This window comes from Colossoma macropomum, unplaced genomic scaffold (assembly GCF_904425465.1).
Source record: "Colossoma macropomum unplaced genomic scaffold, Colossoma_macropomum, whole genome shotgun sequence".
Lineage (NCBI taxonomy): Eukaryota > Metazoa > Chordata > Actinopteri > Characiformes > Serrasalmidae > Colossoma > Colossoma macropomum.
In genome coordinates, this window is record NW_023494796.1 from 3,813,951 (window position 1) to 3,886,039 (window position 72,089).

General features: G+C 40.1%; 2 protein-coding genes across 3 annotated transcripts; one reads left to right on the forward strand and one right to left on the reverse strand.

Moving 5' to 3' along the window:
* Positions 1-21,697: 21,697 nt before the first annotated feature.
* LOC118817000 lies at positions 21,698-25,017 on the reverse strand. 2 transcript variants are annotated; one of them, XM_036583643.1, is made up of 2 exons: positions 24,918-25,017; positions 21,698-22,947 (listed from the first exon to the last, which is right to left on the reverse strand). In XM_036583643.1, the coding sequence occupies exon 2, from the start codon at positions 22,940-22,942 to the stop codon at positions 22,193-22,195; it is 750 nt and encodes a 249-aa protein (XP_036439536.1). In that variant the 5' UTR covers positions 22,943-22,947; positions 24,918-25,017; the 3' UTR covers positions 21,698-22,192. The 2 variants fall into 2 exon arrangements, with proteins under 2 accessions (XP_036439536.1, XP_036439535.1); XM_036583642.1 differs by having other exon boundaries at positions 24,632-24,983.
* Positions 25,018-34,034: 9,017 nt separating this feature from the next.
* LOC118817001 (caspase-3-like) lies at positions 34,035-45,593 on the forward strand. Its single transcript, XM_036583644.1, is given in 9 exon segments — positions 34,035-34,156; positions 34,631-34,843; positions 39,118-39,260; positions 40,202-40,330; positions 43,529-43,542; positions 43,544-43,681; positions 43,683-43,706; positions 44,452-44,566; positions 44,963-45,593. Coding segments are annotated over 8 exon segments (867 nt in total). The 5' UTR covers positions 34,035-34,156; positions 34,631-34,769; the 3' UTR covers positions 45,193-45,593.
* The last annotated feature ends 26,496 nt before the right edge of the window (positions 45,594-72,089 follow it).

Consider the following 72,089-nt stretch of genomic DNA (forward strand, 5'->3'; position numbering starts at 1 on the left):
CCAGGTCTACAGGTTAGAGTAAAATTAAATCTGGTAAGGACCAATGCCCACCTTACTTGACGTGGATTTAGTCGTTTGGCTGTTTTGATGTACTCCAGATTCCGATGATCAGTCAGGAAGGGGTGACAAGCGCCCTTCAACCAGTGTCTCCATTCCTCCAATGCAGCTTTGACTCGCAATAATTCACGACTTCCCACATCGTAGTTTTGATCTGCTGAGCTAAGCTTGCGTGAAAAGAAAGCACAGGGAGGCATTTTGGGAGATTCACAGTGACGCTGTGACAGAACATCTCCAATGCTGTTTCAGAAGCGTCTACTTCCAGTGCCGAAGGGAGAGAGCGATCTGGATGGCACAGAATGGGAGCAGAGGTGAAGCTTTGCTTCAGTGACTCAGTGCTGCAGTAGCTTCTGATGACCTCTTCAGAGTTTTGGGCTTTCCCTTGAGGAGAGAGAGGTAAGAGGAGCTGCCACCCTACCACACTGCGTATGAACCTCCTATAGAAGTTTGTAAAGCTGAGGAACCTCTGTAGATCTGATACCGATTTGGGCTGGGGCCACTGAGTAATCACGGTGACTTTTGACTCACCCTTCTGTACACCTGGTGCGCTGATTATGTAACCCAGAGAAGCCATATGGAATTTATGAAATTTCTCTAGCTTTACAAAAAGGTGGTTTTCCTGGAGGCATTTAAGCACTTGTCGAACATGTTGCACATGTTCAGTGAGGGAATTTGAGTACATGAGGATGTCATTGATGTAAACTATGACCCATTTGTTGAGCACATCTCTAATATTTCATTAACGAAGGCTTGGAAGACTGATGGAGCATTTACCAATCCGTACGGCATTACCGTATATTCATAGTGTCCAGAGGTAGTGATGAATGCCGTCTTCCATTCGTCCCCCTCTCTAATTCTGATCAGATAATATGCACTATGCAAGTCCAATTTCATGAATACTCTACCATTTCTCACTTGTTCTATGGCTGATGGCACAAGGGGCAGAGGGTAACGGTCTCAATAGTCTATACAGGGCCTCAAACCGCCGTCCTTCTTTTCTAAAAAAAAGAAACCCGCAGCTGCAGGTGATTTGTGTGTTACTCATGGTTGCTTTATGGGGCAGTCGTGGGCTGGAGGTTAGGGAACCAGCTCTGTCACCAGAAGGTCGCCTGTTCGATCCCCTTGGCCGACAGTACGTGACTGCAGTGCCCTTGAGCAAGGCACCTAACCCCCAACTGCTCCCTGGGCACCATGGATAGGGCTGCCCACCGCTCCGGGCAAGTGTTCTCACTGCCCCCTAGTGTGTTTGTGTTCACTAATTCCTCTGTGTGCAAACACAGTTGGCTGATGGTTCTGAATTCAGTTCAATGTGGATGGGGTGAATGTAACCTAGTGCTAGGGCCTCATTGATATATTCTTCCATAGCCTCTGTTTTGGGTGCAGAGAAAGGATAGACCCTGCCTTTGGGGTGAAGTGGTGCCTGGGAGGAGCTCATACTTTACTTTTACTGAAAACATCTGCCAAATCATGATATTCAGTAGGGAGAGTAACTTGGACTTGTGGCAGGGCTTTCAATAGTGGTTAGTGGTTAAACAAGGAAGAGTCAGACAATTCAAAAAACAGTGCTCACTCTATTGCTTAAGATCTCCTGTGGACCAGCAAAAGGTGGGGTTGTGTTGTGGTAGCCAGGAATACTCTAAAATGACAGGGTTATCAGGGAATTTAATGACATGTGAGGGCCAGTGGTTTCATTGATTTTTCACTTGACAATAGTTTGACCATCCAGACCCTTTACAGAGAGGGGCATGCCAAGAGTGGAATTTCTAGTCAGAGATCCAGTTCACACTAGGGCTGAAAGTGAGAAATGATGGGAATTCCATGTTAATTTGATCGGTACTGTGAGTTTTCTACTTTCAACAATTATTGGGTAGGGATAGACATGATGACTTGAAATGTCCAGGTTGACCGCAGTATAGTCACAGTCTTTCCCTCAGTCTATGTTGACACTCCTCTGTGGAAAGCTTGGCTCGGCCTATCTCCATAGGTTTTGTGCTTTACAAGGAGGGGGTGTGGCTAGTGGCTGGGAGGTAGGAGAGAGGCACATTTGTCATTGGGCCCGGATTAAGCTCTCAGGTTTTACTGACAGCTGAACATGTTGGTAAAAGTTGAGTTGGTCACCTTTACAAGCAAGCTCGGATTTCAGAGGGTCATTAAGGCTCTGATGATAGATATAGAGCTTCGTCATTCAATACCTGAAACGCAGTATCAAATTGAGAATATGTCTGTGCGTTCGGGTTTTGTGCAATCCACATAACACACAACAGAGCCAAGGCAGTAAATACAAAACAAAATCCAAAAATCCAAGTCAAAAAAGACCAGCCAAGATCAAAATCACAAAGTCCAGAAGTCAGAGAAAAAGGGCTCAGGATTGCAGAGGACACATTAACGATGCTTCATAAAGAGTGGCAAGAGAGTGTGAGAGTATTTATAGGGGAGTTGATGAATGGAGATTGAGAACAGGTGTGTGAGAGTGACTGTTAGAATTGAGGAGACAGTGACCTCTGGTGGGCAGTTTGGGAGTCGCACATGACAGCATTTCAGGGTGGCTGTGGTGTTTTCTGCTCTTCTTGGTTCCTGGTTTACATTAAAAATCAAATCTCTAGATGATTTTATCTTTCATCTCACTGTTTTATACAAAAAAAAAACAAAGAAAGAATTGAGAGAAAATGTATTGTTCCTTTTCCTACAATATCACAAGCATTTAAAATGTGCATTACAGTGAGGGAAAACAAATACTCAGACTTCTGTGTTTGATATTTAATGTGCTTAAAGTTCGCACACATTATGTTTTTTGACTTCGTACTTACAAATATGAACAAAAACGTGTGTATTCATGGACTGGCGACCTGCACAGTGTGCTTTACGGGTTGCTAAGAGGAATGGGCCAAAAATGATCCACAATACTGCAAAAGTGAATTACCTCTTAGTGTAGTCATCTCGAAGCTGTACTTACCAACAGCAGCTTTGCAGTGAAGTACCAATGTCAATAATTTGAGGAGTCTGAATATTTTTTCCCCATCAATTTAATTGAGTAAACATATGTTTATGCTTATGAATGCACACTTTTTCTTCATATTTCAAAGTACAAAATCAAAAGACATTACAACATCAATATACATATAATGTATGTAAATTTGAAGGGTATATGCAGTTGTGTGCAAAAATTTGAACAGCCCTGGATAAGTGAAAGTAAATTAACACATCCTCTACAGAGAACAAATCTTTGCACATTTTAATACAGTTACTGTTTATTCACTGAATTTAACACATGGGGGAAAAATAAAATATAAAATGTGCCTGTGCAAAAGTTATGGCACATTTTACATTGTATGTTTTATTTTTTCCAATATGTTAAACTCAGCACTATAATTTGCAGAAAAAATTATGTCCTCTGCAGGAGACATGTTAATTATTTAAGCTTAGAATATCAGCAAAACATCTACTTTGCATGTTCAAACATTTGCATGTGACTGTAGGCACTGAAGGGATATTAAACAAAAGAAAATAGTCTGAATACTTGTTTCCCCTCACTGTACTTATTCATTTATCTATAAGCCTATTCATGCAGAGTAAATAACATGTACTGTGTTAATGTAAGTTATTAGTGATTCTAATCTTTAACCTTTAATCTTTTTTACCCAGTCTGGAGTGATAGGAATTAATATCCACAATAACCCCCACAAGATAAGAAAAGCTCAACGAGAAGGCTCTACGGACGTATCTGTCTGGAATGGGAATTGGAGGGTTCCTAGGTATGAGGATCTGGGACACCGGGGTGCTATGCTTAGGCTGGCGGGGGACATAAAGCTGAATTTGTAGGTTATAGTATTGTTGACCTTCTATGTGCAGCAGCCCCTGCAGAGCAATGCGGAGACTGTTTGCGGTGATCAGCTGGGATCTGGTATGATTGCCCAAGTACCCATGCTTCCACTGTGCAATTAGGCTTGTTATATCGTTGCTCCAGGAACTTCCATCTGTTACTGTATCACAGCCCGGACATACTCTGAAAACAGTGGCAATACAATTTTTCTGATCAATCTTTAAGTCAACGATCTCTTCATCATCACCCAGCCTTTTGCAGTGCCGATTCTGCTTTATTTCCTTGTTGTCTTCGCAGAGGTCCAACTGGCTCCCACCATTCTTGAAGGCAAAATGAGGTAATTTGTTCCAGAAACTGGCATTGTAAGAACAAACAAATGGTTCTGAGTTATCAGGCAGAACATCATCCAGAAAAAAGTACTTATGCAGCCTATTGGGTTCTACTGGCCCACAATAACCCCAGCCACCTTCTGCCCTCTTGCACCAATGATACGCTTCACCGTGCTTCCCACAGGGATGGTCCTGGTGACAGGCATTGCCTTTATAATCTATGTTCTTTTTTATTGAGCAGTAATCCCAGCCTTGTTTGGTGTTGCACCAGTAGTAGCTCATTCCATGCATGCCACATATGTCAGAACACTTTTCTCCATATTTGGAGCTGTAATGGTTTTGGTCCTCCTTCACATGCCCACAGTATCCCCACGTCCAGCCAACTTTACACCAGTAGTAGTCTTTACTTTCCTTCCAGCACGGAGAGGTGCACTTATTTCCCTTGTGGTCTTGACTGTTTTCTGGAGAGCAGTACAGAGTGTCTATTACGCCCTCTTCTGTTACTGTGTTGCACCTGTACTCACTCCCATACAGCCTGCAGTCGTCTAAACACCTCGTCCCGAGATGGGTGTAAAAGATTCTTCCAGAGACGGAGCATGGTAAGAAGACGATGACAGACGTGAAGAAGACTGTGTAGATGGGGAGTGCTGGCTGATGATGCATCATTTCAGCTGTTTCAGACATAAACAGACAAAGGGGAATAAAAGGAGATATAAGATTAAACATAAACATAATATCAAATAAATGTTGTGAGCTTAAACAATGTAAATACTGTGTGACTAATACGTTGAAATTGTAAGCATTGTTAGCAAGACAAATTTAGATGAGATCTGTACGAAACTATACCAACACGATGAATCCAAGCCACTAAAATGGCCTAGCAACACCATAGCAACCACCTGGATTAATGATAGCAACAGCTTGGCAACATCATGGCAACCATCTGGAATTTCATAGCAAATTTGTCAATTTAAAGTTCATCCATCACTTTCAGTTGGTAATAGGATCTTTTGGCAGAAGAAGTATTTACTTTACTTAGCCCTGTTGACAGGATACTGACTTAAAGTTGAATTCCACTGCTTTTTTTCATTAAGATCACCTCCTTGTTTCTACACTCACTGTCCATTTTATCAGCTCCACTGACCATATAGTTTCACTTTGTAGTTCAACAGTTACAGACTGTAGTACATCTGTTTCTGTGCATACTATCTTTAATCGTTAGGACCCCCATGGACCCTCACAGAGCGGGTACTATTTGGGTGGTGGATCATTCTCAGCACTGCAGTAACACTGATGTGGTGGTGGTGTGTTAGTTTGTGTTGTGCTGGTCTGAGTGAATCAGACACAGCAGTGCTGCTGGAGTTTTTAAACACTGTGTCCACTCACTATCCACTCTATTAGACACTCCTACCTTGTTGGTCCACCATGTAGATGCAAAGTCAGAGATGATAGCTCATCTGTTGCTGCTATGCTTTTGACATACAATTGTATATATCAACCAAACCAGATGATACACTTCCACTTAATAAGATTGGGGAATGTATAAAAGACATAAAAGACTGGATGTTGAGTAACTTTCTCCTACTCAACTCAGACAAAACAGAGGTTCTTCTTCCAGATAGATCCAAAAGTTGCTAGAAACAAACTGTCTAATTCAACGCTTAATCTCAAAAAACCTTGGTGTCATGACTGATCCTGATCTCTACTTAGTTGCACATATAACTAATATTACTAGACTATCATTCCTCCGTCTCCGCAATATTGCTTAATTAAGAAATGCATTGTCTCTACAGGATGCAGAAAAGCTAGTTCATGCATGTGTCACCTGAAGGCTGGATTACTGCAATGCCCTGATGTCTGGATGTTCCAGCAAAAGCCTTAACAAGCTTCAGTTAGTCCAGAACACTGCAGCCAGAGTCCTTACTAGAACCAGTTTGACCATATTAGCCCAGTTTAATCAAACCTGCTCTGGCTGCCAGTTAAATTCCACACTGAGTATAAAATTCTTTTACTGACATATAAAACTTTAAACAGTACCCAAGTTAACTGATCTCTTATTATGAACCATCACGCCTACTTAAATCATGAGGTGCTGCCTTATTATTAGTACCTAGAATTATTAAGATTACATCGGGGGGGACAGCCTTCTCATACAAAGCCCCCCAGCTTTGGAATAACCTTCCAGTCAGTGTTCGGTACTCAGACACAGCCTCCGTCTTTAAGTCTAGGCTAAAAACTGACTTGTTTACTTAAGCCTTTGGTAATTAGTTTTCCTTTGTTAGATAAAAGGTGCAGATCTGGGGGTTCATGGTCATAGAGTATTGTGGTAAACTGGGAGTGTTGGTGCCGTCGTCCCGCCGCTCTAATGCACTCACTCAGGTTTGTTGACAGTGGAGCAGAGGGGTGCTGACATCTCAGGGAGCCTCATGTCTCTGTTACCTTCTGGTTCTCCCTTTTAGTGAGGCTGCAGTAGCTCGACCTGCCGGAGTCTGTGCTGCACACTATTAACACTGTATACTGTAATCAGTCTCTCTCAACAGAACCAACTCTCTGTGTGTTTTCTTGGCCAAGTTGAACAGCTGCCCATCCTGTGGGTCTGATGCTGTTGCTTTTTCAGTCTTGATCGGGTGCCCACTGCTCGCCAGCCTTCAATGACCTACAAAGACCAGTTTGACCACAATGGAGCTTCCTGCTGTACAACGCTCTGCAAACCCCACCTGCATGATCTGACCCTCCTGACGATACTGCTGCTGCACAGACTCAACTATTTAATCAGAGCCATTGCTTCACCTGATTTTCCCCTTTTCTGTATTTTAATATTTTATACTAATGTTAAAACCTTCTCTGCTTATCTGGCTCTTCTGTTATTGTTTGTTATTGGGGGTCGACCAGAGGAGGATGGGTTCCCCTTTTGAGTCTTGGTTCCTTTTAAGGTTTCTTCCTCTTGCTCTTAGGGAGTTTTACCATGCCACTGTCGCCATTAGCGATGGTCATGGGGGCTTGGACCCGGATTTTTCTGTAAAGCTGCTTTGTGACAACGCCTGTTTGACTTTATTTGACTTGACTTGTCTTGACTTGACTTGACACAGTTTGTGTTGGTCATCCTCTAGTCCTTCATCAGTGGACGCTGCCCACAGGATGCTGTTGACTGGATATTTTTGGTTCTCAATTCAGCAGCAACACTGGGGTGTTTAAAAACTCAAGCAGCACTGCTGTGTCTGATCCACTCGCACCAGCGCAACACACACTCTGTACAGTCTGTAACTATAGAAGTACCAAGCGCTCCTATATGGTCAGTGGAGCTGATAAAATTGACAGTGAGTGTAGGAACAAGGAGGCGGCTTTAGTGAAGTGGCTGATAGGTGTGTATCAGTATTAAACTCTTAAACTCTACGGGTCTATAAGTGTGTCCACACTTGTGTTCCTTACCCTCATAACTACAGAACTTACACATTAGCTTTACAGTATTTACTGAATCATTTATGGTAGTTATTGAAGAATTTATTGTGGTCAGTGAATAATTTGTATAATTTGACCTGGATTTAAACAAATATGTTCATTCTGAAGTTGATGCCTGCAACACATTCCCAAAAAGTTTGGAGATGGGCAATTTAAGACTACAAATGTTATAAAATGTTCAAAAACATCTTAAACAGGTGATGAAATCATGCTTGGGTATAAGAAGAGTTAGATTCTTAAAATAACTACTCATAAATTACCGATCAATTCAACATTATTTGTTCAATAGCTGAGTCTGACAAGGTTCCTGTTGAACTACTAACTGATGTAGTGTTTTCCAACACTTCTAACAGTAGTGACATGCACTACATAGTGTGCAGTCTCTACAATATAATGGATTATACCCTCCATTTCAAATCACAGAAAAAGGCATCCTCAAGAAGGCTGGGGGCATCACACCCCACTGTACTGACTGGTGTCCCTCATGTGTTTGTTTTGATCAGAAACCTTAAAAGGCTAATGCACATCTTCATATTTGGCCGTGTGAACCAATTTGCACATCAGCCTACAAATGGGACAACTGCTAAAATACTACAGTATTTAATAGACCGGCCTGCGTACCTCTCATCTTTAGAAAAGAAAACACAGTTCTTTTCTGCAGGAGCACATGTGCCAGTGTTTCTTCTGAACAGTAGCTCTCCTTTAAAGTCCTGTTGAGGGCAGGGTCAGTTGAAGAGAGGGCTCACAGAAATATCTGAATGTGTACATGTCCTGCCTTCAAATTCACTGGGTTCTACACATTAACAAGTGTTTATTTATTTACTGTCTGTTAGATAATGAATGAGGTGTTGCTGTTCTTCAGTAGGAGCTAATGGTGATCAGGAACAATATAAAATGAAACAATGGTAACTTATAACTATTGAACTAGGAGTTAATGGTGATCAGGAACAATATAAAATGAAACAATGGTAACTTATAACTATTGAACTAGGAGTTGATGATGATCAGGAACAGTATTATAAAGTGAAAACACATGGTGACTCACCATTAATGAACTAGGAGTTAATGATGATCAGGAACAGTATTATAAAGTGATATACATTAGGAATAAAAACCCCTAAAGAATGATGTACTGTAGAACAAAAAATATTAATAAAGAATTTCTGAAAAAAGTGAGAGTAAATAAGTTGCTTATTAAGCCCTTTTTCATCTGTTAACAGTCCAAATGTGAAAACATCCCTGAGTTAGCTAGCCATATAAATGAAAATAATACACCCAAACAAAATGAAATCAAAATCTCTACTGAATGAGAAAGTCTTAGAGCTGAGACTGATCACAGTATGTTGAGCTAGTACATTATTACACATCTTTCTGTTTCATATCTGAGGCACAAAGTTTTACTGGCTATTAGCTTTGCTCACGCTAGCTAAATTAACTAACTAGCTAGCATGCACTCATAACAGACCATCAGCAGCAGCTTTAGGTTTAATAAAGCACTAACATGTACTTATAATTCTGAAACAACACGGTAAAACAGACATCGTACGAGAAGACCGAAACTACTTAGCTCAGATTGGTCAGCAAGTCAGCTAACTGTGTCTCTACGTTAGTGCTGCAATCTTAATAAAATCTTGAATCTGAATCAAAAGTCTCACATTAGCAGCCCGGGGGTCTGCCATGAGTCTGATTCACTCATCATATATCAGGAAATACAGCAAGTCACAATTGAAATATGAACAGAATTATCAAACCAATCCACTGAGAACGTAGGATTAACTGCTCTCCCTTACCAGCACTCACAAAAACCTCATGGGCACTCAACAGAAACACCAAAGCTATCATAATAAGAGTCCTGTGCAAGTCTACTATTAAATGTGAGTTTATTTAATTCAATAAAACTCTAAAATGTTTAGTATTTTTAATTGTCAACATCACTATGTATTTAGAATACCACTATTATAATAATAATAATAATCATTAGTAGTAGTAGTAGTAGTAGTGGATTGTCGTGATGGAAGACAATAAGGAGGCCTACAGAGAGGAGCTCAGCTGATTTACCATTGTTTCATTTTATATTGTTTTATATTATTCCTGATCATCATTACCTCCTAATGGAGAACAGCAACACCTCGTTCAAGAGGACTTTAAAGGAGAGCTGCTGTTCAGAAGAAACACTGGCACACGTGCTCCTGCAGAAAAGAATTGTGTTTTCTTTTCTAAAGATGAGAGGTACGCAGGCCGGTCTATTGAATACTGTAGTATTTTAGCAGTTGTCCCATTTGTAGGCTGATGTGCAAATTGGTTCACCCTGCCAAATATGAAGATGTGCATTAGCCTTTTAAGGTTTCTGATCAAAACAAACACATGAGGGACACCAGTCAGTACAGTGGGGTGTGATGCCCCCAGCCTTCTTGAGGATGCCTGTTTCTGTGGAAACGGAGGATATAATCCATTATCTTGTAGAGACTGCACACTGTGTAGTGTATGTCACTACTTTTAGAAGTGTTGGAAAACACTACATCAGTTAGTAGTTCAGCAGGAACCTTGTCAGACTCCGCTATTGAGCAATTAACGTTGAATTGATCGGTAATTTATGAGTAGTTATTCTAAGAAACCATAGTTACAAAGTAATTCTTTATGAGACTCGGTAGGTATTGTTTAATTAATAGTGAACTACCCTAATCATTAGTTCACCATTACCTACTAAGTAGTTAACTAATAGTCCCTGGTAGTTAAGGGTAGTTACTTAAGTGTTAATGCAGAACTACTCATTTGTTCCTTGCTTAGTTCCTGATTAGTTACTTATTAACTATGAAACAGTATTGCGAAGTGATACTAGTATGTAGTTCAAAATCCAGCATCTGTCATAGTTTTGTGGTGGTGGGGGGGTCTGGTTAGTGGGTAACTTGTACATGTGTGAATGCACTATTAACGTCGAAAGATATATACACATTTTGGAGCAACATATTCTACGTTCTAGACAGCATCTTTTTCAGGGACATCCAAAATATCAACATTAAGAAACATTCTGCACGTGTTCCAAACATGTACAGCTGTGTAATCAAGAGCGTGTGTGTGCTAGACTGGCCTGCCTATCTCCTATTGGAAACATGTAGCACGTTATGAAATGCAAAATACAACAATGAAGGCGCTGTATGGTCGAACAACTGAACGGAGGTCAACTGTTCAGCTTGTTTGACATGAAAAGCCTGAGCCACACCGGCCCTTTCTGGATAAGATCGCACACCCTCTGCACCAGATAAAGCCGTTTCGCACTTTCAAAAATACTTTCAAAACGTTACTCACCATTCGCTGCCCACAAAATTGATTTGGAAAGCAGTAATAATCACATTAGAACCGCTCAGACTGTCACCAGATTCATTCTGCTGGTGACTCTTTACGTACAGTCCCTGCATAAAGGAAGATTTGAGTGTCATGAACCTGTTTGACGTGTTTGATCTCATTTCTGTTTCAGAATAACAGGTGTCACTGGTTTAACTGCACCTGCGTTTCCCCAGCGGATAAACCATTTTCTGTCGGCTGAAATCTGCCCTAAAGCTTTTCTTACACTCAGATGGTGTGAGAAAAGCTTTAGGGATGATTAGCAGCAGCAGTAATGCTGAAAAATTGGCACTGTGTGGCAGTAATGCTAACCAATCAGCACTCAGTAGCAGTAATGCCAACCAATCAGCACTCAGTAGCAGTAATGCTAACCAATCAGCACTCAGTAGCAGTAATGCTAACCAATCAGCACTGAGTAGCAGTAATGCTAGCCAATCAGCACTCAGTAGCAGTAATGCTAACCAATCAGCACTCAGTAGCAGTAATGCTAACCAATCAGCACTCAGTAGCAGTAATGCTAACCAATCAGCACTCAGTAGCAGTAATGCTAACCAATCAGCACTCAGTAGCAGTAATGCTAACCAATCAGCACTCAGTAGCAGTAATGCTAACCAATCAGCACTCAGTAGCAGTAATGCTAACCAATCAGCACTCAGTAGCTGTAATGCTAGCCAATCAGCACTCAGTAGCAGTAATGCTAACCAATCAGCACTCAGTAGCAGTAATGCTAACCAATCAGCACTCAGTAGCAGTAATGCTAACCAATCAGCACTCAGTAGCAGTAATGCTAACCAATCAGCACTGAGTAGCAGTAATGCTAACCAATCAGCACTCAGTAGCAGTAATGCTAACCAATCAGCACTCAGTAGCAGTAATGCTAACCAATCAGCACTCAGTAGCAGTAATGCTAACCAATCAGCACTCAGTAGCAGTAATGCTAACCAATCAGCACTCAGTAGCAGTAATGCTAACCAATCAGCACTCAGTAGCAGTAATGCTAACCAATCAGCACTCAGTAGCAGTAATGCTAACCAATCAGCACTCAGTAGCAGTAATGCTAACCAATCAGCACTCAGTAGCAGTAATGCTAACCAATCAGCACTCAGTAGCAGTAATGCTAACCAATCAGCACTCAGTAGCAGTAATGCTAACCAATCAGCACTCAGTAGCAGTAATGCTAACCAATCAGCACTCAGTAGCAGTAATGCTAACCAATCAGCACTCAGTAGCAGTAATGCTAACCAATCAGCACTCAGTAGCAGTAATGCTAACCAATCAGCACTCAGTAGCAGTAATGCTAACCAATCAGCACTCAGTAGCAGTAATGCTAACCAATCAGCACTCAGTAGCAGTAATGCTAACCAATCAGCACTCAGTAGCAGTAATGCTAACCAATCAGCACTGAGTAGCAGTAATGCTAACCAATCAGCACTCAGTAGCAGTAATGCTAGCCAATCAGCACTCAGTAGCAGTAATGCTAACCAATCAGCACTCAGTAGCAGTAATGCTAACCAATCAGCACTCAGTAGCAGTAATGCTAACCAATCAGCACTCAGTAGCAGTAATGCTAACCAATCAGCACTCAGTAGCAGTAATGCTAACCAATCAGCACTCAGTAGCAGTAATGCTAACCAATCAGCACTCAGTAGCAGTAATGCTAACCAATCAGCACTCAGTAGCAGTAATGCTAACCAATCAGCACTCAGTAGCAGTAATGCTAACCAATCAGCACTCAGTAGCAGTAATGCCAACCAATCAGCACTCAGTAGCAGTAATGCTAACCAATCAGCACTCAGTAGCAGTAATGCTAACCAATCAGCACTCAGTAGCAGTAATGCTAACCAATCAGCACTCAGTAGCAGTAATGCTAACCAATCAGCACTCAGTAGCAGTAATGCCAACCAATCAGCACTCAGTAGCAGTAATGCTAACCAATCAGCACTCAGTAGCAGTAATGCTAACCAATCAGCACTCAGTAGCAGTAATGCTAACCAATCAGCACTCAGTAGCAGTAATGCTAACCAATCAGCACTCAGTAGCAGTAATGCTAACCAATCAGCACTCAGTAGCAGTAATGCTAACCAATCAGCACTCAGTAGCAGTAATGCTAACCAATCAGCACTCAGTAGCAGTAATGCTAACCAATCAGCACTGAGTAGCAGTAATGCTAACCAATCAGCACTCAGTAGCAGTAATGCTAACCAATCAGCACTCAGTAGCAGTAATGCTAACCAATCAGCACTCAGTAGCAGTAATGCTAACCAATCAGCACTCAGTAGCAGTAATGCTAACCAATCAGCACTCAGTAGCAGTAATGCTAACCAATCAGCACTCAGTAGCAGTAATGCTAACCAATCAGCACTCAGTAGCAGTAATGCTAACCAATCAGCACTCAGTAGCAGTAATGCTAACCAATCAGCACTCAGTAGCAGTAATGCTAACCAATCAGCACTCAGTAGCAGTAATGCTAACCAATCAGCACTGAGTAGCAGTAATGCTAACCAATCAGCACTCAGTAGCAGTAATGCTAACCAATCAGCACTCAGTAGCAGTAATGCTAACCAATCAGCACTCAGTAGCAGTAATGCTAACCAATCAGCACTCAGTAGCAGTAATGCTAGCCAATCAGCACTCAGTAGCAGTAATGCTAACCAATCAGCACTCAGTAGCAGTAATGCTAACCAATCAGCACTGAGTAGCAGTAATGCTAACCAATCAGCACTGAGTAGCAGTAATGCTAACCAATCAGCACTCAGTAGCAGTAATGCTAACCAATCAGCACTCAGTAGCAGTAATGCTAACCAATCAGCACTCAGTAGCAGTAATGCTAACCAATCAGCACTCAGTAGCAGTAATGCTAACCAATCAGCACTCAGTAGCAGTAATGCTAACCAATCAGCACTCAGTAGCAGTAATGCTAACCAATCAGCACTCAGTAGCAGTAATGCTAACCAATCAGCACTCAGTAGCAGTAATGCTAACCAATCAGCACTCAGTAGCAGTAATGCTAACCAATCAGCACTCAGTAGCAGTAATGCTAACCAATCAGCACTCAGTAGCTGTAATGCTAGCCAATCAGCACTCAGTAGCAGTAATGCTAACCAATCAGCACTCAGTAGCAGTAATGCTAACCAATCAGCACTCAGTAGCAGTAATGCTAACCAATCAGCACTCAGTAGCAGTAATGCTAACCAATCAGCACTCAGTAGCAGTAATGCTAACCAATCAGCACTCAGTAGCAGTAATGCTAACCAATCAGCACTCAGTAGCAGTAATGCTAGCCAATCAGCACTCAGTAGCAGTAATGCTAACCAATCAGCACTGAGTAGCAGTAATGCTAACCAATCAGCACTCAGTAGCAGTAATGCTAACCAATCAGCACTCAGTAGCAGTAATGCTAACCAATCAGCACTCAGTAGCAGTAATGCTAACCAATCAGCACTCAGTAGCAGTAATGCTAACCAATCAGCACTCAGTAGCAGTAATGCTAACCAATCAGCACTCAGTAGCAGTAATGCTAACCAATCAGCACTCAGTAGCAGTAATGCTAACCAATCAGCACTCAGTAGCAGTAATGCTAACCAATCAGCACTCAGTAGCAGTAATGCTAACCAATCAGCACTCAGTAGCAGTAATGCTAACCAATCAGCACTCAGTAGCAGTAATGCTAACCAATCAGCACTCAGTAGCAGTAATGCTAACCAATCAGCACTCAGTAGCAGTAATGCTAACCAATCAGCACTCAGTAGCAGTAATGCTAACCAATCAGCACTCAGTAGCAGTAATGCTAACCAATCAGCACTCAGTAGCAGTAATGCTAACCAATCAGCACTCAGTAGCAGTAATGCTAACCAATCAGCACTCAGTAGCAGTAATGCTAACCAATCAGCACTCAGTAGCAGTAATGCTAACCAATCAGCACTCAGTAGCAGTAATGCTAGCCAATCAGCACTCAGTAGCAGTAATGCTAACCAATCAGCACTGAGTAGCAGTAATGCTAACCAATCAGCACTGAGTAGCAGTAATGCTAACCAATCAGCACTCAGTAGCAGTAATGCTAACCAATCAGCACTCAGTAGCAGTAATGCTAACCAATCAGCACTCAGTAGCAGTAATGCTAACCAATCAGCACTCAGTAGCAGTAATGCTAACCAATCAGCACTCAGTAGCAGTAATGCTAACCAATCAGCACTCAGTAGCAGTAATGCTAACCAATCAGCACTCAGTAGCAGTAATGCTAACCAATCAGCACTCAGTAGCAGTAATGCTAACCAATCAGCACTCAGTAGCAGTAATGCTAACCAATCAGCACTCAGTAGCAGTAATGCTAACCAATCAGCACTCAGTAGCAGTAATGCTAACCAATCAGCACTGAGTAGCAGTAATGCTAACCAATCAGCACTCAGTAGCAGTAATGCTAACCAATCAGCACTCAGTAGCAGTAATGCTAACCAATCAGCACTCAGTAGCAGTAATGCTAACCAATCAGCACTCAGTAGCAGTAATGCTAACCAATCAGCACTCAGTAGCAGTAATGCTAACCAATCAGCACTCAGTAGCAGTAATGCTAACCAATCAGCACTCAGTAGCAGTAATGCTAACCAATCAGCACTCAGTAGCAGTAATGCTAACCAATCAGCACTCAGTAGCAGTAATGCTAACCAATCAGCACTCAGTAGCAGTAATGCTAACCAATCAGCACTCAGTAGCAGTAATGCTAACCAATCAGCACTCAGTAGCAGTAATGCTAACCAATCAGCACTCAGTAGCAGTAATGCTAACCAATCAGCACTCAGTAGCAGTAATGCTAACCAATCAGCACTCAGTAGCAGTAATGCTAACCAATCAGCACTCAGTAGCAGTAATGCTAACCAATCAGCACTCAGTAGCAGTAATGCTAACCAATCAGCACTCAGTAGCAGTAATGCTAACCAATCAGCACTCAGTAGCAGTAATGCTAACCAATCAGCACTCAGTAGCAGTAATGCTAACCAATCAGCACTCAGTAGCAGTAATGCTAACCAATCAGCACTCAGTAGCAGTAATGCTAACCAATCAGCACTCAGTAGCAGTAATGCTAACCAATCAGCTCTCAGTAGCAGTAATGCTAACCAATCAGCACTCAGTAGCAGTAATGCTAACCAATCAGCACTGAGTAGCAGTAATGCTAACCAATCAGCACTCAGTAGCAGTAATGCTAACCAATCAGCACTCAGTAGCAGTAATGCTAACCAATCAGCACTCAGTAGCAGTAATGCTAACCAATCAGCACTCAGTAGCAGTAATGCTAACCAATCAGCACTCAGTAGCAGTAATGCTAACCAATCAGCACTCAGTAGCAGTAATGCTAACCAATCAGCACTCAGTAGCAGTAATGCTAACCAATCAGCACTCAGTAGCAGTAATGCTAACCAATCAGCACTCAGTAGCAGTAATGCTAACCAATCAGCACTCAGTAGCAGTAATGCTAACCAATCAGCACTCAGTAGCAGTAATGCTAACCAATCAGCACTCAGTAGCAGTAATGCTAACCAATCAGCACTCAGTAGCAGTAATGCTAACCAATCAGCACTCAGTAGCAGTAATGCTAACCAATCAGCACTCAGTAGCAGTAATGCTAACCAATCAGCACTCAGTAGCAGTAATGCTAACCAATCAGCACTCAGTAGCAGTAATGCTAACCAATCAGCACTCAGTAGCAGTAATGCTAACCAATCAGCACTCAGTAGCAGTAATGCTAACCAATCAGCACTCAGTAGCAGTAATGCTAACCAATCAGCACTCAGTAGCAGTAATGCTAACCAATCAGCACTCAGTAGCAGTAATGCTAACCAATCAGCACTCAGTAGCAGTAATGCTAACCAATCAGCACTCAGTAGCAGTAATGCTAACCAATCAGCACTCAGTAGCAGTAATGCTAACCAATCAGCACTCAGTAGCAGTAATGCTAACCAATCAGCACTCAGTAGCAGTAATGCTAACCAATCAGCACTCAGTAGCAGTAATGCTAACCAATCAGCACTCAGTAGCAGTAATGCTAACCAATCAGCACTCAGTAGCAGTAATGCTAACCAATCAGCACTCAGTAGCAGTAATGCTAACCAATCAGCACTCAGTAGCAGTAATGCTAACCAATCAGCACTCAGTAGCTGTAATGCTAGCCAATCAGCACTCAGTAGCAGTAATGCTAACCAATCAGCACTCAGTAGCAGTAATGCTAACCAATCAGCACTCAGTAGATGTAATGCTAACCAATCAGCACTCAGTAGCAGTAATGCTAACCAATCAGCACTCAGTAGCAGTAATGCTAACCAATCAGCACTCAGTAGCAGTAATGCTAACCAATCAGCACTCAGTAGCAGTAATGCTAACCAATCAGCACTCAGTAGCAGTAATGCTAACCAATCAGCACTCAGTAGCTGTAATGCTAGCCAATCAGCACTCAGTAGCAGTAATGCTAACCAATCAGCACTCAGTAGCAGTAATGCCAACCAATCAGCCCTCAGTAGATGTAATGCTAGCCAATCAGCCCTCAGTAGCAGTAATGCTAACCAATCAGCACTGAGTAGCAGTAATGCTAACCAATCAGCACTCAGTAGCAGTAATGCTAACCAATCAGCACTCAGTAGCAGTAATGCTAACCAATCAGCACTCAGTAGCAGTAATGCTAACCAATCAGCACTCAGTAGCAGTAATGCTAACCAATCAGCACTCAGTAGCAGTAATGCTAACCAATCAGCACTCAGTAGCAGTAATGCTAACCAATCAGCACTCAGTAGCAGTAATGCTAACCAATCAGCACTCAGTAGCAGTAATGCTAACCAATCAGCACTCAGTAGCAGTAATGCTAACCAATCAGCACTCAGTAGCAGTAATGCTAACCAATCAGCACTCAGTAGCAGTAATGCTAACCAATCAGCACTCAGTAGCAGTAATGCTAACCAATCAGCACTCAGTAGCATTAATGCTAACCAATCAGCAGTCAGTCGTAATAGTAATGCTATGCGTCACCCCAGGGCTTTGAAGAGTGTCTGAAATACCATCTCACCCTCATGGTTCTGTAAAATTTACATGTTCAGGCAACTGCAATTACTGAAACTTGACTATTTGTTAGGCTCATTATTCTTATTCTTCTTCTTATTATTATTATTAATTAGGATGAATTATTTTATGTTTATATTCCTTCATTAACATCTCACAAAGTCATTTCAAGCCCACCTATAACTAAAATTAAAAGCAGGTCACAGAGAAACTAACTACACATCAAATAAACACATTTCCATTTTTTTCAGCTTGCTTACACATGACATGTTTCTATTTATTAAGGCATTATTAATCATTTACTACCAGTTCATTAATTGTTAAGAAGGAGAACTTAATATATAGTCTATATATAGAGTCTCAGAATCCAGTGAATGAAAAGAAAATTGGCATTTTAACAGGATTTTGTAACAAGTGATCTAAATAAAGTAATTCTTTCTTGAATCATTACAAAGTGTGACACAAATAAACAAGCGTTTTCTTTTGTTGTTTATTGTTTTCTGAGAAAGCAATGAATTTGTCATTTAAAGAAGTTACACCAAAATAAACCAACAATTACATACCGACTGACTACAACCTGTCATTTCCAATAACAGTTATCATATTTCATGATCAGCTTAAATAAAACAATGCATTGATCAGAATGAAAATGGTCAATAAATGAACTAAATTATGTTTCATTAACCCCTTAAAATCTCAGGCTTATTACATAGTAAGACTTATTATTCAGTAAATACATCAATTTCAATGAGTTATTCTGAGGTGATTGAAGTGTGTAGTAAAACTTTGGCCCTGGCCTTTTAAACGCTTTTAACCTGAGAAACGTTTTAATATTGCTGGATGGAGAATTAAAGATAGTGGTAAACTGGATTAAAGCCAATCAACCTATACTGAATGTACAGAAAACAAAAAGTATAAAAATTGGGTCCAAAATCAGCAATGAAAGGAGAACCAAAGTTAACATTAAATATAGGCAAAAAAATAGTACAAGTTCAGGAGGTACAACTCTTAGGTGTTACAATCAACAGATTATCATGGTCAAAACAAATTGAGAACAATATTTAAAAAATGGGAAAATTCTTATCAGTAATAAGGAGATGTGCAGCATTTTTAACACTGAGGTCACTAAAACTAGTGTCAGAATCACTGGCACTATGTAATCTAGATTATTGTGCTGCAATCTGGTCAAACGCAGCAAAGAAACATCTGACAAAACTGCAAATAATGCAGCAAGAATTACATTACAATGTCCATATAGAACCAACATAAATAGAACGCATCATAAACTTGCATCAACGACTTATTAAAAATACTTATGAACAAAAATATCCAGCAGATCTCTTTGATCAAGATTGAGATTAAGATTAAGTGACCCTTATTAGTCCCACAATAGGGAAATTTCACCTCTGCAATCTAACTCTAGTTAGTTTAATTAATCTAACTCTAGACTTAGTTTAATTTAGTCTTTCGTAAGCCTCCATATGCATGTTTTAGTTGAAGGGCGGGGATTAGTGTTCTTATGGGGGGTTGTTGACAGGAATTTTACTGAGCCTGGCGGCTCAAAAGGGTTTTAAGGCTAGGCTCATCCTGAACAGCAGCTAACAGGGTTCCTCTGTTTTCCATTATAAACTGTTCTTTGGAGAAAAAGCTGCATTGTGGACAAAGACCCTGACTCTCGTGTTTCTTGGAGACACTGCCCATGCTATTTGTACTAACTGCTATGGGATCGTGCCCTTAGATTAAGATTAAGTTAGATTGAGTGACCCTTATTAGTCCCACAACAGGGAAATTTCACCTCCGCATTTTGACCCATCCGTGCAGTGAAACACCACATACACACTAGTGAACACACACACTAGGGGGCAGTGAGCACGCTTGCCCAGAGCGGTGGGCAGCCCTATCCGCAACGCCCGGGGAGCAGTTGGGGGTTAGGTGTCTTGCTCAAGGGCACTTCAGTCACGTACTGTCGGCTCAGGGGATCAAACCGGCGACCTTCCATCAACTTCCATCAACTAACCATCAACTGGAGCAAGTAAAAGGTAGAGACAATAATATAACAAGATATACAACAAAAACATATTTCAAATTTACCAGAGCAAAAACTAACTACATGTGTGGAACAGTGATTTATAGCAACGCTATGGCAGGAATGTAGATATTTACCAGAATATAGCCAGCTAAACTTTTTGTAAATATACACATGATCTTTTCTTTCAGTGGGATTTTTCAGTTTTCAGTCATCTTTCTTATGTTATGTTATGGTTACATTGTCTACGTTTTATTTTCACTCTTGTGTTCTGTGTGATTTTTTTTGTTAATTGTTACCGCACTATTTTTGTTATGTATCATATGTTATACAAGAATAGCAGCTATCACAATAGCAGCTAATGGGGATCCTAAAAAAAACAAATATTCTCATTGAAGTAAAGGGCAAAAGTAGGATTGTCATTTCATATGTTGTAAGAAAACTTTATTTTTACGAAAATGCAGGAATAAAATCACAAAAGGTGCTGAATTCTTACATTGATTTTCCATTTTCATTTGACACGGGCATTTCAGGGTGGTTGTAACGTTTTCTGCTCTTCTTCTTCCATTTCATATGAAATATGATAGATAACCATTTTCCTTGTTTACATAAAATCACACATTTAGTGTCACAGGCCTGATTTTTGAAAAACCCAAAGAAAGCATTGAGAGAAATTATATTCTTTCTTTCTATAATATCATGATTTAACAATGTACATCACAGTGAGAGGAAACAAAAACTCTGACTGCTGTGTTTGATATTTAATATGCTGAAAAATCACACACATTGTTCTGACTTTGTACTTATAAATATGAACAAAAAGTGTGTATTCATGAATGAAAGTGTATATTCATAAGCATAAAAAATACATCTACCAAACCCAGCCTGATTACCCAACTTTCAGCTTTATTATTATTTAGCACAAATTAAACATGACATTAGATATGATGCCAAATGGGTTGACATTGAGTCCTCTTTTTGAAGCATGGTGGTGGGAGTATCATTATATTAACTTTCTCATTGGCCAACAAACTGAACATTTCAACCAGATAACAATCTCAAAATTACAGCCACAGTAACTCAAGACTGGTTTCTAAAGAAGGTAAAGGTGCCCTAACCGGTCCCTGACTTAAATCTCCATCAATGGGCCCTTCAGTCTTGAGGAATTGAAGACGGGTAAGAGGAACCTCTTGCCGTAGTCGTCTCTAAGCTGTAATTACCAACAGCAGCTTTGCAGTGAAGTACCGATGTTAATAATTTGTGGAGTCTGAATAATTTTTTCTCCATCAATCTATTTGAGTAAACATCTGTTTATGCTTATAAATACACACTTTTTCCTCGTATTTCTAAGTACAAAATCAAACGACATTACAATGTTAATAGAATTATGATGTATGTAAATTTGAAGGGGATACAGAGCCGTGTGCAAAACTTTGAACACCCCTGGTCAAATGACACATTGTGTTGATTTTCTGAGTGAAAGTAAGTTAAAACACAATTACTGATGTAATGTTTTATTTTTTCCAATATGTTAAACTCAGCATTAAAATTTCAGAAAAAAATGATATTTAAGGGGGTTCTCTGTGGAAGATGTTACTTATTTTAACATAGAATATCAGCAAAACACTGTACTTAATATCTATAAGCCTAAACTTGCAGAATAAATAATGTGTACTATGTTAATGTAAATTATATGTGACTCTTTTCTACCCCAGCCTGGGTTGATAGGGTTTAGTTTCCACAATAACCCCCTCAAGATAATAGAAGCTCAACGAGAAGGCTCTACGGATGTATCTGTCTGGAATGGGAATTGGAGGGTCCCTAGGTATGAGGATCTGGGACACCGTGGAGTTCTGCCGGCGATGGATTTCTAGGTTATAGTATTGTTGACCTTCTATGTACGGCAGCCCCTGTAGATCAATACGGAGACTGTTTGAAGATATCAGCTGGAATCTAGTATGATTGCCCAAGTACCCATGCTTCCACTGTGCAATTAAGTTTCTTATTTCATTGCTCCAAGTCCTGCCATCTGTTAGTGCATTTTGGCCTGGACATACTATGAAAAGAGTGGCAATATGTTTTCCCTGATCAATCTCAAAGTCAATGACCTCTCCACCATCAATTAGCCTTTTCGCTGCGCCGTCTGTGCTTTATTTTCCTGTAGTCGATGCAGAGGTCCAACCGCCCGGGCACTTGCTCATAGATATCAGTTAAGACATCCCAGACACTGTTGTTGTAAGACTGAACAAATGCTTCTGATCTATTGAGCAGTAAATCATCCTGAAAAATGTCCAGGTACTTTTGTTGCAGTGTCTTAGGTTCTACTGGCCCACAGTAACCCCAGCCACCTTCTGCCCTCTTGCACCAGTAGTAGGGTTCACCGTGCTTCCCACAGGGATGGTCCTGGTGACAGGCATTGCCTTTATAATCTATGTTCTTTTCTACTGAGCAGTAATCCCAGCCTTGTTTGGTGTTGCACCAGTAGTAGCTTGTTCTATGCATGCCACAGGCGTCCGTACACTTTTCTCCATATTTGGAGCTGTAATGGTTTCGGTCCTCCTTCACATGCCCACAGTATCCCCACGTCCATCCAACTGTGCACCAGTAATAGTCTTTACTTTCCTTCCAGCACGGAGAGGTGCACTCATTTCCTTTGTGGTCTTGACTGTTTTCTGGAGAGCAGTACAGAGTGTCTATTACGCCCTCTTCTGTTACTGTGTTGCACCTGTACTCGCTCCCATTCAGCCTGCAGTCGTCTAAACACCTCGTCCCGAGATGGGTGTAAAAGATTCTCCCAGAGACGGAGCATGGTAAGACGATGATGACAGACATGAAGAAGACGAGAAGTGCTGGCTGATGAAGCATCATTTCAGCTGTTTCAGACATAAACAGACAAAGGGGAATAAAAGGAGATACAGGATTAAACATAAACATGATTTAAATAAGAATAGTGCACGTAAATAATCTAAATACTGTGTGATGTACTAATGAGTTGGAGTTTTAAGTATTCTTAGCAAAATAAAACTGGCTGAATTTTGTACCACATTATATCAGCATTATATATGAATCCAGTCAGTCAAACAAATATTTGTTTGTTTGTAAAATTATTACATTGATTTAGCAGCAGCCTTAGCAACAACCATAGCAACAACCTTGCAACTGGGATTCCATAGCAATGGCCTAGCAACATCTTAGGAACCACCTGGGTTACCACAGCAACAGCCTAGCAACACCTTAGTAACTAACTGGGATTCCATAGCAACAGCCTAGCAACATCTTAGGAACCACCTGGGTTACCATAGCAACAGCCAAGCAGCAACTTAGTAACTAACTGGGATTCCATAGCAATGGCATAGTAACACCTTAGGAACCACCTGGGATTCCATAGCAATGGCCTAGCAACACCTGAGCAACGAACTGGAACTCCATTGCATTGGCCTACAAACACATTAGCAGCCACGTGGGTTACCATAGCAACAGCCTAGCAACACCTTGGCAACCAACTGGGGTTCAACAGCAACAGCCTAGCAACACCTTAGCAGCCAACTGGGGTTTAACAGCAATGGCCTAGCAACATCTTAGCAACCACACGGGTTACCATAGCAACCGCCTAGCAACACCTTAGTAACCAACTGGGATTCCATAGCAACAGCCTAGCAACACCTTAGCAACCAAAAAGGATTCCATAGCAACAGCTTAGCAACACCTTGGCAACCAAATGGGATTCCACAGCAACAGCCTAGCAACACCTTAGCAACCAAAAGGGATTCCATAGCAACAGCTTAGCAACACCTTGGCAACCAAATGGGATTCCACAGCAATGGCCTAGCAACACCTTAGCAACCAACTGGGATTTCATAGCAATGGCCTTGAAGCACTTTAGCAAACACCTGGATTACCATAGCAACAGCCTAGCAACACTATAGCAACCATCTGATCTTAGTTGAACTTCATTCACAAACTTTCCTCTTCCAGTTGTTAATACGATCTTCTGCTGGAAGAAGCTTTTATATTATTTAGCCCTTTCAACAGGACAGTGACTTAAAGAGGAATCTCACTGATTTAAATCTGCATAATTCAGAGACTGAAAATATACAAAGTGACTCAGAGTGGTTCGATGTGAAATGGTTCATTGTAGAGGAATTTACTGACTCAGATCTCATACAGTGGTGGTGATAGGAACCAGGGGTCACCATGACTACAACACAAATACAGACATTTATTTACTATCAGAAGCCACCAGTGAACCTACACGAGTCTTCTGAGTTTATATGGAATGTTGATGATGAAATAATGATAAATCTGAAATAATACTTTGCCTCACAATGCCCTCCATGTATCACTCCACCATGAATTTGTTACATTTTAGATCCTCAATTTATCACAAAACCATCATAAATCAATGTTTCATAATGTCTCAGTTACCATTTCATGTAATAACTTTATGTGAAATAGTTCACTGAGGTATTAAACTCTTCAGACGTCTGGTTCCTATGGGTTTCAATGGGCTACTGCTTGTGATGATGGATACCTGTCCGTTTACAAAAAGTTACTCACCATTCGCTGCCCACAAAGTTGATTTGGAAAGCAGTAATAATCAAATAAGAAATACTAGGACTTCCACCGGATTCAGTCCGCTGGTGTCTCTTTCTTTACAGTCCTGTATAAAGAAAGCCTTGAGTGTCAAATCAACCTGTTTTTACTCTCAGTTTCATTTCAAAATAAGAGGCGTGACCGGTTCAATAGCTTCTGCATTTTTCCCAGCAGAAAAGCCATTGTGTGTCAGTTCAAATCAGTCCCAAAGCTTTTCTTACACACCTAATTCAAAGTATTAAACACCAACCTCTGTGTCTCCTGTGTTGACTGGGGTCTCTGCCTTTTTACTCTCAGTTCATTCTTTACATGAATATTTTCCAGCCTCTCTTTATCTCTCAGAATTAAACAGGCGGTTCTTGTTACTGTGCCTTTAAGGCTGATGAATGTAAATGTTTACTGAAAACATCTGCCAAATCATGGTATTCAGTAGGGAGAGTAACTAGGACTTTAGTGGCAGGGCTTTCTATATTAGAGGTTAAACAAGGAAGAGTCAGACAATTAAAAAAACAGTGCTCACTCTATTGCTTAAGTTATCCTGTGGACCAGCAAAAGGTGGGATTGTGTTGTTGTAGCCAGGGATACTCTAAAATGACAGGGTTATCAGGGAAATAGTCTCTGAATGGAGCAAGCCTGTGAGTAACATGAGAGGGGCAGTGGTTTCATAGATTTTTCTCGTGCCGTTAGGTTGACCATCCAGACCCTTTACAGAGAGGGGCTGAAAGTGAGAAATGATGGGAATCCCATGTTTATTTGATTGGCATTGTGAGTTTTCTACTTTCAACAATGGGAAAAACTGCCTTATGGAGTTATTGGGTAGGGATGGACATGATGACTTGAAATGTCCAATATTGACTGCAGTATAGTCACAGTCTTTCCCTCAGTCTACGTTGACGCTCCTCTGTGGAAAGCTCTCCATAGGTTTTGTGCTTTACAAGGAGGGGGTGTGGCTAGTGGCTGGGAGGTAGGAGAGAGGCACATTTGTCATTGGGCCCGGATTAAGCTCTCAGGTTTTACTGACAGCTGAACATGTTGGTAAAAGTTGAGTTGGTCACCTTTACAAGCAAGCTCGGATTTCAGAGGGTCATTAAGGCTCTGATGATATATTATTCGTAGAGCTTCGTCATTCCAGCTGCATTCGGCTGCGAGAGTGCGGAAGACCACAGCATGTTCATCAGCTGATTTTTTTCCCTTGTCTCAGCTGTAATAATTGCTCCCATGAATCTTTTCCAGAGACTGGATGATCAAACACTACCTGAAACGCAGTATCAAATTGAGAATATGTCTGTGCGTTCGGGTTTTGTACAATCCACATAACCGTGGCCCACGTGAGGGCTCTGCTTGTCAACAGAGGAAGAACAAAAGCAATTTTCCAATCATCCGTGGGAAAGGCGGAGGGGATGCGTCCAGGGGAACCATTGTATGTTTCGAGTTGTTCAAAGGAGTCGGAGGAGGATTAGGTGTTGCTGCAGGTGCAAGATTAAGATTGTGTAGGGCCTGGGTTAGTTCCACCGTGGAATCGTTCAGGTGCCTTAGTTGTTGTTCATGTGATCCAAGGAGTTGTCCTTGTGCAGCCACTGCTGACTGTAGTTCCTGCAGGCCCACTGGATCCATGGGAGGCGAATGCAGGGGTAGTTTGGTTGGTGGGATCCACCAACAGGCTTTTTTTGACAGGAACAACAGAACAAAACACAGTCCAAAAGCAAAGTCAGGGCAGAGTAGAGTGTCAGTGGCCAAAACACAAGGCAGTAAATACAAAACAAAATCCAAAAATCCAAGTCAAAAAAGACTAGCCAAGATCAAAATCACAAAGTCCAGAAGTCAAAGAAAAAGGGCTCAGGATTGCAGAGGATACATTAACAATGCTTCGCAAAGAGTGGCAAGAGAGTGTGAGAGTATTTATAGGGGAGTTGATGAATGGACCCAAAGAGAGCATTGAGAGAAAATGTATTAGTTCTTTTCCTACAATATCACAAGCATGATTTAAAAATGTACATTACAGTGAGGGGAAACAAATACTCAGACTTGTGTGTTTGATATTTAATATGCTTGAAATTCACACACACTCCTTAGCTAACTTTCAGCTTTATTATTATTTAGCACAAATTAAACATGACATTAGTCTTCATTCCAGATGGGTTGATATTGAGTCCTCATTTTGAAGCATGGTGGTGGGAGCATCATGATATGGAGCTTTCTCATCGGCCAACAAACTGAACATTTCAACCAGACAACAACCTCAAAAATACAGCCAGAATAACTCAGGACTGGTTTCTAAAGAAGGTAAAGGTGCTGGCATGGCCTAACCAGTTTCCTGAGTTAAATCTCATTGAAACTGTGTCTAGAATATTGAAATTGTGAGTCCATCAGTGGGCCCTTCAGTCTTGAGGAATTGAAGACGGGTTGCTAAGAGGAACGGGCCAAAAATGATCCACATTACTGCAAAAGTGAATTACCTCTTACCGTGAATTCATTGCCATGGCCTAGCAACTCCTTAGCAACCACCTGGGTTACCATAGCATTGGCCTAGCAACACTTTATCAACCAGCTGGGTTATCAAAGTAACAGCCAAGCAACAATTTAGCAACCACCTGGGTTACCATAGCAATGGCCTAGCAACACCTCATCAGCCACCTGGGTTACCATAGCGACAGCCTAGCAACACCTTAGCCACCAACTTGGATTTCATGGCAACAACTTTGATGACTTAAATTTCATTTACAAACTTTCTTCTTCTAGTTGTTAATAAGCAGCACTGCTGTCTGATCCACTCGCACCAGCACAACACACGCTAACACATCACCACCACATCAGTGTTACTGCAGCGCTGAAAACGACCCACCACCCAAAAAGTATCTGCTCTGTGGGGGTTCTGTGGGGCTCCTGACCACTGAAGAACAAGGTAACAAAGTACGCAGTGAAACAGATGGACTACAGTCTGTAACTGTAGAACTACAAAGTGCTCTTATATAGTAAGCGGAGCTGATTAAATGAACAACGAGTCCTAGATACAAGGAGGTTGTTTTATTGAGGTGGTCTGTTGGTGTATATATACCTTTAAATCCCTTAAACTTTAAGGGTCCTAATGTGTGTCCACACTTAAGTTCCTTATCCTCATAACTACAGCACTTATATATAAGCTTCATACTAAATAATTTAGCATTGTTACTGAACAATTTATAGTATTATTTTAATAATTTATAGTAGTTACTGAATAATTCATAGTGGCTGGTAAATAATTCAGCTGAATTGGAAATGTGTTAAATGGTTCAGGTTTAATTACAAACAATTCCAAAAATGTGGGGCAGTGTGTGAGGTGCAAATAAAGACTATTTAGAAATCTACTTTGACCCATATTTATATTTAAATATGGACAGTATAAAGAACAATATTATTAATGTCATTGTAATTTGTAAATACACATTCATTCTGAAATTGATGCCTGCAACATGTTTCCAAACAGACAGGAGCAATTTAAGACTAGAAATGCTGTGAAATGTTCAGAAAACCTCAATCATGCAATCATTCTTAGGTATAAAAGGAGCATCCAGGAAAGGCTGGGTCCTTTATGAATGAGGATGGTCGAGGTTCACCACTCTGCCAAAAATGCATCATCGTACCTTCAACCCTTCAGACGGCACTGCATTAAAAACCAACATGCTTCAGTGATTGCAACCACCAAAAGGGCTCATGAATACTTTGACGAACCATTGTTCGTCGCTGCAAGTTAAGGCTGTACTACGCACAGTGGAGGTCATGTCAATAATGTCCAGAAATGCAAAGAAAAGTATATTGTGGCCTGACGAGTCAACCTTTCGGACTGTTTATGGAAATAATGGACGCTGAGTTCTCCTGACAAGGAAAAAGACCATCCAGATTGTTACCAGTGTAAAGTTCAAAATCCAGCGTCTGTCATAGTATTGGGGGGTCTTAGTGAGTAAGCTGTACATCTTTGAATGCTGATTTTAATTTTAATTTTAGCTTTCAATGCTGAAAGATACAACCCCAAATCCAAAAAAGTTAGGACACTGTGTAAAATGTAAATAAAGGTAAATAAAAACAGAATGCAATGATTTTCAAATACCATAGACCCATATTTTATTCACAATAGAACATAGAACACATATCAGATGTTGAAAGTGAGACATTTTACCGTTTCATGAGAAACATTAACTCATTTAGAACTTGATGGCAGCAACACATCTCAAAAAAGATGGGCCAGGGCCTTGTTTACCGTTGTGTAGCAACCCCTCTTCTTTTAACAACAGCCTGTAAATGTCTAGGAAGTGAGGAGACCAGTTGCTGGAGTTTTGGGAGAGGAATGTTGTCCTTGTCTGATGTAGGATTCTAGCTGCTCAACAGTTCTGGGTCTTCTTTGCTTGATTTTTCGTTTCATTTATGTGCCAAATGTTTTCTATTGTTGAAAGTCTGGACTGCAGACAGGCCAGTTCAGCACCCAGACTCTTCTTCTGTGAAGTCATGCTGTTGTGATGGATGCAGTATGTGGTTTAGCATCGTCTTGCTGAAATATGCAAGGCCTTCCCTGAAAGAGACGCTGTCTGGATGGCAGCATATGTTGTTCTAAAACCTCTATATACTGTTCAGCATTAATAGAGCCTTTCCAGATGTCTAAGCTGCCCACGCCATAGGCACTAATGCAACCCCAGACCATCAGAGATGCAGGCTTTTGAACTGTGTGCTGATAACAAGCTGGATGGTCCCTCTCCTCTTGAGTCCACAGGACATTTTGATTCATCTGACCACAGAACAGTTTTCTATTTTGCCATTTTAAATGAGCTTTGGCCCAGAGAAGACAGCGGTGTTTCTGGATCATGTTCACATATGGCTTCTTCTTTGCATGATACAACTTTAACTTGCATTTGTGGATTGCACGGTGAACTGTGTTCACAGACAGTGATTTCTGGAAGTGTTTCTGAGCCCACGCAGTGATTTCCAGTATAGAATCATGGCTGTTTTCAATGCAGTGCCACCTGAGGGCATCCAATATTGACCATCGGCCTTGCGTACAGGGATTTCTCCAGATTCTCTGAATCTTTTGATGATATTATGTACTGGAGATGGTGGGATATCCAAAGTCTTTTTTTATGTGGAGGAACATTTTTTTTGAAATTGTTAGTGTGAGTTAGTTGCAAACTGCTCCTCCAGCTGTTTTTTATTAGTACCACTTACTTTCCCAGCCTTTTGTTTTTTTTCCTGTCTCAACTTTTTTGAGATGCGTTGCTGCCGTCAAGTTCTAAACGAGTTAATATTTTTCATGAAGTGGTAAAATGTCAACATCTGATCTGTGTTCTATGATCTAATCTGAATAAAATATGGGTCTATGAGATTTGCAAATCATTGCATTCTGTTTTTATTTACATTTACTTACATTTTACACAGCGTCCCAACTTTTTTGGAACTGGCATTGGAAATACACATTTTGGAGCAACATATTCCGCCTTCATAGACAGCGTCTTTTTCAGGGACATCCGACACGTCAACACCAAGAAACATTCTGCAAGTGTTAGAGCAGCATGGCTGTGTAATCAGAGAGTGCGGGTGCTAGACTGGCCTGCCTGCCTCCTCCTGAAAACGTGTAGCACAATATGAAGTGCAGAATACAACAATGAAGGCCACGTATGGTCGAACAGCTGAAGACCTGTATAAGTGAAGAATGGCAATAAAGTGTCTTCAGGCCCCAAATGACTATGAAGTGCTGTTAAATGGAAAGATGATGTAACACGGTTAGTAAACATGCTCCTAACTTTTTTAAAAGGTGTTGCTGGCATATACTTACAAAAAAACAGTAAAGTTTATAAGATTAAACATCAAATACCCCGTTTTTGTACAATTTTCAATGTACCTCGGGTTTTACTCAGACTGCTTTATTAGCATTTCATGTACTGGAACTCTTTTGGAATTAAGGTCTGTTTGTAGGCCCAAGATAAATACATTTGCATTTTCTGAAATACTTCTATACACAATGGGCTAAAAACCGCTTGCCTGACTAACAATCCCATGGACATGGCTGTGTGATGATGGATACCCATCAGTTTACCTAAATTTATTCACCATTCACTGCCCACAAAGTTAGATATCCACAGAGTTGATCTGGACAGCAGTAACAATCACAAAAGAAACACTAAGACTTTCACCAGATTTAATCAGTGTTACCTTCTTGATAGCACTCTATAAAGAAAGACCTGAGTGTGAAAAACTTGTTTTGAAGTCTGGCATTTCAGTTTCATCTCAAGATATGAAGTGTAACAGGTTTAATAACATGCCTGCATTTGTCCTGAACAGAAAAGTCATCATGTGTCAGATGGAATCAGCCCCAAAGCGTTTCTTACACCCTTAATTCAAAACATTGGTGGCAAAGATGAGTCACGCCAGCAGGGTTAGAGCATGAAAAGCGCTAAACTATGCACTACAGGAGAACCAGTGCTTGAGTTGATTAGTTTAGTTAAAAGGCCCATGTGGTACATTTTTCTTTTTCTCCACATATGAGGTTAAACAGGCTGTTCTTATCACTGTGCCTTTGAGACCGAGCTCTGTTCTGATTGGCTGCTTGATATTGGGTCTCATTTCAGGCTGAAACACTCCTTTAGGTGTTTGTGTGAAGGTGTTGACTGATTTAAATCATTTACTTCCTACTCTCTCAGATTTCTTTAATAGCAGCCCTGCTTTGTATTTGATCCCAGGACACATATCAGTTACATTCTGCTTTAACGCACCAGAACACCGTCATTAAAATTGTTGTGCTGTTCGTATAATTGTTGTTATGCTGCTTGAAAACCGAGGCCTACTGTTTACAGACTGCACTGTTTGGTGGGAGAATTGTTTATTGTGAATCTTCTGATGTGTTGGTCCCATTCAGCAACATCAAGCTACACATTACAGTGAAGGAAGGCGAGTATTCAGACACTGCTGTTTTAGTCGTTTATTATACTTCCAGTGCAAATATCCACGTCAGATTTACAAACGTAATGTTTTTCGATTTATAAATACACATATATTCATAATCGTGAACATTTTTAGTCTTATGTCTAAAGCAGGGGTGTCAAACTCAACCAGTAAAAGGGCCATATAAAAAAAGTTTTTATTTCATTTTTAATTAATGTTGTGCTGTAACCTGAACTGGCTATTGTTTATTCAAAATACACAAAAACTTCAGCAATAAAATACAGACACTTGTAGTAGACCTTGAAATATTACATGGACACTTGAAATATTTAAAATGTAAACGTCCCTAGGCACTCAGTCTTTTAAACCTACTTATTTGCTTAGGGCTGGACACCTGGCATCCTTTCTTAGCTGAACGTCTATTAAGACTTAGGCTCAGTTTCTGAGCTGTTGAGCTGATGTGAAGTGTGTATGTTGGTTAAACTGCAGCTGAAATGCATTTGGGTGATATGACAGAATGGGTAGAGAGGAAAACACTAGAGGCCAAAAAACCCAAAGTGAATGGATTCTTATTCAGCATTTGTGCAAAATTATAGTTTGTAGATGTTCAAGCATTTTTTATGTAGAAGAATGTCGTGATTTACCTGAACACAGAGCAGCACAAAACATTTTAACACTGCTGTTATATTTCTGAGAGCTTTTAAACTCCAGTTAGAGGAGTTTGTATTGGTGCCTGGTGTTCATTTATGACTTCAGTGAGCGGGAACTGCTTCACTCAGCCAATGGGCTGCTCCGCTTGCCAACCAATCAGTACTCAGTGTTAATAAGGCTAACCAATCAGTACTCAGTGTTAGTAATGCTAACCATTCAGCACTCAGTAGCAGTAATGCTAACCAATCAGTACTCAGTAGCAGTAATGCTAACCAATCAGTACTCAGTGTTAATAAGGCTAACCAATCAGTACTCAGTGTTAGTAATGCTAACCATTCAGCACTCAGTAGCAGTAATGCTAACCAATCAGTACTCAGTGTTAGTAATGCTAACCATTCAGCACTCAGTGTTAGTAATGCTAACCATTCAGCACTCAGTAGCAGTAATGCTAACCAATCAGCACTCAGTAGCAGTAATGCTAACTATTCAGCACTCAGTAGCAGTAATGCTAACCAATCAGTACTCAGTGTTAATAAGGCTAACCAATCAGTACTCAGTGTTAGTAAGGCTAACCAATCAGTACTCAGTGTTAGTAAGGCTAACCAAACAGCACTCAGTAGCAGTAATGCTAACCAATCAGCACTCAGTAGCTGTAATGCTAATCATTCAGCACTCAGTAGCAGTAATGCTAACCAATCAGTACTCAGTAGCAGTAATGCTAACCAATCAGTACTCAGTGTTAATAAGGCTAACCAATCAGTACTCAGTGTTAGTAATGCTAACCATTCAGCACTCAGTAGCAGTAATGCTAACCAATCAGTACTCAGTAGCAGTAATGCTAACCAATCAGTACTCAGTGTTAGTAAGGCTAACCAATCAGTACTCAGTGTTAGTAAGGCTAACCAATCAGTACTCAGTAGCAGTAATGTTAACCATTCAGCACTCAGTAGCAGTAATGCCAACCAATCAGTACTCAGTGTTAGTAATGCTAACCATTCAGCACTCAGTGTTAGTAATGCTAACCATTCAGCACTCAGTAGCAGTAATGCTAACCAATCAGCACTCAGTAGCAGTAATGCTAACTATTCAGCACTCAGTAGCAGTAATGCTAACCAATCAGTACTCAGTGTTAATAAGGCTAACCAATCAGTACTCAGTGTTAGTAAGGCTAACCAATCAGTACTCAGTGTTAGTAAGGCTAACCAATCAGTACTCAGTAGCAGTAATGCTAACCAATCAGCACTCAGTAGCTGTAATGCTAATCATTCAGCACTCAGTAGCAGTAATGCTAACCAATCAGTACTCAGTAGCAGTAATGCTAAGCAATCAGGACTCAGTAGCAGTAATGCTAACCAATCAGCACTCAGCAGCAGTAATGCTAACCAATCAGCACTCAGTAGCAGTAATGTTAACCAATCAGTACTCAGTAGCAGTAATGCTAGTATCCTGCTGCCCCAAACCTGTTTGCTGTAGAAAGAAGGAAACACACAGGTAAGTTGTCTTAGCTTCTTTACTAAAATACATCCTTTTCCTTTTCAAAATTGAAGTAAAGTCAGAGAGAAACTGTTATTAACTAGTCTAACGTTTCGTTTTTAGCCGTTTAGCCCCGTTCACCCCCATTCACCGGGGACTCGCCGGCGGGCGCCCCCTGGCGTTTCGCGGTCATATCTCTGATGTAACGGGAGAAATATGAAGTGGCCAGGCTCCCCTTACACTCGCTCTGGTGTAATACCTTCTTTCGGCCGCGTGAGGGTGCAACGGTGACACGAATGTCCCGAAGTGGCACGCGCAAAGGTTTCTGGGTAATGTAGTTTTGTGGCGTGGTGTCACGATTTAAAGTTCCTGGATACCGGAGCTCGTGTTTACCGCTAGATTTCCGCAGCAACTGGACGGTTCCGCCGGTTTCCTCCACCGAAAGAGGTTCGGCAGTAAATGGTGAGACGACCGTTACTCGCCTTAGAGGCGTTTCAGCCGCTTTAAGCCCAGCTTTGTTACCCGGACTGAGCTCAAAGAAACAAAGAGCTGCGCTCATCACTTCGCCGACGGGCGATGCTGCTGCTTCCTTCCTGACGCGCACACGTTTTCTATATATATATATATATAATATAAAACGACTAAATGACTAAGAACTATTAACGTTCATATACAGGAGCCGAGTAAAGTCCTGCTTTAGGGCGGTTTAAGTAACGCTGTTAAACTAGTCTTCATTCTTTCCGCCCCACTGCTGAGTTTGGCTTTTCACTCTCGTTAGAACTTTTCCGTTCCACCTTAAATGGAGCGACAGTTACTGTGACCGCTGCGCCGTTTAAGGTGGAACGGAAACGGTTCGAATCCTCGGCTTCACGGCTGTTGTTTGTTGTGCTGCTTGTGATTGGCTGACGTCACCCGTGTTGTCCTCCTCTCCCTCAGCTCAGTGGCGGGTCGCGCAGACAAAGGAAGAGCCGCGGGCCGTGTGTGGGCTGTGGAGAGCTCGAGCATCGAGGCGTAAACACGGCACGGAGCCTCACTGTTAAACGTCTGATCTGGGAATAAAACGCTTTTATAAGCCATGTCTGACCAAAAGGACGGGAAGGGGGCAGCGAACGGGGACGCCGTGGACGCCAGACAGGCAGACGCACCAGAGTAAGACGAGCTTAACTACTGTTGCTATGGATACAAAGGAATAAGACTGTATTAACTACTGTTGCTGTGGACACGAGAGAGTTAGACTGAATTAACTACTGTTGCTGTGGATACGACAGATTTAGGCTGTATTAACTACTGTTGCTTTGGATACGACAGAGTTAGGTTGTATTAACTTCTGTTGCTGTGGACACGACAGAGTTAGGTTGTATTAACTACTGTTGCTGTGGACACGAGAGATTTAGGCTGTATTAACTACTGTTGCTGTGGATACGACAGAGTTAGGTTGTATTAACTACTGTTGCTGTGGACACGAGAGATTTAGGCTGTATTAACTACTGTTGCTGTGGATACGACAGAGTTAGGTTGTATTAACTACTGTTGCTGTGGATACGACAGAGTTAGACTGTATTAACTACTGTTGCTGTGGATACGACAGAGTCAGATTGTTTTAACTACTGTTGCTTTGGATACGACAGAGTTAGATTGTATTAACTACTGTTGCTGTGGATACGACAGAGTTAGACTGTATTAACTACTGTTGCTGTGGATACGACAGATTTAGACTGTATTAACTACTGTTGCTGTGGACACGACAGATTTAGACTGTATTAACTACTGTTGCTGTGGAAATAACTGAGTTAGATTGTATTAGCTACGGTTGCTGTGGCAACGACAGAGTTAGACTGTATTAACTACTGTTGCTGTGGCAACGACAGAGTTAGACTGTATTAACTACTGTTGCTGTGGATTCGACAGAGTTAGACTGTATTAACTACTGTTGCTGTGGATACGACAGATTTAGACTGTATTAACTACTGTTGCTGTGGATACGACAGATTTAGACTGTATTAACTACTGTTGCTGTGGACACGACAGAGTTAGACTGTATTAACTACTGTTGCTGTGGCAACGACAGAGTTAGACTGTATTAACTACTGTTGCTGTGGCAACGACAGAGTTAGACTGTATTAACTACTGTTGCTGTGGATTCGACAGAGTTAGACTGTATTAACTACTGTTGCTGTGGACACGACAGAGTTAGACTGTATTAACTACTGTTGCTGTGGATACGACAGATTTAGACTGTATTAACTACTGTTGCTGTGGACACGACAGAGTTAGACTGTATTAACTACTGTTGCTGTGGACACGACAGATTTAGACTGTATTAACTACTGTTGCTGTGGACACGACAGAGTTAGACTGTATTAACTACTGTTGCTGTGGATACGACAGATTTAGACTGTATTAACTACTGTTGCTGTGGATACGACAGAGTTAGACTGTATTAACTACTGTTGCTGTGGACACGACAGAGTTAGACTGTATTAACTACTGTTGCTGTGGACACGACAGAGTTAGACTGTATTAACTACTGTTGCTGTGGACACGACAGATTTAGACTGTATTAACTACTGTTGCTGTGGATACGACAGATTTAGACCGTATTAACTACTGTTGCTGTGGATACGACAGAGTTAGATTGTCTTAACTACGGTTGCTGTGGCAACGACAGAGTTAGACTGTATTAACTACTGTTGCTGTGGATTCGACAGAGTTAGATTGTATTAAATTCTGTTGCTGTGGATACGACAGATTTAGACTATTAACTACTGTTGCTGTGGACACAACAGATTTAGACTATTAACTACTGTTGCTGTGGACACGACAGATTTAGACTGTATTAACTTCTGTTGCTGTGGATACGACAGAGTTAGACTGTATTAACTGCTGTTGCTGTGGATTCAACAGAGTTAGACTGTATTAACTACTGTTGCTGTGGATACGACAGATTTAGACTGTATTAACTACTGTTGCTGTGGACACGACAGAGTTAGACTGTATTAACTACTGTTGCTGTGGACACGACAGAGTTAGACTGTATTAACTACTGTTGCTGTGGACACGACAGAGTTAGACTGTATTAACTACTGTTGCTGTGGACACGACAGAGTTAGACTGAATTAACTACTGTTGCTGTGGATACGACAGATTTAGACTGAATTAACTACTGTTGCTGTGGATACGACAGAGTTAGATTGTCTTAACTACGGTTGCTGTGGCAACGACAGAGTTAGACTGTATTAACTACTGTTGCTGTGGATTCGACAGAGTTAGATTGTATTAAATTCTGTTGCTGTGGATACGACAGATTTAGACTATTAACTACTGTTGCTGTGGACACAACAGATTTAGACTATTAACTACTGTTGCTGTGGACACGACAGATTTAGACTGTATTAACTACTGTTGCTGTGGACACGACAGAGTTAGACTGTATTAACTTCTGTTGCTGTGGATACGACAGAGTTAGACTGTATTAACTGCTGTTGCTGTGGATTCAACAGAGTTAGACTGTATTAACTACTGTTGCTGTGGATACGACAGATTTAGACTGTATTAACTACTGTTGCTGTGGACACGACAGAGTTAGACTGTATTAACTACTGTTGCTGTGGACACGACAGAGTTAGACTGTATTAACTACTGTTGCTGTGGACACGACAGAGTTAAGACTGTATTAACTACTGTTGCTGTGGACACGACAGAGTTAGACTGAATTAACTACTGTTGCTGTGGACACGACAGATTTAGACTGAATTAACTACTGTTGCTGTAGATACAACAGAGTTAGGTTGTATTAACTACTGTTGCTGTGGACACGACAGAGTTAGGTTGTATTAACTACTGTTGCTGTGGACACGACAGAGTTAGACTGTATTAACTACTGTTGCTGTGGATACAACAGAGTTAGGTTGTATTAACTACTGTTGCTGTAGATACAACAGAGTTAGGTTGTATTAACTACTGTTGCTGTGGACACGACAGAGTTAGGTTGTATTAACTACTGTTGCTGTAGACACGACAGAGTTAGACTGTATTAACTACTGTTGCTGTGGACACGACAGAGTTAGGTTGTATTAACTACTGTTGCTGTGGACATGACAGATTTAGACTGTATTAACTACTGTTGCTGTGGATACGACAGAGTTAGACTGTATTAACTACTGTTGCTGTGGATACACCAGAGTTAGGTGGATTAACTACGGTTGCTGTGGCAATGACAGAGTTAGACTGTATAAACTACTGTTGCTGTGGATACGACAGATTTAGACTATTAACTACTGTTGCTGTGGATACGACAGAGTTAGACTGTATTAACTACTGTTGCTGTGGAAACGACAGAGTTAGACTGTATTAACTACTGTTGCTGTGGACACGACAGAGTTAGACTGTATTAACTACTGTTGCTGTGGATACGACAGAGTTAGATTGCCTTATCCATTGTTGCTGTAGATACTCTACACTAAATACTCTTAACCGTGGTTGTTTAAAGACACAGACTAATCATGACTTGTGTTGTTATGACTGTGCCACACTAAATGGTCATGTTGTTGTAGATTCACCCGACTAAATGGACTTGACTGCTGTCGCTGTGGACACAGTAGAGTAAGCTGATCTAGACTACTGTTGCCAAGATGATCTGTTCCTGTTGCCATGCATGTTCCATTCATTCCATGCAGGTGCTACTGATGTCATGTCAGGTTTTTGTTTACAGTGTATTCGGGCGGGGTATTGTGTAGTGTATTCAGTGTTGTTGACCCTGAAATGGTCAACAACACCGGTTTTCTGTCTAGATAGAGGTACAGAAGCAACCAATCAAAGTGTATTTGTTTGAGAACATAGCTTGTCTAAAATCAGTCTGTTTCCAAACCCTGTTCGGTGTAAAAGCATTTTATATGCTGTTTAATGGACGTATGCAATGATAACTGCTTTTAGGGAGCTGTTGAACATTTGCAGTCTCCGGGTCGGGTGGTGTTTATTGGACTTTTTTTTTTGTTTGCCTGAGGTTGGGTGTGTAGTGACCACATTAGTTTGGACTAGGCCTGTGCCCGTTGACAGTTACTACAGTAACATCCCCCAGTGACAGTACAACTCCTTTCCTGGTGGCTTAAAATGTGTTGTTTATTTATTGATTAATTTTATGCAAACCATAACAAGACATTAGTATTCCCATGAGTGAACGTTTAAACATGTTGGGTGATGGGATATTCTACATTAATATTAGGGATGTGTATAGGTACTCGTTTAACCCATATTTGAGTACTTCAGTATTAGAGCCCGTCACAAACATGCCGGAAGAAAGGCCGTGTTAACTGCTTTATGGAAATACAAAAAGTCTGGGAATAGTGTCTTTAAAGTAGCAAGAGTTGCTGAATTATAGTATTTCAGTAAATCTAACACTGTGTGCGTATGATTTGATTGTGCAGTGCTGGTAAGGCCGAGGCTGGAGCAGGGGAGCCCATGCAGGTGGATGCCAAAGGTCACTCATATAGCTTCAGATACAGCCTGAACTACCCCTGCATCGGCCACTGCATCATCATCAACAACAAGAACTTCCACGGGAGTACTGGTAACACTGCTGACCACACAACCCACACATACTGATGTCGTTAAGGCCATTATTTCTAGCAAAGCCTTGAACAGAGTTGTGAATGATCCTCTAGATATTTTCATGAATTTGGTTTCTGTAACTGTTACTATCCGTTATTTTTGCCTTAAATTATTGCCTATAAATGTAAACGTTGTGGTCATGCATGCCTCAAAAGAAAACATTGTGATGGATACATCAGACTAAAGTATATTATTCATTGTTATTGTTTAGACTGTTGCTATAGTTACTAAACAATTTTAATTTCTTGACTTGAAATTTTTAACTTGTTGCTATAGTTACGCCTGACTAAACAGTCTCAACATCTGTTGCTATAGTCATGCCGGACTAAACAGTCTCAACATCTGTCGCTACAGTTGCGCCTTAACTTCTGTTGCCATAGTTACGCCTGACTAAACAGTCTCAACATCTGTTGCTATAGTTACGTCTGACTTAACAATCTTAACTGCTGTTGCTAAAGTTACGCCTAACTAAACAACCTTAACTGCTGTTGCTATAGTTACACCTGAGTAAACAGTCTTAACCTAGTTATGCCTGACTAAGCATTCTTAAGTATAGTCAGTATGGCTGCACCAGACTAAATCATCTTAACATCAGTTGCTATGGTTACGGAAGACTACACATTCTTAAACGGAGTTGCACCTGACAAACTGAGACAAAGACCAGACTTAACAAGTCTTAACTAATTTTGCTAAGGTTACACCGGATGAAATGCTTTTAACTAGATCTGCTACGGCTACACCAGACTAAACAATCTTAACTAGAGTTGCTAAGGTTACACAAGACTAAGTGATCTGAACTAAAATTGATCTTAATCTCTGGTCTTAACTGTGCTGTACTTTTGCCTGTGCAATATATCTGTCTTTCTGAATGAGATACGCATTCTGGTTTTTATCCTGAAGGCATGAACCAGCGCAACGGTACGGATGTCGATGCAGGAAACGCCATGAAAACGTTTGGAAAGCTGGGATACAAAGTGAAGGTGTTCAACGATCAGACAGTGGCGCAGATCACGCAAGTTTTAAGTGCAGGTAAGATTAACCCCACTCTATTTAACAAACATTAACCGACAGTTTCATACTGAAAGAGTATCTTTATGGGGGGCAAAGTCTGCTACTTGGCCTTGTTTCATGAGCGACAAGATGCTTATGTCAGCATTGCAGTGTCTGTTGTATGCAGGTATATTTAGGCTAAAATGTTCGTCTTCAACTTCAGCTACAAAGGCTGATCGTTAACATTCTTCCAGTAGGGCGAAGGCAGGTTAGACGTCTGTCACTGAGGAGTATCATCATGTCTCCTCGCGTCGTTGCTCATGTATGTTTTAGTCAGAGCTTGTCACATGGCTAATCATGAGACAATAACAGGATGCAGCCTGCACATACCTGCACACTGTTTACTGTAGGCTCAGGGACACTTCCCAGCCAAACCAGTCCTGCAGTCACCCTGTGATGCAGTTGCATATCACACATGGTTCCTGCCAGACAGTTAGCTTTTTAAAAGATGCTTAATATCAAATTAGTACAGTGCCTTTGGTTTGCAGTAGGGCTGCAATGATTAGTGAACAAATTCAGCTACACTGATTATAAAAAATATTTTATTATTGTTTTATTGTCACCGTGTGACAACGATGCACAAGCAAAGCGATAAGATGTTTTCTGCTCCCACTGATTTTGGGCAAAGGTGCTTTTAACTAGCCAGAGTTGGTAATGAGTAAATATTACATCAAGCTATATTTTACTGTCAACAGAATGTCTCATGGAAGGCGAACATTTCAGTGATGTTAAGTATGGACGTGCACGAGTACTCAAGTACTCGGTTAACTGTTCAAAATGTCCATATTCAAGCCTTCAGGTCACTATTCAGGCATTTACTGTGTTTCATCATTGTTTTAACAGAACAGTAAAACGTGAAAGTTTTGAGAAAAAGTCTTGAAAACTTGAAAAACTTCTTTTTTTCCATAGGGAAGGTTGTTTTACTCTGTTCTAAAGTGTATGCATGACGCAGGGTGTTTGGTTAACGCACCTCAAGTTGAGCCAAGAGTCCATTTAGCCAATGGAAAGTCACTGTTGTGTAATAACAGTCTCCATGGTAATGATTGTCAGTACATGTTTAGAATGTAAAGGCAGCCAAGAAACTCCACAGTCAGTGATAAAAGTGGCGTTTCACTTTCTAATTTCCTCAGACCTTGGTGGCATTTGTTTGGATATGTAGTATCATGTAAATAATATTGTTTGACACTTTGTTTGTTTATTGCTGAGAATTTCAGTCAATAATGGCTGATACCCAGCTAGCTGGCCTGCTAATGTTAGCCATTCATTTTGAGCTATGCAACTAAATATAAACATATCTAATGTAAATGAACAGTGAATTTTGACAGCCTAGATCACACAATGAAAAAGGTAGTGTGGTATTTTTGATGTAATAGTGGTTGTTTTGACTGTTTTTAAGTGTTCAAAACACAATCAATTTAATATTAAGGTTGATGATTTTTTATCTCCCATTATTTAAAATGATTTCTGACTGAAACAGGAACATACCTACTGTGTAGCTGATCGAAAAAATAGTCAATTATAGAAGTAATCATTGGTTGCAGATCTAGTTTGCAATGACTTAACATGTTGGAGCCTAAGCAGGTTTTATTTAGAGTAAAATAATAGTAAACATGTAAATGTTAGTGACGGTATTTCTGAAAGTCACACATTGGAAATGATGCCAAAGCTCATGCGTTTTAGCCCCTCGTGGTGATTTTAGCACTATTTTAGACACTTAAGAAAACCTATTTTTGATTCTATTATATAAAATTTGTATTTATTACCAAATAACAAGTAAAAAAAAAAACTATATTTAACAATTGAAGTGAATGTTAAAAAATTCTGCTGTGCAAAATAGTTAAAAACACACCTGGTGCATGGTGCTTACATTTGGCATTCATCAGCTTCTCTGCCTCAGCAAAACAGAGCTGAATTTTATTTGATACCTGAATTCATTTGTCTCATTTGTCTCAAGTGAAAAGTTAACTTTTTTTTGTTTTGATTTCATTCCTTTTAGCGTTTTAAATTCTTAAAATTGTTTGTCAGTAGCTGGTCTGCAGCACTGGTACGTCATAAAGCTGGTTAACAGACTCTCACCACTCAAACTTAAAGTCGACAGAGTCGATTGCGAGCATTTCAACTCTGAGTCTTCGCCAAAAGTCGACCTCGACTCCCAGATGTGCTGGAGTCGCAGAATCGCCTCATTTGGAGTTCACTCCCCATCACTAATGTTAACCAGACCGAGCGTTCTAGCACAGTGTGAGCATATATATCGCAGGCTTTGTCTGCACACGATGGATGGTTCAGACGTAAAGTGTGAGTCGCCAAAGAGCAAGATTTCTTAAATCACAGTGTATGTCTGGTTTAATGTTCACTCCCTTTGGATTCACATTAACTATAACTGAATACACAGCGATATGTGTTGAGTGTCCGTGAAAGATCTTCGGAGGAACTTGAAGCTGGAGACGCGCTCTACCTCAGAACCGTTGATTCGGGGACAGTGTGTGCAGCTTTTGTTTTTCCGGTAGTCCACAATGAGCTCCTTGGTCTCGTCTGTGTTGAGGGAGAGGTTGTTGGCGGTACACTAGGCAGCCGGGTGCTGGATCTCCTCCCTGTAGTCCGATTCAGCATTGTCGCTGACGTGGCCAACCACTGTGGCATCGTCTGCAAATTTAATAATGGTGTTTGATGTGCGCACACAGTCATGGGTAAACAGGGAGAAAAGCAGAGGACTTAGTACACAGCCTTGTGGAACACCGGTGTTCAGAGGCAGACGTTCCATACAGATCATGTTTGTACAAGCAATGCCACCACCCCTGTGTAGCTGAACCATCCTGCAGGTTCTTCCACAGAAGTCCACAGTTCCCCTGAACTGCTAGTTCGTACAGTTCAGGGTGAGGGTGGAGGACATATGACTGCCCAATCTCACAGACTGGAAGTCCAAGACCCAGTTACACAGGGGGATGCCATGACCATTTTTACTGCCGCTGTTCAACCCACACTGCTACTGGCTCAGTAGCGCAAAAGTGCTTCAGAAATGTGTTTTTTTTTCCACTTTGCCATGTATTTATCATTCATCCTGAGTGACTGTGAAAACAAGTGCTTTTAGAATTCATATATTAGGATATACGCATATAGTATAAGTGATACTATATTGAAAAATGAGTGCTTCTGTAACTTTATTGCCGTTTTTCTCAGTTGCCCGGGGAGAATCACAGCCGCTGTGCCTCGTTTGTGTGCGTGTTGCTGAGTCATGGAGATGAGGGAGTGTTGTTCGGGACAGATAAAGCGGTGCAGCTGAAAGCCCTAACCAGCCTGTTCAGAGGAGACCGCTGCCCCTCACTAGCGGGCAAAACCCAAACTCTTCTTCATACAGGTGTGTGTGTGTGTGTATAATCACAGGTATGGATTCCTTCTGATGACTCTTCCATACAGATCATGTTTGTACAAGCAATACCACCACTCCTGTGTAGCTGAACCATCCTGCAGGTTCTTCCCCAGAATTCCACAGTTCCCCATAACTGCTTAGTTCGTAAGAGATAGCAGTTAAGGTGGAAATTGTGAGATGGAAAAGGTTTGATATCTTTTTATAGCCTTCCTTTGCTTTATAGGCATCAGTTAGTTTCATGTTCAGATACTCAGCCAGCTACTTAGAGGAGCCCATAGTTTTTAGCACAAGGATCAAGAATCAGGAGGCTGAGAATTTACTGTGCTGTGGATTGGTCATCAGTTGACCATTCATAATGACAGTTCTTGATGTGCCCAACCAGTCAGTTAATGCCTAATGACTCAGTTAAGTTCTGGGACTTTACAACTAGAAGGGAACTGTCAGAACTTGTGCACATGCTGCAATAATGTATATTTTTAGAAGGGATTTGAACATGAAATAACTGCATTAACATTGGCAGTGCACTGACTTTGCTGCAGAAGTTGTGTTTTTACTTGTTTTGCTAAAATATGTAATGTGGCCAAGGGTGCCCAAACATTTGCATATGGTTATTTTCTCTCTTATGTGTTGATTTACAGTTTGTGTGTTTCGCTCATAAGAATGACAAGACATAAGAAATGGTATAACTTGCATTTTAGCACTGCTTAATATTTGAACTTTTCTGTTTTGATAGGCCTGCAGGGGCACTGACCTGGACGCGGGTATTGAAATGGACAGTAACTCGGATGGTTCACCTGTGAAAATCCCAGTGGAGGCTGATTTCCTCTATGCCTACTCTACAGCGCCAGGTATATCCACATACAAACAATCGAACCTCTAATGGCAAATCATGTCCTTTGTTTATCCGTAAATATCAGGGACGTGCTGTACCGCCCCCTGCTGTTAGCATAGTTTTTTTCTGCAACTGGTAAGTCCTAAAATACAGTGTTTTGTTTTAGGACGAGGCTGTAATGCCTTCTCTCTCTGCCTGTCTGCATATAGCAATTATCAATGTCAGCCACCTGCAAGTCACCAAGACAAGTCCTGTTTGATGTAAACTAGCCAGTTTGATTATCAATTTATTAATGGTATTGATCTCATTATGTTCATCACATATTGATACTGTTTTCCAAAATGGTAGCGTTAATGTAACGAGGGTAATTTTGGACCAAGTCTATCAAATCTCATATTTCTCTATGATGTAGGTTATTATTCTTGGAGGAACACCATGACCGGCTCTTGGTTCATCCAGTCTCTCTGTGAGATGATCAACAGGTACGGCAGAGAGCTGGAGATCCTGCACATCATGACCAGGGTCAACCACAAGGTGGCGCTAGACTTCGAGTCCACCTCCAACTCGCCGGGCTTCGACGCCAAGAAACAGATTCCCTGCATTGTGTCCATGCTGACCAAAGAGATGTACTTCACTTCTTGAGGGGATGCAAGCCAGACCTACTTTTCTAGAAATGTGTCGTTGCGGATAAAGCCACAGTCAGGGAATTCAGGTCAACAAACAGGCAGCCACATTAGCCACTGGATGAAGGGAAAGGGAATACGTTCATGACAATTAAAACACAAGAGCCAGTAGCCAACACCGTCACATAAAACACCATTTAAAGGCTCCTAGTAGGTGCTCATTATTTTTGAAAACCAAAAACATTAGGAAAGCCCTTGTATTTAGCCTTGCAGTGTAGCGATGAGCATTTCGGTCTAATTTGATACTTGAATTCGTAAGGCATTTTTAAAAAGTATCAAAATACACCCCCATCGGCAATAAAAGGAAATAGTTCCAGATGTTACAGGCCGGATGTGTCGTTAACAGAATCGCAGCGTCCACTCAGCATCTTAATAATCATAATAATAGATAATACTCTTACTATACTATATATTTTAAAAAGATGTTCCTTCAAGGGTTCTTTAGTACAGAAAATGGTTCTGTATAGTACCATGAACACTCAGAGAACCCTTTGTATGTTGAAACTGTTCTTCAGATTGATGGAGAGTGTGGTTTTGATATCGTACCAAAAAGGGCTGTTCTGTTGTTGCAGGCTTGACATCGTAACAATAGGAGAACCCCTTTTGGTGTTCCATAGAACCCTTTTTAAAAAAGTGCACGTTCTGAAGAGTTTGTAAGGAGTTGGTCAGACACCAAACGTGATAAATTCGCTAATTGATGTTGAAAATTTTATTCCATTAAACCTATAAGAGTGAGATGTGTAATAAGTTTAAGATAGATGCTTATCAGCTCTTTACTGCTACACTTCCTATGTGCTATAGCTGTGCTTTGTACCATCTACTGCGCAGCGTTTCATGCCCATTGTGCGGTCGCCTTTAGACGGCTGCAGTAGTCTTTCTGTACTTCTTTCTTTAGACTCAACAGATAAGGAATCGGCTCAAAATGTGGAGTACAGGTTTTAGACATCTCTCGATAACATATTGCTGTTCAAAGAAAAGTATGCATCTCCATTTTTTTGGTGATTTGTACTTTTCTGCATTGTTTGGATGCAGCAGCTGGGCATTTCAGGATGATTGGAACAATAGAAATGCTGAAATTGCTGAAATAAAATCTCTTTCCATTGACTTAAATTGGAAATAAGGAAAGTTTTTGCTCTCTCCTGTAAAGTTACTGTTTTGGAGATACATATTTTTCTTGGGACAGCAATGATATATTGAGTGTATATTTTGCTCATGAAAAATTCCTCTTTAATATTTGATTTTTCATCATTTATCATGACTATTTGAATATTATTACTCATGATTATTACAGTATGATTGTACTTGATAAATGAGCCAACTTAAAATTGGATGCACAGGCGATGGTGAAAATAGGCTGAGAATCTGAAATAAACGAAGTTTGTTTTTGTCTTTATTTTAATATTGCAGATCCCTGATTGTGGCTTTAAGGAAGGAGTTTAGGGATCTCACAGTTAGCTAGATCAGCGGCATTTTGGGATGTTTTAACATCCAAATTATGTAGAATTTCAACTAAATGGTCAAAATTTCAGCAACTACTCAAACACCCGACAGGTGTCGGCGCTTGGAGTGAAGGGTCAGGTTTAGGCGCTCATAGGAAATTGCATTGAAATCAGCCATAAAAGACTAGTGAAATGCTAATGTTGATGTAGGGCTGACTATAGAGGACCATCCTGAAAATGTAGATATGAACGGTTTTCATTCACCTTGTGTGCTGCTTTGCTTTCACGTCAGGATATTTGTATGTTATCCCTATATTGATGACTTAAAAGTTATTGGTACCGTTTTGTCTGTTGTAGGCAACATAAAACAGCCTGATTAACCACTACAGGCCACTCATGTGAAGCACATTTCACATGATCATTTTACATCGAGTTGCCAGTTTACTCGAAACCCCTACCTTGAACCTATACTGTCAGTGGCCATTTTATCAGAAACACCTCCCATTAAAGGTGCACTCTGAAGATATATAATCTGCTGCTGTGCAAATTGTAAGCCCACCTTTACCTGGTTTGTCACAGGAAAGGGCCCACCATTTATAAGGTAGTGTTTAGGTGGTGGATCATTCCCAGTACAGCTATTTTATTAGAAGGTTTATTAGAAACACTTGTAGCTCCACTTTGCTGATGTGCACAGTTTTGTTAGGCTGGGAGGAAGAACTAGATGAAATCAAATTACAGTGGAACACGCTGTTCTAAGTGTACTTAAAAAGAACTATGTGTCAGCCCCGAAACCTGGGCCAGTCATAGTCAGGGGGGTCTCTGAACAAACTACACGGTGATTAGGACCAATCACAGCCAGGGGGAGGTCTCCAAACAAATGACACAGTAATAAGAACCAATCACAGTCAGGGGGGTCTCAGAACAAACAGCACAGTGATTAGGACCAATCACAGTCGTTCTCCAAACGAATGGGTGTGGTCAAGAAATGACATAGTGACTGGACCAATCACAGTCAGGTGGAGGTCTCAGAACAAACTATGCAGTGATCATGACCAATCACAGTCGGGGCCCGTTCTCCAAAAATGACAGTAATTAGGAGCAATCACAGTCAGGGGGCGTTCCCCAAACAAACGACATAGTGATTAGGACCAATCACGGTCGGTGGGAGGTCTCCAAACAGACCCTTTGGTGATTAGGTTCCCTTCCTCAAGCAGCACACTGTACAAACTCAAACCAACACGTCTTTTTGGCCAAAAAGGCATTGTTTTCCTACGAAACCATATTTTCATTTGAAGTATACTGCCAGCTTAACCCTATTTTAGCCCTTTGTCGGTGGTCAGTTTCTGCCCACAGGACCACCGTTGACTGGTTATTTACTATTGCACACGGTTAGCAGACAGTCAGTAATTGTATATCTACAGTGCTCCTACAATATGGTAGATGTTTCTGATAAAAATGACCATAAAGTGTAGGTTTATGGTTGGGGTTCCCAGTAAACCGGCTACTCAGTGTCCACCATGATTCATTCAGAACCTTGTTTTCCTGATGTAGCCAGGTTGCTAGATAACCTTGTGGTATGAAATTCGGTGCAGGTCTCCGGCATTGTTTCATTTACTTCATTTACATACACGTCTTTGACTGTATTCTGTGCATTTTCTAAGTTTTAAACTACTTTAATCTGCGGTAACTTGTCCATCCTCTGCCCACAAATGTGTCCATTCATAGCTGATGTCGTTGGGTTGACCATGCTTTACAGAACGTGATGAGAAACTGAACTGCAATGCAATTTAGAGTGTTATTCATTTAAAACGACGTGTATTTTATGTGCACTTGAAAGGGAGGGATACAGATGTTGGCTGTGCAGTTGAGCTAATGTGGGCACGGTGGTTAGTTTGCTGTTGTCGTTACCCTTCTGTAAAGCTTGTCCAGTCTTGCAACAGGGTGCTTTTATGGGCAGGGCATGGACCACAGAGCAATTGGACCCAGTTCCTGGGAAAACGAGCTGGATGACGAGGGCAGCGGTCGCACGCGAGAAGCCGAAAGCTTTGTTTACATGGGATTTTGTTACATAGCTACAGCTGACTGAGGTCTCAGAGGAGATGATGTTCGTCTGTACACCCCTGAAAGCTCTCCACTGTGAAATCTAGGCCTATGCATTGCTTTATTTTTCTTTTTTCCACATCAAAGGGAGTTTTTTACATGTTTGCATGGTGTATTTATGTATGTAGTACTTTTATTTTGAAATGCAGTTGTGAAGCTACATCTATATTTAGCTTAATGTTCAAAAATAAGGCCATTATGATCACAGTTTGTCTAACTGTGCTGCAGGAATCAGGGATTAAGCAGATTTTGCAAGCCTAAATTTTGTCAGTAATTATCAGACAGTAGTTCATGAGTCAAAGGGCTACGCAGTTTATAATCAGACCGAGATTTATATTGAAGTCCTTAAATGAAACTGCCACTGGCGAATTTCTTTATAGCTTGTGTTAAAGTTTGTAGTGCACTCTGTTAAGGGTTGTTTATCTATTTGTATATACTACCAAGGTGCTGTTGTGTGTGTTTGTTAGAGAGGGTTAATAGGTTAGTAGCTTAGCTATGGCATGAAATGAGCTGTAAAGCAGAGGCCGGATTCCCGAAAGTGTCTTAAAGGGCCCATGTCCTACTGTCTACTGTACCTTTAAGACTTATATATGTAAACGAGCTCTATTCTAACTTCAGAGTGAGTGGGCGGGGCTAAGCTGCTGTAGGCTGAACAGGTGGATATACACCGATCAGTCATAACATTATGACCACCTCTTTGTTTCTACACTCATTGTCCATTTTATCAGCTCCACTTACTATATAGGTGCACTTTGTAGTTCTACAGTTACAGACTGTAGTCCATCTGTTTCTCTGATACTTTGTTAGCCCATTTTTACCCTGTTCTTCAGTGGTCAGGACCCCCATGGACCCTCACAGAGCAGGTACTATTTGGGTGGTGGATCATTCTCAGCACTGCAGTAACACTGATGTGGTGGTGGTGTGTTAGTGTGTGTTGTGCTGGTGCGAGTGGATCAGACACAGCAGTGCTGCTGGAGTTTTTTTTAAACACAGTGTCCACTCACTGTCCACTCTATTAGACACTCCTACCTTGTCGGTCCACCTTGTAGATGTAAAGTCAGAGACGATAGCTCATTTGCTGCTGCACAGTTTGTGTTGGTCATCCTCTAGTCCTTCATCAGTGGTCACAGGACGCTGCCCACAGGACGCTGTTGGCTGGATATTTTTGGTTGGTGGACTATTCTCAGTCCAGCACTGACACTGAGGTGTTTAAAAACTCCAGCAGCACTGCTGTGTCTGATCCACTCAGACCAGCGCAACACACACTAGCACACCACCACCAAATCAGTGTTACTGCAGTGCTGAGAATGATCCACCACCCAAATAGTACCTGCTCTGTGAGGGTCCATGGGGGTCCTGACCACTGAAGAACAGGGTAAAAGGGGGCTAACAAAGTATCAGAGAAACAGATGGACTACAGTCTGTAACTGTAGAGCTACAAAGTGCACCTATATAGTAAGTGGAGCTGATAAAATGGACAATGAGCATAGAAACGAGGTGGTCATAATGTTATGCCTGATCATTGTATGTAAATGATTGTTATGACATCACAGAAACGGTGATTCTAAAATGTTTCCATATATGGACTGTATGGATTAAGGAATTTAAGTTATATTTTAAAACTAAGTGTTTTCATATGACATCAAACTCTTTTTATTCCTAAAATCAAGGAATGTTAAGTTTTTCAGGATGTGGGTCCTTTAAGGAAAAAAATTTCTTATTCTTTTTGTCCGATTTAAGAAAAATACGTTTTTCTTCAAATTTCTTGCTTAAAAACAATTCTGCGATCAGGTGCTATGATTTTTTATTTCTTAATCTTAGATTAACCTCACACTTGACAATGTGTAGTGAATATTTATGGTTCTGAATTGAGAATTGGGGAAATCCGATTTTGTAAATGAAGTCATTCAGAGTGGTTTGTTGTGAAACACTCCATTCTAGACAAACGTACCGAGTCAGAATTGTTCACAGTGGTGGTGATAGGAACCAGACGTCTGAAGTGATCTCACAAAGTTATTACATACACATTGAGTGAGTTTACATGCACTTAATAATCCGATAACTGTAGAAAATCAGATTTTGTCGGTAATCCGATCAACACGTTTACTTGCACCTGAGTAATCAGATAATGGGGAAACTCCAGGTCTACATGAGTCAGGCAGTAATCAGATTTCTGCTTTGCAACCAGCCAGTAAACACACAGAGGAAGACGTGATGTAAACGTAATGTAAAACTCAAACTTCATGCTGCAGCTTTTTTGCAGACATCGCGCCTCTTTACCTGAAAATGTACATCACTTAGAAGATGAAGAATGTTTAAATTCTTCATTTCATCAAGTATGTCGGTTTCAGCGTCGCTCCAAAAGTGTTTTGTTGGCGTCTCATGGGTGCTGTGTTAAACACTGCTTGTTTCCAGTACCGCCATCTGTTTTCACGCACGTGCAGACTGATTAAAAACGAAAGAAATCAGAGTAAGAGTTTACATGCACTGAGAAATCTGATTACTGAGCTAAAATCCAGCCTCTTTATCAGATTTCTTAATCGTATTGCTAGACCTTACTCCGTTCTAAGAAATCAGAGTGTGCTATTTACATGACCATTTGAGTAATCAGATAACTGCAGAAATCTGATTATGATATGATTATTGAGTGTATGTAAATGCACACAATGTTTTACTAAAGTTATGACAAGCTTTTGGCTTAAAAGATATATTTTTAAAATGTGTTGAGAGGAAAAATAGTCCCAGAGGAAACTTATTATTCCAAAATTTCCACCAGTTTACCATCATCAACATTCCTAAACTCAGAAGACTCGTGTAGGTTCACTGGTGGTTTCTGATAGTAACTAAAATGTCTATATTTATGTTGTAGTCATGGCGACCCCTGGTTCCTATCACCGCCACTGTAAAGACATCTGAACCATTTCACACCAAACCACTCTGAATGACTACATTTCCATTAATTATTACGCGGATTCTGAAAAAATTGTGGAATTCCTTCAGAAGATCCTTTGTAGGTGTTTTATCATTGGAAAGCTTTCGTGAATCAGGTCCATAGGTTTTGCCAGGGTGCCTCCATCTTGCTCTAAGACAACTCGTGAATTAATCAGGTCCATCATTTGAGCCAATTCAGGTATACTGAAGCAGGAAAGCACCAAACAGGGCAGTGCTGAGGCCCTCCAGATCCTGATTTTGAGGAACACTGCCTTAGAACAATCAAACATGACCTCAAGTGTCCCTTACTGAGCCATAGTGGTGTTAATCACGGTTATATATTATATTATATTGGGTATAAGGTATATTAGCACGGCCTTTCGAGTTCCAAGTCCAGACTGTTGACTACACCAGCAGCCATAGTTATTAACAGTAATAGAAGTGATGCATGTTTTTCTGTCTTTTCTTGAGGTTGTTCTTGCACTGCCTGTACTTGATCCCACGACAACTCATTTGTAGTGAAATAAATAAAATACATTTCATTGCTTCTTTTGTATTCTTTACTATTTACAGTCTGGGTCCAATTTTAAATTCCTGATGTTTATGCATAATTACTTTTTATTTGATTAACTTAAGGATAGGAATAAATTAAATAGTAATTGGGGCATGCATAAAAGTTTGGATGTCCTACTATCTGCACTTAGTAACACCCCTTTTGGTAAATATCACAGCTCGCAAATGCTTTTTGCAGCCAGCTAGGAGTGTTTCTATTCTCGTTTCAGGAATTTTCACCCACTCTTCCCCACAGAATGTTTCTAATTCAGGGATATCCTTAGGACATGTTGCATGCACAGCATGTTTAATATTTACCGACATATTTTCAATGATGTCCAAGTCTGAAGACTGTGAAGGCCATTCCAAAAGCTTCTTGGACTACCTTATGGTGGATTTTGAGGTATGTTTTGAATCATTGTCCTGTTGTAGATGCCAAACTCTTTTCAGTTTCCAGTGTTTTCTGTGCCGCCGGCTGCCCCATCACCCCAAACCATAGTAGATTCTCCCTCATGTTTAACAGTTGTCAAGGTGTTCTTTTCATCAAATGCTGTTCCTATTTTCTCCAAGCATACCTTTGGTGATTGTGGCCAAAGAGCTCAAATTTTTACTTCATCAGTCAACAATACTTGCTTCTGAAATACCTCTAGATTATCTAGGTGTTTTTGAAGAGTTTAAGAATTTATTACACTCTGGAATTGTCTTCAGATGACAACTCCTTACCAAGTCTTACCATTTCTAATGAGTCAATTGAGGCCTAATGAGTTACGTTCTGGGACTTTACAACTTGATTTTTTTTCTATTTCTTAAGTTGATTGGATATAAAGTAGCTGTGTTAACATTTGCAGTTAATTTGCAGTTTATTTTTTTAATGTTTATCTCCAGAGGTTGTGTTTACTTCTTTTCACTTCAAAAATCAGTAAAATATGTACTTTGGCCACGGGTGCCCAAACTTTGGCATACAACTGTATAATGATTGTAATAATAGAATGACCAAACATAAAGCAATATTGTATATGGCAAAAATGAAATAATAGAAAACCCATGCAATATATAATATGCAATAAAGATATAAATACAATAAAAATATACAGTTGCAGGTGTGATCCCCAAAGTACATTCAAAATGTTAGTACATAATAAATAAATCTGATACATATTTTAGTCTGTCTGGAAAAGCAGAATTGAAACAGCACGTCATCAACACCTGAAACAAAATGTGCATCATAATTCATAGATTTATAGTTCATGTACAGTTTTCCATTAAAAACAAAACAGTGACCTTTGACACCACACAATCATCATTGGTTGGGTTGGACGATTTTACTTACTGCTGTCAGACCACCATCATGAAAGATGTCTTTTGTTATTACATCAATTCTGATGCTGCTCATATGTTGTTAATTATTTCATTTAGTTAAAATAATCTAATTAAATTCGTAGTATGTCGATTTTTAAAATAGAAATAGAACATTCAGTTGCTTCCCTTAAAATGATAAATGATAAGAAGAGCAATACCTTTCTCACATATCTGGAGCTTTGCAACATATTTTGATTGCCCCAATGTCTGGTTATCATTATAAATTCTTTTTAATCATTTTTATTTATCTGTTGATTCTTTGTGTTAATTCTACTTTATTTTAGATTATTTCTTTGCTGTTAATTTAACCATTTAGTGTAATAGTGGTGTATGTTGTAGTGATGTGTTGTAATTGTTATGAATAATTGCATCAATTATAAAAAAAAAGAAAAAAGAAAAAAAAGAAAGAAAAACGTACTGCTGTCAGAAAAAAGGCCAAAAAAATATTTTTATTTTTTCACTCAAACAGCTCGGTTACCATGTCAATGTACTGGAAGATAAAATTATAATTACAGGCGTTTAAAATTGGCAGGAGTTGCCATGGAGTTTGTGAAGGAGCGGGGTTGCTATGGAACCTTTAAACGAGCGGGAGTTGTTATGGAACGTTTACAAGAGCGGGAGTTGCTATGGAACCTTTAAAAGAACGGGAGTTGCTATGGAACCTTTAAAAGAACGGGAGTTGCTATGCAACCTTAAAAGAGCGGGAGTTGCTATGGAACCTTTAAAAGAGTAGGGGTTGCTGTGGAACCTTTAAAAGAGCGGGAGTTGCTATGGAACCTTTAAAAGAGCGGGGGTTGCTATGGAACCTTTAAACGAGCCGGAGTTGTTATGGAATCTTTAAAAGAACGGGAGTTGCTATGGAACCTTTAAAAGAGCGGGGGTTGCTATGGAACCTTTAAACGAGCGGGAGTTGCTATGGAACGTTTGAAAGAGCGGGAGTTGCTATGGAGTTTTGAACTGTGGAGTCTGTAGCGCTTCACGGAGGGAGCCGTTTAGCGCTAATATGAGGGCGGTTTGAGGAGGAACAAGGCGGAGAACCTGGAGAACTGGGGGAAACACCGGGGCTGGAGGAGACCCAGCGCCGTGTCTCAGAGGAGAAGGTAAGATACGCGGTTTTATCAGCGCAGAGCAACATCAGGTGAGCTAACTTAGCTTAGCTTAGCAGTCAAAACAGCCACGGGGCCGTTTGTGTTCCCGGCGGCTAATTTCAGCTTTCCAAACCCGAAAATCAACACCTGACCGATTAGGAACGCTGTGTTCTCATGTATTGTGATTTATGTGTTTAAAAAACTATTATTATTTCATTTTTAGTCAATAGTTGGTTTATCTGTGAAGTTTTGGACTAATTAGATAGTTTATTACCTGCAGTCTCAAAAGTGATAGTTCTTCAAGGGTTCTATAGTAAAGAAAATGGTTCTGTGTAGAACCATGAACACTCAAAAAACCCTTTGCATGATTAAAACTTTATTCAGATTGATGTAGAATGTGTTCCCAGATAGCAGACAGTTTTGGGCCGATTCTGGCTCTCCTATGTGAGTGTTGGTCGACTACCGGGCAGATCCTGGACAGCTTCATAAGGTTTTGGCTCGTGTCTACATTCGTGGAACAATTCTGGTGTAAATGTTGTGAACCAACAATGTAGTTGGGCCATATTGGGGCCACATTTGGGCCATATCCTTTAGTTCTACTCACTTTACAGTGTGTGGACCAAAATCAGCTGTGTACTGGGCCAGAACAAACCAAGGATGTGGCCATGAGCGGGCCAGACAGATTTTGCTAACTGGGTTGTATATGGGTCCATATAGAAGTTTCTTCTATTGATACAAGCTTGACAATTTAAAAATAGCAGAACCCTTTTCAAAAAGGTTCTGGATAGAACCATATATAGCACATTCCACGTCAGTTGGAAAAAAACCCTTTCACCACGCAAAGAACCCTTAAATCATGCAGAAGGTTCTTTGAGTGTTCATCGTTCTATATAGAACCATTTTCTTCACTAAAGAACCCTTGAAGAACCATCATTTTTAGGAATGTAGTCTAATGTTGCCTGAGCACAAAAAACAAATCATGATTTGCTAAAAGGTTCCTTGCTAAGCAGATAAACTAGAACCTCACCTGAACTTTGCTTACAGTGCGGTCATCGTTGTGTAGGTTAGGCCGGAGACCCGTGTCGACACATTTGGGCAGTTTTCTGTCAGTAAGTTAGTCTCTTCTGAGGGGAAATGACCCCACACAGACGGAGAGAGACAACCCGACTGACCACATGTAGGCCCAGTCCCATTTCTCATTTTTACCCCTACCCCTGGTTTCTGAGGGTCTCCTTGCCCCTTGGAACTGAGTTACAGGGTAGTGGTTGAAATCTTCCCTCTGAAATGGGACCCTCAAATAAAAAGAGCGTCACTTCATTAACAGCTACCAGCGCTGCTCTGTAGGCAACCCTGCCAGTCTGCAGTGACAGCAGAGGAGGGTAAAGTTCAGCTCCTCACTGCTGGGCTTTAGTTACATTTAGGGAATCATATGACTTCAAAGAGGGGGGCAATTATTTATTATCACCCACCCCTAATTCTTCAGTGATATGGAGCTGAAGTCAGATATTCACCAGATTCTTGTTCGAATTTTCCCGTTCCACCTTAAATGGTGCAGCAGTTACATTCTGGTGCTTCAGGCGTCAGAACTGCTGGACTATTTAAGGTGGAACGGGAAAGTTAGCCAGCTAGCTACTGAGACATTAGCATACTAGTAGCGATTTTTTATGTTTGTTATGAAGAAAACGACCATAATACACTGAAATGACATTAAACTAAGAAAATACAGTGGTTATCTTTTAAAGGAGAAAATTCTCACATTTGTGGGTTTCTGTGGTCTCTTGTTCAGCCATCTTGCTGTTTTTTCTTTTTTTCTCATAACTCTCTGTTTGGAGTCTCTGAAAAACCTCCATTTGGAGGGTCATGTAGCCCCAACACTTCACCCTACCCCTCTATCTCAACAAGAATCGGGACACCCTACCCCTAGACGTGAACACACAAAACGGAGGGCTAAGTGGTAGGGGTGAGAGGTGAAATGGGACAGGGCCCTAGAGTGTTGGCCCTCTAGTGTTCTTATTGGAATAACTTCGGTCCAGTCCCATTTCACCCCTCACCCCTACCACTGAGCTCTACCCGTTCACGTCTAGGGGTAGGGTGTCCTGATTCTTGTTGAGATAGAGGGGGAGGGTGAAGTGTTAGGGCTACATGACCCTCCAAACTGAGGTTTTTCAGAGACTCCAAACAGAGAGATATGAGAAATAAAGAAAAACAGGCTAGAAGGCTGAACAAGAGACCAAAGAAACCCACAAATGTAAGTATTTTCAAAATTACAAAATTACGATAACCACTGTATTATCTTAGTTTAACGTCATTTCAGTGTATTATGGTTGTTTTCTTCATAACAAGCATAAAAATCACTAACAGTATGCTGATGTCTCGGTAGCTAGCTAACTTTCCCGTTCCACCTTAAATGGTGCAGCAGTTACATTCTGGCTCCTCAGAGCCAAGAGCTGCTGCACCATTTAAGGTGGAACGGGAAAATTCAAACAAGAATCTGGAGAATATCTGACTTCAGCTTCGTATCGCTGAAGAATTAGGGGTGGGTGATAATAAATAATTGCCCCCCTCTTTGAAGGCATATGATGCCCTAAATGGAACTAAAGCCCAGCAGTGAGGAGCTGAACTTTACCCTCCTCTGCTGTCACTGCAGACTGGCAGGGTTGCCTACAGAGCAGCGCTGGTAGCTGTTAATGAAGTGACGCTCTTTTTATTTGAGGGTCCCATTTCAGAGGGAAGATTTCAACCACTACCCTGTAACTCAGTTCCAAGGGGCAAAGTGACCCTCGAAAACGAGGAATAGGGGTAAAAATAAGAAATGGGTCACTGTTGCTCCCTGTTGTAATTACCCACAGCTAATCCTAAACCCCTCAAAGAGAGAGACCACCACATAGCGATCATAATAACTGCACTGTGTAACTGTGAGCTCACTAGGCTTCACCTCAGAGTGGAGAAAGTCCTGTATGTAAAGGTCTGGTTTCCATTTTTAAGTGAACACATTGGTGAGGACTTCATCTGGACCACCGATATCGATTCATTTGAACTTGTATCAGATTGATAGCCTTTTATTTCGTTACTGTATTGCTTTTCTATTCCTGTGTTTCAGGTCTCCTTCCTTCGTGGTTGATGGAAGTTGGGTGGATGCACAATTTACCAAAAGGAGTTTAGTAGCTCCATCGTACGGCCAGCCATCTTCATCCATCTTCTTCTAAGGTAAGACCTGATAAATTTAGAAGTTAATATGAACTGAGGCTGTAGCTGCATTATTCTCAAACGTTAACCCAAAAAAAAACCCAAAAAAAACAACTGAGACAAAAATATTAGGTAGGAGACCCTGAGAAATAAGACGGTCCAAAAAGCACTGATTCTGTTTAAAAGCCACATTAAATCAATTTCTTTTAAGATGCTTAAAACGTCATTAGCTCTCAGATCAGCATCAACATATCGATCATTTCGCTGAAGTAGAGCAGAGCAAAAACATTTGTTTAAAAAATATAAAAAAAAAAAAACAGATCTCTTAAAAGCTGCTCTTGTATGGGCACCAATGAAATGATTTACAGAGGAATCTCTGTGTAATGAAGTGGTTAAGATGAAAACAGAGTCGTTCAGAGTGGTTTGGTGTGAAACGCTCTGATCTGGATAAAGTTACAGAGTCAGAATTGTTCACAGTGGTGGTGATAGGAACCAGACGTCCACCTCTAAAAGCTCCCTCACAGAAAGTTCCTACAGTAAATGGTTATGAATTCACTGCCTGATGACTGAGACGCTGTTTTATGGTAGTTTTGAGGTAAACTTTGAGCTTAAATGCATACAGAGTGATTCAAAAAGATTCATTTCTCTTGTAAATCATTACAGAACAATGCAGTAAACTGTAAATGGTTTAAATGAGCATAAAGTTTATTATTGCTCTGAGCTGTTGGAGCTTCACTGCCCACGAAAATCACGCTGCCCAGTTATGACGGATTCACTCTTATTGAAGTGGAGAACGCAGAACGCTTTCTGTGAACGTAGCCTAAGGTACTCAAGTGTAGTGCCTGTATGGACACACAAAAGCTGACTGTGTGCTAATAGCTCCACCTTGTGGAGAATATTGGTGAGTGAGCTACAAGTCAGGTCCATGAGGTGGTTCACATCTTAAAAAGACAAAAAAGTACAGTTGGTAAAACATCTGGATAGATGTTACTTTTGCCATTGATATTCCATTTAGGCTGAATTAGATTCTCCCTGTCTAAAAGGTTTAAGTGTTTAAACTCAGTAAACTGACCTGGTTAAATAAATAGTAACAAAACAAATTATAATAGTGTAAATAGCAAAGTGTGAAAGGGGTTAAGGAGAACAGCGAGTGTGGGTCTCAGTTCCCACCACTCTACATTTTAGTGGCTATTTTTTCACTTTTTGTTTTCTCTATTAATGCACTTGCTGCCACAGATTCAGTGCCTTTTTTACATAAACGTCGTTCAGAATCCAAGAACAAGAGACGAAAATCTGTTTAAAGCAAAGCTGTGGGTTTGTATGTCTATTAGGAAATAATGTAAATGTAAGGAAAGGCACAAGAGAGGTCACATTTCAGGGACACAGATTATTATCATTGTGTATAAATACACAAATCAGGCATATCATTATGACCACCTCCTTGTTTCTACGCTCAGTGTCCATTTTATCAGCTCCACTTACTATATAGGTGCACTTTGTAGTTCTACAGTTACAGACTGTAGTCCATCTGTTTCTCTGCATACTTTGTTAGCCCCCTTTTACCCTGTTCTTCAGGGGTCAGGACCCCCATGGACCCAGGAGTCTTTAAGAACACCAGGAGGATGTGTGACAAATAATATCAATGAAATAAAAAATCTGTTCTGGATCTTCGGGGATACTTCTCTGCTCCTATTCTGGACGAGCCTGAGCTTGTTGTTGAAGGCCTCGTGCTGTAGTATAAGTCCCCTTATATTCTCCTTAACCCTCTATTGCATGATTGATGTTTGAATGTGTTTTTGTTATTTAAATTGCTTAAACAATGGAAATATTTAAAAACTATATGGAGTATTTGGTAAATTGTTGCCATATGGCAACAATGCGCAGTCATACCATAGCACCATAAAATCAAAAAAAAAAGCACCATAAAATCACATTTTTCTCTAAAAACATCTTTTTATTCAAAAACAAGACCAAACAAATCCAAGTTATGCTTAGTAAAAACGTACAACAATTAATACATTTTCAATTGGTATTTGGAATATGTGGTAATAACAACATCATACTAAGAATTCCTGGTCATGTGATGTCATAAATTATTTGTCCTTTCAAAGTAAAAGACCCTTTTTCCACAATTAAATAGGAAAACACAGATTTTATATCACTGCTTTTTAGTAAAATTGAGATAAAGGAATTGTTGCCATATGGCAACACCGTGCAATAGAGGGTTAATATCAGTGAAATACTAATTCAGTTCTTCTGTCTGTCTCCGGTTATTAAACATGTAGTTGACATAGGCATCTAATGACTTGGCATAGGTTTGGTATTAATAACAACAGATATCCAATGAAGTGATCATTTAGTCACCAAAAGTGCCTTAATTAACCAACAAGCTGGACATTTTACTTAAACCCTGCTACGAAACAGTGACATAACCACTCCATGAACATGTCATAAAAGAGGTCATATGCTGTCATAAGCTGTCATGGCAGATTTTCTTTAGTAGTATAACAGAGTCCTGTTACTATTGTGGCTAATTGCCATGACAGATGCTATAATGTTTCTAAGGACATGCTAATGTCCTCCAGTTGAACATTATGGCGTCTGTCATTATAAAGTCACAATTAACAGTAAACATGATGCTGTTATATTACTGAACACAATTTGTCGTGACAAATGACAGCATGTCACATTGGTCACAACATGTTTAATACATGGTTATGTAAAACTTATGGCTTTAAGTTTTAAGGTTCAAGGAAAGTGTTAGCAACTTTTGCTTAGGAACTACTTCATAGGCAAACGTTTCGCCGCCTGTACGATTTGGGAAAAAATGTTACAGTTTCTGTGATCAGTATTGCTGCCATGATTTAAATTGTGATTATTTTCTTTACATTTAGGGCCAGATGTGTTTATGTAGCCAAGAAGACCTACATGTTTTCTGGCTTGAAGCTTGAACACTGACAGTTCTGTGCTGGACTGCTAGACGTTTGTGGCTGTGATGTCACATCATACGGGCGCTTGGTCGTTTCTGACTGGTCGAACTCGTCTACAGGCAGTTCTCAAGCTTTGTGTCATTGAGTTGAATTTTGCAACTTAAATATGTTGTCAGTAAAAAGCAGATTTCACCGTTCAGCCCTTCTCCTTAGGACTAACAAATCAATATTATTATACAAATGCACTTCACAGTGAGAGCGGAGCCATAAAACAAACTGAATGGCTTTCCAACAGTTGTGGAAACCAACATTCAATCAAAACTCCCAACTAAAACCTTAAAAATAATTACAGTAGGATGTAAAACTGTCTTCTGTGGTCAGACAGAAATATCTGTACTCTTTCTGCCTCGTCTGTGCAAATTCCAGTTTCACTGTGGCAGCATTACAATTTAATATACTTGATTGAATGTGAAGGTTTGATTATATTCAAACGTCAGTCATAAGATTAGCACCAGTAAAATGAAGAGAATAAATAAACTAGTATTATTCAGATTGAAATGACTGATAATGAGAGACTTTAAGGCATTTACTGGCCTTAAGGCACTGGATCAGACAGTTTTTCTACAATGTAGGATACGCAGTGATCTAAGCACTTATGGGAAAGAGTTCATGCTGATCCCCTAAGGTAAAGGGAGAGTGGCGCCACCATGTGGTGATCAAAATTATTGCACTTTATAACTACGAGCTCATAATCCTTCACTATTTTACTGCATTGGTATGCGGCTGGTCAGTGTGTTCTCTGAAGTGATTCGTCTGTTCTCAGATTGGCTGTTAAAAAGTAATGAATCAGCCTTTATGTTGTTCAGGATTTCATGATGAATGGACCAACAGAAATGGGAAGAAGTCTTGTTGCATTATCTACAATAAAACTTAAGAACCTTTTTTCCATCTCCATTTTGGAGCAGCAAAGTTTGCATTAATTACTTTTAATCATTGTAACATACACCAATCAGGCCTAACATTATGACCACCTCCTTGTTTCTACGCTCAGTGTCCATTTTATCAGCTCCACTTACTGTATAGGTGCACTTTGTAGTTCTACAGTTACAGACTGTAGTCCATCTGTTTCTCTGATACTTTGTTAGCCCCCTTTTACCCTGTTCTTCAGTGGTCAGGACCCCCATGGACCCTCACAGAGCAGGTACTATTTGGGTGTCTCTGACCCCTGAAGCTTTTTCCTCTGCGAACAAAAGCACAGTTAAAGCCAAGAAAGTACCTGCTAAGGAACTGCTGTGTTCTTTAGGTTGGCAGATGAAGGACACCAAGATCCTCCAATAGCATTCACTCTCCACAGCAGGGCTCTGACAAAAGCATCATTCATTGGTTCTTCCACTGCTGCGGACTGCGCATATAGAAAACAAGTCCTATTAAGTTGTTCAAAGTTCAAGATTCACAGTTTATCATATGTACAGGAAACAGTTACACCGCAGTGGGATTCCTTCCTTCTTTCTACTCTCTACCATATATTATACACACACAAATGCACTAAACATTTACCAAGGGGAAAAGAGTAATATATCACCACCTCTTTAGCAGGGCTGACCTGAACTGAATGGCTTTAGAACAGTTTTGAAGACTGACATTCAGTCAAAACTCCCAACTAAAATCTTAAACAAAATAATTAATTACAATTTTATGTTTTAAAAAAGTCTTCTGTGGTACGTCACCCAAAAGATTTGATTATATTCAAATATCAATGTTGTAAGATTAATATCAGATAAATATAAAGAACAAAATAAACTAGTATTATTCAGATTGAAATGACTGATAATGAGAGACAAGGCATTTACTGTCCCTAAGGCCCTGGATCAGACAGTTTTACTACAACCCATGTGTCAAACACAAGGCCCGCGGGTCGAATCAGGCCCGCTGAACACAATCCTTTCCATCCTGCAAAAGTAGTTTTAATTCAGGCATAAAATAAACAAGCTTGCATGCAGCATGTTAGTCAGTGAACTTACCAGTGTGTTTGTATACATTTAGTCAAGTCAAGTCTTTGTCAATCCTCAATATAATTTGTGTACATTGGAAATGTTTTTTATCATTCTTTCCACTTTGAAGAGAGATTAGAATTATTGGGTGCTTTAATTATTGTTGTAATTTGATTTCATAATTTGTGCCCTCCAGACAAATGGGTACATATCATCATTATCGGTACAAAAACTTGCATCTCAATTTTTTTAAAAGGTTTGAAAACGCCAACCATTCAATCAATCAACCTTTATTTGAACTCACAGCAAATTGAGGGTGGCCCTCATTTACCATGTAGCTGAGCGCTATACTAAAAAGACACTCTGAAAAGAGTTAATATACATTTGCAATAGCAAAAGTATAGCAAAGAAAACAAAATATGACCAAGAAGCTAATATTAAACAGTCCATAAGAACTACTAAGTAGGGCAACACAAAAATAAAGTAGAAAACAATACTAAAATAATAGTAATTACAAAATAATAAAAGTAAATATGTTTAAAAACAATAAATCAGTCATTATGTTCTGTCAAGATTTCATGATGAATGGACCAACAGAAATGGCCTAAATAAATAGGACAAAGCCTTGTTGCATCATCTACTACTAAAATTTAAGACCTTTCTCCTTCTCCATTTTGGAGCTACAAAGTTTGAGACAGGGGTGATATGTTCAACTCTAATGACTACATGTTCTACTCTTTTCATGCTGATCACTTTTAATAATTGTAATATAATTAATACACATCACTGTACAATTGTTTTTTAATCTAGTCTTCAGGGATCATTCTCCGCTCCTTCTGTTTACATGTCTGAGCCAGGTAAGTTGTTTTGTATGCTGAACTCATTACGCTGTAGTATGAGTTCTTTTATGTTCTCCTTAAGAGCAGTGAAGTACTCAGTCAGCTCTTTTGGCTGGTTCCACTTATCCAACATGTAGTTGACGTAGTCAACCGACGGCACACTCTGAAAAATCTCATACGAGGCAGTTGAAGCGTGCAGTCCAGACTCACGATCCTCAAGAAAGAACAAGGTACTACCTGGAGATAGGGTATACCCATAGCCAGTGCAGATCTTCATTGTGAGCGAGATGGTAGAACGTTTGTAACTGGTGTACTTCCCTAGCAGCTCCTGTAAGTCTTTCTGATACAAATCGACAACGATGCTGACAGAAGCCACATAGACTTGAAGTTCCGCCTCGCAGCTCGAAACGCTCGCCGCCATCTTCAGTCGGGCTGCATGAATCAGCATCTGCAAGTGGAAGGCGGCGCCGTTTGTCCAGCACTTCATGGACCGGGTGCTCATTTGGTCGTCATGGAGCATGGAGTTCCTCAGACGGGTCAGCTGCTCACTCAGCTGTTTCTCCAGACGCTCCGTCTCCTCCAGCGCCTTCAGCGGCTCTTTCACATGCATACAGAGGCGCTTTATGTACTCGTCCATAGAGTCTCGGACCCCCGAAGCTTTTTCCTCTCCGAACACGCGACGCATCATGTTCAGCGTGTTGTCACTGTTGTCTTTGGGTGAAGAACCGATTATTAAGTCGATCATGAAGGAAATGACCAGCGCACCCAGTCCCACTGCATTTGGTATCCGTTTGAAAGCGGTTAGGGCTGAGCCCAGGTTTGTCACGTAGTCTGGAGCTTTGCCTCTCAGGTAGGCCTTTAGTTCCTCTGCCGAATTCAGTCCTGAGAACTTCACCAAGGAACCGTCGATGCGTATATCAGGGAATCAAGCTGGATTTTTTAGCCAGATCGAACATCATGGAGTTAATGCGCTCTTTCTCTTCCTTAGAAGGACCGTTGCCCATGATGATGACAGCAAAGTCAGCTCAAAGTTAGAAAAGCACAGTTAAAGCCAAGAAAGTACCTGCTAAGGAACTGAGTACCGCTGTGTTCTTTAGGTTGGAAGATGAAGGACACTAAGATCCTCCAATCAGCATTCTCCAACACTCTCCACAGCAGGGCTCTGACAAAAGCATCATTTCATTGGTTCTTCTTTGCTGCGGACGAAACACGTCACCGTTTCAAAAATGAAAGTCTTACTAAGTTGTTCAGTGTTCAAGATTGAAGAGTTTATTGTCGTACATACAGGAAACAGGTGATTACACTGCACAGTGAAATGCTTTCTCTGCGCTTCCGTCCTTTCTTCTGCTCTCTACCACATAATATACACACATAAATGCACTCAACATTTACCAAGGGAAAAAGGCTAATATATCACCCCCTCTTTAGCAGAGCTAAACTAAATTTAGTCCATGATAGTATTCATGATGGTGTGGGGGTGTATTTGTGCACACTGTATGGGTGATGTGCACATCTGTGAAGGCACCATTAATGCTGAATGATATATACATGTTTTGGTAGATATTTGATATGGTTTGGTAGTTTTTATATGGTTTGGTAGTTCATAAGATGATTTGGTAGTTATTTGATATGGTTTGGTAGTTTCCGGTATGGTTTGATAGTTCATAAGATGATTGGTAGTTTTTGTAATATGGTTTGGTAGTTCATACTGTGGTAGTTATTTGATATGGTTTGGTAGTTCATAAAATGATTTGGTAGTTATTTGATATGGTTTGGTAGTTCATAAGATGGTGTGGTAGTTATTTGATATGGTTTGGTAGTTCATACTATGGTTTGGTAGTTTTTTTAATATGGTTTGGTAGTTCATACTATGGTTTGGTAGTTCATAAGATGGTGTGGTAGTTTTTGATATGGTGTGGTAGTTTTTGATATGGTTTGGTAGTTCATTGGATGGTTTGGTAGTTCATTAGATGGTTTGGTAGTTCATTAGATGGTTTGGTAGTTTTTTTTATATGGTTTGGTAGTTCATACTATGGTTTGGTAGTTTTTTCAGCCAGTCAACCTTTTTTGAAACTCTGAGCACAGTGAGGGTGACCCTCAGTCAATTCAGTAGTGTCATACAGAAAAGAGTAAATGTACATTTGTGATAGTAAAAGTATATTAAAGAAAATAAAGTATGATCAAGAAATGATCAAAACAGTATATAAAAATAGGAATTAGCATATAGATATAAAATCAGGACAACCAATTAAAACTATTAAGCAGATTAGTGGTAAAAATAAATGAAATTTAAAGAAAAGAAATTAAGAAAATCATATTGTTGAGCAGGGTAAGAACAAAAAGGATAATATAGAAAATAATACTAAACAACTGATGATCAAACAATAAAAGTAACTAAAATAAATGGCATATGTACTAAATGGACTAATACAGTTGCAGGCTGTGTGAGGTGGTTAGAGATTAAAAGTGACCAGCAAAAGGAGTTTCAGAGATTCCTGTGGTAAATTCCAGCTGGTGCTCTGTAGCTATAAGCATAATTTTTCCAGCTCAGTAGAAGCTCTCAGGATCTGAATGGTGATCCAGTCACTGGAGTGAGTGATTACTTCCATTATTTACGGAGAGCATTGAGGTGATGTCACATGGCCGGTGAGCACTGTAGATAAACAGAAGCCAGTGTGTTTCCCACTGCACTGCCAGAGAGGACTGTGAGGACTGCTAGGCTATTGGCAGGCACATGCCTGTATATTACTGTATATTACATCAGCATAATCAGTTATTGATATCAGAGTACTCTCAATCTTTTTTCTAGTATACTTTGGGAAACTCATGTCAGGAAAACAAGCTTAATTTACTAACTACATTACTGATATGATATTTGAAGGTGAATTTTTACACCTAGCCATATGCCAAAGTACTTCACTGACCCTTTTTATTCCAGCTTGTAGCTTTGACTTTAAAACCAATGTTTTGTAATATTGTTAATAGGGAATGATCAGCTGCGTCAAAGGCTGTGGAAAGATGAATTAAAAGGGCAGCACAACCAGGCCATTTAAAACAAGTGTGACAGCAGGTATGATGCTGTGTTTTCCTCTAAATCCTGATTGATATCTGCATAGGATAGAGTTTGCACAGAGGAATGACTTGCTTTGATCATTTATGATCTTGGCTAAACATGAGAATATAGATATAGCTCTATAATTATCGAGATCTGATGCCTCCCCTCCCTTGTGTAGTGGAAGAACATGAGCTGCCTTCCAGATACTGGGAATTCTGCAAGTTAAAACTTGAAAGATTAAAACTGTATTTGTTTTAAAATGACTAGTGCTGCTAGGCATAAAAGAAGTTGTCCAATTTACCCTGATTTTTGATATAGTTTAGTCGTTCATGCTGTGGTTTAGTAGTTTTTGGTATGGTTTGGTAGTTCTTGCTGTGTTTTGGTAGCTTTTTGAGAGTTCATATTATGGTTTTGTACTTTTTTGCATGATTTCATTGTTCTTTGGTGTGGTTTGGTAGTTCTGGCTATGGTTTGGTAGTCTTTGCCATAGATTTAATAAATCACATCGTACAGCCTATAACTCACTTCTTGTTAAAATACTAAAAAGGCCTAAAGGCTACTGTTACTGTGGCTATGCATTGTCTTGTTTGGTTTTAATAACAGCATAAAAATCTTTCAAACCTCTGTACTTGATTGTTGAACATTCTACGTGTGGAAGGCTGCGGCACGGCTTTATCAGTTTAACAAGGACAACCATAGATAAGAAAAAAAAAGGATCTACTTTGCGCTGCTACAGAAGGTTCTATGGTCTGATAACATATCAGGGCTAATTCAGGAAATAGACTAGTTTTACACAAAAACTTGTTAAACTAAAAATGATGGCAAGAATTTTTTTAAGCCATGGGCGGCGTGTTTTCAGACATTTTTTTAAAAATAGTGTAAATAATTGTTAATGACCGCATTCAAGTTAATTCGAGAGCATGTTCAGTCTTGGTTAGTCCATAGCAGTGCTTGAGTCAGGTGAGATGTTTTGCACGTTGAAAGCTTGGCGCTGTAGTATAAGTTCCCTTAGGTTCCGCTTAAGGACAGAGAAATAGTCATTCAGCTTTTTTATCAGGTTCCAGTTGTTAAACATGTAGTCCAGATAGGTGTCCAAAGAGTTTTCGCAGTATCGGTTCTCATAGACAGGATGCTTGATACTTGGAGTCATGCGTCCAACCTCATAATCACGAGCTATGCAGTACGTCAGTAGGCACGTTCTGTAACACCATCCTTTTGATGTTTTTTCAAGTCTGATGGAGGAACGTTTGTGCTTCTTGTACTTGTCTAACAGGTCCTGTAAGTCCTTCTGATAAATGTCAATCACGGTGCTGATAAAGGTCACGCGGACTTTAAGGTCTTTCTGAATCGAGGCACTTCCTGCCACCTTCAGCTGGGCTGCGTGAACGAGCATCTGCGAATGGAAGGCGGCGCCGTTGATCCAGTGCTTCATGGACCGGGTGCTCGTTTGGTCGTCGTGGAGCATGGAGTTCCTCAGACGGGTCAGCTGGTCACTCAGCTGTTTCTCCAGACGCTCCGTCTCATCCAGCGCCTTCAGCGGCTCATTCGCATGCATACAGAGTCGCTACAGAGTCGTACACGAAGTCTCTGACCCCCGAAGCTTTTTCCTCTCTGAACCTCTGAACACGCGACACATCATGTTCAGCGTGTTGTCACCATTTTTTTTTGCTGAAGAACCGACTGTTAAGTCCAGCATGAAGGAAATGACCAGTGCACCCAGTCCCACTGCATTTGGTACATGTTTGAAAGCAGTTAAGGCTGAGACCAGGTTTGTCACGTAGTCTGGAGCTTTGCCTCCCAGCTCAGAACAGTAGTCCTGCAGTACAGCTGCTGAGTTCAGGCCTGAGAACTTCACCAAGGAACCGTCGATGCCAACATCAGGGATCAAGCCGGATTTCTGAGCATCACTGAAAATGCTGGAGTTAACTCGCTCTTCCTCTTCCTTAGAAGGACTGTTGCCCATGATGAGGACAGCAAAGACAGCTCAAAGTTAGAAAAGCACAAATGAAGCCAAGAAAATAGCTGCTGAAGAGCTGAGTAACGCTGTGTTCTTTAGGTTGATGGCTAAAAGACACCAAGATCCTTCAATCAGCATCATTCTCATTGGTTCTTTCACTGCTGTGGAATGCACATACAGAAAACAAGTCACTGTTTCAAAATAAAAGTCCTACTAAGTTGTGCAGTATTCAAGATTTAAGAATTTATTGTCGTATGTACAGGAAACAGATTACGCCTCACAATGACATTCTTTCTCTGAGCTTTCTTCCTTCCTTCTGCTCTCTACCATATAATATACACACATAAGGGCACTAAACATTTACCAAGATGGAAAAAATAGGTTAACATATCACCAACTCTATAGCAGGGCTGAACTGAACTGAACTGAACTGCTTTAGAACAGTTTGAAGACCGATTTTCAGTCAAAACTCCCAACTAAATAACTAAAATCTTAAACAAAATAATTACAATTTTATGATAAAAAAAAACTGTCTTCTGCGGTACATTAGCCAAAAGATTTGATTATATTCAAATATCAATGTTGTAAGATTAATATCAGATAAATAATAAGAATTAAATAAGACTATTTAAGACTATAGCCTTATGTATTTTGGCAAATTTGGTGCAATATCAAATGTACATTTTATGAATGAATTTGAAGGTTTTGGACAAAATGCCTGACATGCACAAATTTTCCAACACATTTTGATGCCTTGGGGTGAATATTAATGGAATATATGAATGGTCAAAAAACACACACAAAGGTAAGACTATAGCCTTATGTATTTTGGCATATTTGGTGCCATATCAAATGTACATTTTATGAATGAATTTGAAGGATTTGGACAAAATCCATCATGTGCAGACGTTTTCCAACACATTTTGATGCCTTGGGGTGAATATTAATGGAATATATGAATGGTCAAAAAATGCACACGAAGCTAAGACTATAGCCTTATGTATTTTGGCAAATTTGGTGCAATATCAAATGTACATTTTATGAATGAATGTGAAGGTTTTGGACAAAATACTTCATTTGCAGATATTGTCCAACACATTTTCATACCGTGAGGTGAAAATTCATGGAATATATGAATGGTCAAAAAATGGACACGAAACTAAGACTTTAGCCTTATGTATTTTGGCAAATTTGGTGCAATGTCACATGTACAATTTATGAATGAATTTGAAGTTTTTGGACAAAATCCATCATATGCAGATGTTTTCCAACACATTTTGATGCCTTGGGGTGAATATTAATGTAATATATGAATGGTCAAAAAATGCACACGAAGGTAAGACTATTCTATATTGAGAGCCTTATGCATTTTGGCAAATTTGGTGCAATATCAAATGTACATTTTATGAATGAATTTGAAGGTTTTGGACAAAATACATCATTTGCAGATATTTTCCATCATATTTTCATGCCTTGGGGTGAATATTAATGGAATATAGGAATGGTCAAAGAATGCACACGAAAGTAAGACTACAACCTTATGTATTTTGGCAAATTTGGCGCATTATCAAATGTTCATTTTATGATGGAATTTGAAGTTTTTGGACAAAAGCCATCATGTGCAGACGTTTTCCAACACATTTTCATGCCTTGGGGTGAATAATCATGGAATATATGAATGGTCAAAAAATACACACGAAGCTAGGACTATAGCCTTATGTATTTTGGAAAATGTGGTGCATTGTCACATGTACAATTTATGAATGAATTTGAAGGTTTTAGACAAAATGCCTGACATGCACACATTTTCCAACATATTTTGATGCCCTGGGGTGAATATTAATCGAATATATGAATGGTCAAAAAATGCACACAAAGGTAAGCCTATAGCCTTATGTATTTTGGAAAATTTGGTGCAATATCAAATGTACATTTTATGAATGAATTTGAAGGTTTTGGACAAAGTCCCTGACATGCACACATTTTCCAAACATTTTGATGCCTTGGGGTGAATATTAATAGAATATATGAATGGTCAAAAAACGCACAAAACGGTAAGACTATAGCCTTAAGTATTTTGGCAAATTTGGCGCATTATCAAATGTTCATTTTATGATGCAATTTGAAGTTTTTGGACAAAAACCATCATGTGCAGACATTTTCCAACACATTTTCATGCCTTGGGGTGAATATTCATGGAATATATGAATGGTCAAAAAATGCACACGAAGCTAAGATTATAGCCTTATGTATTTTGGCAAATTTGGTGCAATGTCACATGTACAATTTATGAATGAATTTGAAGTTTTTGGACAAAAACCATCATGTGCAGACATTTTCCAACACATTTTGATGCCTTGGGGTGAATATTCATAGAATATATGAATGGTCAAAAAATGCACACGAAGGTAAGACTATAGCCTTATGTATTTTGGCAAAATTTGGTGCTTTGTCAAATGTACATTTTATGAATGAATTTGAAGTTTTTGGACAAAATACGTCATTTGCAGATATTTTCCAACACATTTTCATGCCTTGGGATGAATATTGAAGGAAGTTATGAATGGTCAAAAAATACACATGAAGGTAACACGATAGGCTTATGCATTTTGGCAAATTTGGCGCATTATCAAATGTTCATTTTATGAATGAATTTGAAGTTTTTGAACAAAATGCCTGACATGCACACATTTTCCAACACATTTTGATGCCTTGGGGTGAATATTCATGGAATATATGAATGTGCAAAAAATGCACACGAAGGTAGGACTACTATTTGAGAGCCTTATGTATTTTGGCAAATTTGGTGCAATATCAAATGTACATTTTATGAATGAATTTGAAGGTTTTTGACAAAATACTTCATTTGCAGATATTTTCCATCATATTTTCATGCCATGGGGTGAATATTAATGGAATATATGAATGGTCAAAAAATGCACATGAAGGTAAGACTATAGCCTTATGTATTTTGGCCAATTTGGCGCATTATCAAATGTTCATTTTATGATGGAATTTGAAGTTTTTGGACAAAATGCCTGAAGTGCACACATTTTCCAACATATTTTCATGCCTTGGGGTGAATATTATTGGAATATATGAATGGTCAAAAAATGCACATGAAGGTAAGACTATAGCCTTATGCATTTTGGCAAATTTGGTGCCATATCAAATGTTCATTTTATGATGGAATTTGAAGGTTTTGGACAAAATACTACATTTGCAGATATTTTTCCAACACATTTTCATGCCTTGGGATGAATATTAAAGGAAGTTATGAACGGTCAAAAAATGCATACGAAGCTAAGACTATAGCCTTATGCATTTTGGCAAATTTGGTGCTAGGTCATATGTACAATTTATGAATGAATTTGAAGGTTTTGGACAAAATACATCATTTGCAGATATTTTCCAACATATTTTCATGCC

Coding starts and splice junctions, on each gene's coding strand:
- LOC118817000 (XM_036583643.1), bottom strand. CDS start 22,942: ATGATGCTTCATCAGCCAGCACTTCTCGTCTTCTTCATGTCTGTCATC.